The sequence below is a fragment of the Aegilops tauschii genome, chromosome 3 (genome assembly GCF_002575655.3).
Source record: "Aegilops tauschii subsp. strangulata cultivar AL8/78 chromosome 3, Aet v6.0, whole genome shotgun sequence".
Taxonomy (NCBI): Eukaryota; Viridiplantae; Streptophyta; class Magnoliopsida; order Poales; family Poaceae; genus Aegilops; species Aegilops tauschii.
This window is the reverse complement of record NC_053037.3, coordinates 226,423,662-226,495,750: the sequence shown is the minus strand read 5'-3', so window position 1 is coordinate 226,495,750 and position 72,089 is coordinate 226,423,662.

The following is a 72,089-nucleotide window of genomic DNA, read 5'->3' as shown; positions in this document are numbered from 1 at the left end:
GCGGCTCAGGAGGCTAGGCACCACACAGTCTTGGCGGAGATGGTGGCGGTCCTCAAGGAACCGCCCGAGCCCGCAGAGCCTCCAGAGGCTTAGGGCCCTGGCAGCTCATTAGGAGCAGCTCCTTCATCACGCGTCTTCAGCCACCTCAACACTCCTTCGACAATGGAACCAGGTGACATTTTCCAAGTTTATTCAGCTGGGAGCGCCCCTCGGGCTGCATTATACCCAGGTCGCATGGACCTGCCCCTGCGGCATGTATCCTTTTGCATCTTTAGCTTACTCTACTAGGGGCGCCCCTCGGGCTGCATCATCCCCAGGCCGCTCGGGTCCGTCCTAGTGGCATGTATCGTTCCTGCATCTACATGAACTAGTTTGCTTCCTCTCATGAGTTATCCATGGTTATCACCTGCTTGATTGTCTACCACCACGGCTGCCCGCATTGCCGATCGACCCCTTGCTCATCCCGGAGCGGAGGCTACTCATGCTCGCATGGCGCTTGTGCTCGGGTCCGTCCCTGCAACGCTGACAAATCTGAGCAGTACAGCTCTGGCTTGCGGCACTCCCCGCGCACGTCACCTCGCCAGGCCCTCAGTGAATTCATCTTCTTGTGGAACGACCAGTGGCAGGCCGGCAAGCGTGGTTGCAATTTGTATCCCTCCTCGTGCTAACACTGCAGGAACCTCCCGAGGGCGACAGCGGGTGGCACCGCGGGCTCCTTCTTTTCCCATGCAATTCGCTTGAGCCTTGAAGGAGGGGCTCCTGAGCACCGCGGCTCAGGAACTCTTACTGGCTCTCCAGCCCTCACCCCCTGGCCTTGTCCACGGCACCACGACCTGGCATACCAGCGGTGGCTTAGCTTGCTCGAGGGCCGGGACCCGAGGACGTAGAGCACAGAGAAGAGCGCGAAAAAGAGGGGGAGGCCCGCGCGGGCCTAACCTGGCTACACTATGGCCGTCGACGCACGAGTCTGGCGCTGCACAAGGAATCGACTCTGGACTGCCAAGATAAGTTTCGCACCCGGGTCGGCCAAGCGCTACGGCATAGGATTCCCACCTGTTGCAGCCTTGTTACGGTGACATCGCCTCCCTTTCCTACCTTTAGGTAGCTGCTTGCGCGCTAAAGGGGACCTCCTGAGCATCGCGCCTGAGGAGCTCTTACTGGACCTCGGGCCGCTCACCTCCTGGCCTTATCCACGGCATCGCGACTTGGCATACCAGCGGCGGCTGCAGCCTGCCTGGGGACCGGGACCTGTCGGCGTAGAGCACCAAGGTACCGTGAAGTTGGAAAGGGGAGACCGAGCCGAAGCAAGACATGCATTCGTAAATCTTCATAATAGGGATGATATCAACAAAAGGCATTACAGACCCTTTACACGCCCCCCACGGGGTCCGTCCCGATTCATCGCAGGGAACAAAAGAAGGAGGTTTCTAGGAGCCCTATCTACATGCGCCAACGCCGTCGGCGCCAGCATCAAAAGTGGGCCACGGGAGGCCGGCGCCAACCCCATCCAGATTAGCAACAGTGGTGGCCGGACGCTGCGGCCGCGCTCCGGGCACGGCGAGAGCTCTGGGGCACGTAGCTGTCGTCGCTCATCTCCAGAGTCTCGTAGGGCTCGGGAGAGTCGCTGGACTCCCAAGTGCCACCGCTGCTGCAGGAGGAACCACTGGCGAGGCCAGCCGCGGCACCGTCCCAGCGACCCCCTTCAGGGCAGCACTCCAAGCGGCAGCCTTCCTCGTCGAAGACCTTGAAGAACATCGTGGAGGCGCCATCGTACTCGAAGTGGATGGCAAGGGCGCCCTCCTTACGGCAACTCGGGCGACCTCACCCCAGCTGTGGGTCATGACGATCTTACCCGGGGAGACGACCTCAATTTCCACCCCTGTCGCTGGGGCATCGCACTCGGCGTGCTGCAGCCATTGCTCGAGGGGACCCCTCGGCGGCATCTCGGTGGAGAAGAACCACGGGAAGCGAATACAAGCGCGTGGAGGCATCGCCGCCCACATCACGAGTTCGCGCGAGGAGCCCTCGGCGTGGGTTCCTGGGGCGACCGCGCGCGCCACCACTGCGCGGCGACCACGGCCGCGGCGTGGACGGCGCTGGTCGCCGCCTCTTCCTCCGGAGCCCTCGGCTTGGGCATACAAAGGCAGCGGATACCCAGGGGGAGGCCGCTCATACCAAGGCCACGACACCTCCGGCCTCACGACTACGTCGCAGTGGTGGGCCAGCCTCATCTTCGGCGGAAGCGGCCCCGGCTCGTCGCAGGGGTTTTTCCCCTTCTCTGCGGCCGAGAATCTCCGTATCGGCGCCATGGGTGTCGGTGCTAGCAATGAAGCAACAAGAAGCGAGCGAAACAAGAAGAGATGGGCGATGGACGCTCCACCCCCCTCCTCATTTATAGCAGGAGAAGGCTAACCGGCGACCCCCACGATCACAGGTAATGATGGTTTTCTCTGCATGCACCAGGGACTCGTCATGTCGGGCAGTTGCTGAGGCAGCATGGGGAAGCGGAGACGCCCACGTCCCATCAATCGCCACGCGTCAACCGAGGCCACAGGCTGTTGGGGCCCGCGGCGCTCCGCACTTGCCCCTTGGCTTCGCCTCGAAGCCAAGTCCGAGCGCGCCTTGTGCCCAGGGGCTACTGTCAGCGTCTTGGGAATGGGGGTCCCCAGACTTGGTTGCGTGCGGCCCACGGCGTGTCTCCACCAGCGGCCTGGTACGACCCATCTTCACCAGCAAACACTCAAGACCCTCGTGAGGGGCCAAGCCTCGCGAGGCGGACGACACAAGACCTCCTTGGGGGCGGCCTCACCAGGCTGGCTCGCGAGGGGCGGAGAGATCAAGGCAAGGGGCACGTCATGAGGTTCCTGTGACGCAAGCCATGACGACCAAGGCCAGGCGGGTGCCAGCGCGCGTAGTGTAGTCGTTTCCCCTTTGGTGCTAATGAGGCATGCGCAGGCGAGGAGTCCCGAGGCATCAGGCAAAGGTTTCCATGTCGGTGCAAGAAGACCAAGACCAGCAGGACGGCAGGACAGAGGTCACCGTGGAGCCCAGGACGGCGTCACCACCAGAGCCTTTGGCAGGCGAAGACCACCTTTAGTCAGGATAACTTGTACTGGTTGTCTCCCTTCAAATTTGGCCGTTGTTGGATCCCTTCCCGCCTACATTTGGGAAGAGGACCAGGGCCTCTATAAATAGGACTAGCCACCACCTTAGAAGGGGCGGATCATTCAGATCATCCTCATCCACACAAGCTCGTCGAGCCCTAGAACGCCTCTCCTCAGGAGGCCGTTCTTCCCTTGTACTTGTTCATCCTTAGCCTACGAGGCAATCCAACACACAACACTGGAGTACGGTATTACACCACATCGCTGGCCCGAACCAGTATAAAACCTGTGTCCCTTGTTCTTTGAGTTCGACGTGCTGAGCTTTGAGATCATGGTGAGAGCGTGAGCTAGGGGGAGGAGAGATCTTCGTGCGCACCCCAGAGTTCGAACCTCAAGGGTTTTGCCGGAACCCGAAATCCGACAGACACAAAGTAGTACGCCATTTAATATGATACGGGTATCATGATATGATACCACACCCTCTCTTTCCTCATTTAAGTGTGTGCCACTACATCATCCAAAAAGTCTAGTAGTTGGCATGTATGATACCGCTTATGATACTCCCATTACGACCAGCCTTAGGGTGGCCATAGTGGGGTTATCATAGCTGGTATCATGCACTCGGGAATAGCAAATATGATGATGTGGAAAAGAAGTAACATAGGTAGATACCGTAACATAATAAATATGTTATACTACTTTGTGTCATGCATGGCCATAAATACGGTCATCTATGATACTATGCACTATGAAGGTACGTACGTATTATCATACACTAGTATCATATGCATGATACTATAGTTATATGATACTCCCCACTATAAGGCTGGTTATAGTGGTGGTATCATAGCCGATATCATGCACTCGAAAATAGAAAGTATGCTAATGTGGCAAATAATTAAATAAGATAGAGAGGGTTAGAGTAACATATCCTTAGATACCGTCTCATGTTGAATGCAATGCTAATTTGTGTCATGCATGGCAATAAATATGATCGTCTATGATACTACTCTATTATACTATGCAGTATAATTAAAGGTAGTATCATATACTAGTATCATATATATATGCATGATACTAGTATATGACACTCTCCACTATGAGTAGCCTAAGTATAGCCTATAACTAAAACACCCACATGTAGTTGTAGTAGGTTTTTGACTTTATATGCAATAAAATGGAAGGTAAGTGCAAAGAATGACTTAAACATAGCAGGCGAGACCTGAAAATGGGTCGGAAAATCAAACCAAGGGTATATCTGCGACTGTTTACCATGATTTTTTTCTGAGGCGGAACGATGTAGTAACTGATGATTTGGAGTCCGAAGTGCCGCGTCTCCTTTTGGAAAGTATGATCCTTATTGTGAGATGCTCCGGTATGGAAGGTGCGAGCACCATAACTTGTTCCAAACTTTACCAAAAAATTTCCATGCCATCGTTAGAGCACGCCACAGTGACACAATGATTTTCGTTATTTTCCGGACTCAGTATGCATTTCCTGAAATTAAAATACCAACAAGGCCTACGGCTCTGGCCGCACCCTGCAGCCGAACTGTTTGAAGTTTTTCCCTGTTTCTCGCACAATGAATGAAAACTTGCAAAGCGACACACAACGATTAAGTCATGTTTTCATTCAAACAAAAATATGATGTTAGTTAATGTAAATGTTTTCAAATAGCACACGGTTCACTCACGAAAGACGTGTGTCCACTAAACCGTGGCCGATGCCCCCCGCCCCCGCCACGCACGCAATCTGAGTCGTGCATTCTAATTGGCCAGAACCCAAACCCCATGGATCGTACATCTGCACCGTTGGATGCTCCTTGATCGAACGACGATCCTCACCCCTTTCGACAGCACATGCAGTTCCGGTTCATGTAAATGTTTTCAAATAGCACACGGTTCACTCACGAAAGCCGTGTGCCTACCAAACCGTGGCCGATGCCCCCCTTCCTGTGCGCGTGATCTGAGTCGTGCGTTCTGATTGGCCAAAACCAAAACCCCATGGATCGTACGTCTGCACCGTTGGGTGCTCCCACATCGAACAACAATCCTCATCACTTTTGACAGGAAATGCAGTCCGGCTAGGATTTGATTTATATGCCAAAAATGCATGGTAAATGCCAAAAAATGTCTTGAATATAGCACACGAGACCTGAAATGCGCTAGCAAATCTAACCCGTGGTATAATGGTGATTGCTTAACATGGAAAAAATTTAGAGGTGAAGCGATGAACTCACGTCTTCATTTCAAACGAAATTTTTCTCTTTGTGCCCACGAGTGCTTAGAGGCAACCGTTTGCATAGGCCTTTCCACACGGCGACCGGGGATATTTTTCACCCTTTTCACCTAGGCCGCCAACACCCCCCACGGCCCGCCCGCGTTTCACTCAACTAGTCCACCCAATCTCCATCGCCAGCTCCCCCTCCCGCCAGATCCGCAGTAGAACCCTCTCCGGCGCCGGCGAGCTCACCCCGGTCATGTGCCCGCTCTTCGGCGTCAAGCCTACCTCCACTGCCATTCCCAACACGCGACTGCCCGCGCCTCGCCGTCTACATTTGCTCGCCAGCCACCCTCGAGCATATCGATCCTGTAACCCTCGCCTCTCCTGTGGTCCGACCAGGTTTGCATTAAGAAGCCTGTTAGTTACTGCTCTCCGTCGCGGTGAGGCATATTTCCTCGCAATCCCTCCTCCTATTTCGTTCCGTATGTTCCCAAATTGGCTATAAAATAATGGAGAGCGATATATGTTCATTATCTACCTTCCTAACTAGTACATATAAGCTGCATTTGTTCCAATAAGTTACTGCCGATTTACAGATCGCGGGCGCCTGAGTCACACAAACTTAACAAATTAGCCATACATTACCTAAATTATTGCATGACATGTTTAGACAGCTTCATACCAAGTTGTTAGTTTTATGCTTATCTGTCGCGACCGGTTTTCCAATAAAAATATTTATTGAGAAACCAATCCCTTTTACGGACCAGTAGAGAAGAATTCCTCCTCACTGGTAGACAATGTCTTGATCACAGAAGAAAAACCAGGAGTACTAAATATAATACAAGGCTGAGCGGAGACTGCTCAACAATTTATTACAAGCACGCCAATAATACATAAAGGCGGATAGGGTGGCATGCTACTGACTCGCAAAGAAACAACGGTGATGGATATGTCACAGTGAAGTGGGTGACATGACTCCTGAATCTAACAACTCTTCGAGCGTCGGAGTGAGGCTCGAGGATTCTTATTGTGGGTGGCGGAAGCGAATATAATACAAGTGACCAATCTCCAGGATCGCACGGGACTGACTGGGATTCCTCTAGGCGTCGGACTCACTATCAAACTCTTCATCCATGAGATCGCCTTCGTCAACATCTGGCCAAATCAACAAGCCAGGTGAGTACTATGAAAGTACTCGCAAGACAGTTCGGACATAAGATATAATAAATGTAAACATGATTCATATGAACAAATTAACAAGCGCACTCAGACAATGAGTTAGCAATGCATGGAAATATAAAAGGGAAGTCGGGCGGTAGTCCTCCCGAAATCCCAAAGTAATACTGAAGGCCAATCGAGTGTCTGAAAGACTCCTCGGAAGGGTAAAAAAAAAGAAATAACAATGCCGCAGTCGGGCGTCAAGGCGACACCTCACAAAGGGCTTATAATAGAATATAAAAGACAGTGTGTGCCACAGTCGGACGTCTGAGCGACATCACATAAAGGTCTTATATCAAAAGTAATTAACGAGCATGCCACAGTCGGACGTCTGAGCGACATCACATAAAGGGCTTATATCAAAAGTAAATAATGAGCGTGCCACAGTCGGACGTCTGAGCGACATCACATAACGGGCTTATATCAAAAGTAAAAGACAGGAGTGCCACAGTCGGACGTCTAAGCGACATCACATAAAGGGCTTATATTGAAAGTAAAAGACAAGAGTGCCACAGTCGGACATCTGAGCGACATCACATAAAGGGCTTATATCGTAACTTAATAATTCAGTAGCTCAAGAATATAAATCATTTCAAGTACGAGATAAATAAAAGGTTAGTCCATCCACAGGAATAACAATTTAACCGGGTTTACCACTCGAACTTGTTCACCGGGGATTTACCATGGAGACCGACATAGGAACTGACATGGATATGGATAAGTTGGACATGATCATGGACACGATGACTCGGAAAGATTTGACTCTACAGAGTTTGTACTATTTAACCACAGCCAACGGATTTCAGTAGTCACAAGGGACTAGTTCCGTTTATGGTGTTTTAGGAGAAACACATCTAACCAGTACACACCCATTCAACATTCCGATCCCAGGAATCACCCTCGGCAGCGTTCAAGAAAAACCTTGAGACGGGGAGGCTACAACCTCGCGTAGCATGGGATCAAATTTATACCGCGCGCTCTAAGGGGTGCCCCCCTCTCGGTCCCAACCGGAAACACCCATGCCCCCTGACCGGATGACTGGCTTTAATCCAGGGCCATGGAACCCTCATCCCGGCCCCTCTATTTGGTGTGTACTAGGAAAGAGGTTAACAACTTACTAAACCGTATTCTTTGCAGAAAACATGTGGCAGCACGAAAAGGAAGGGACGGTAACGTGCCTCAGTCCACGTTAACGTCGGAGTTTATCGGATGACGAAGACTGGCATGCTACAACAATACCATCTTACTACCTTTCATGTCACCACATGATCAGGTCATCTCTCATCAAAGATCACGGTAACTTCGGAACACACGGATAGTTGCCTTGCATGCAACGAGATACTCACCGATGCTCATATGCCATGCACAACCATTCAAGCAAACATGCAAAACACCTATCATATCAAAGGTTCAAACATGCTTGCCTGGTTCGGAGAAGTCGGAGTCTAGCTCGGCGAAGTTCGCGGCTCCGTCACCTCCTCCGGAACCTACGGTATAGTGAAACCGTACACTAACGTGAAAATCATCACGTGCATAAAAATTGTTCCAAAAATATTCCAAATAAATACTATAAAAAAATAGACAAAATTATAAGACTGATAGGAAAAGAATCAATCAAAAATCATCTTTTATTAAAAAGATATAAGGGTTTTAGTCCAGGGACTAATCTGTGATGAAACAGAAAAGAACCAAGGACTTAACTGAGAAAACAGAAAACGATTCGGAAAGAAATGTGCCAGCCTAAAGAGAAGACGCATTTTGCCCGAAGGCGCCATCAGAAAACGGTTCGAGAGGGAAACAGAAGAGAGGCTGACGGGGGGGTCCCACATGTCAGGTTTAAAACTTTGCCGGCGCCCGAAGGCTGCGGTGGTCGCCGGCATTGAACCACGGCAAGGCAGGGAGATCGGAGGGTACCAAGAGGTTCAGTGTGTTCTTCCGCGTCGGTGGGTGGTGGACTTGGCCGTCGGAGAGCACCACGTCGACGGCGACACTTTCTCCGGCGGACGGTGGTTCGGGCGATGGTGGAGAACTCCGGTGGGTGCTGCAAACTCCAAATTGAAGCGCAGGTCAGGAGAGTGGATGTACTAGGAAGCTACTGGCAAGAGCTGAGGGGTAGAGGTGCATGCACGGGAGCGAATCAAGCTGGGTCCCGTGGCGGGTCGAGGCGGCCGGAGTTCGGGAAGAAGGCTCTCTCCGGGCTCTTCCAGTGGCTTGGCGTGGTATTGGTAGGGTGCAGAGGTGGTGTGGGTTCGAGTTTGAGCTCGGGGCCTCCTTTTATAGGCGATCCGAGGGGGTGGCCATGAACGGGATATCTCCGGCGAGCGATTACGGCGAGGCAGAGGTTGGGCAGGGGGTTTAGGGGGCTAGGCACCATCAGGGAAGATCACTGGTGCCGTTCCACCGCTAAACCTCGGTCGGGCAAGGTGTAATGCGCCGATCCTCGACGGGGCGGCCGTATGGGCACGGCGGCGGCAGAGAGCGCGCTCTGCGCCTACCAGTTCACGACGAAGGATGGCTGCGTGCACGGGTGAGTGGATGGCCACGCGGTGGCCTCGGGTGGCTTGGGCGGCGCTGGGCGGCGCCGGCCAACGCTGCGCCTCTCTGGCAGCCGCAAAAGCCGCTGCTGCCGTCGCTCACGGGGTGGCGCACCTCCTCCTGCTTGTCGCCAACGTCCACAAGCCTCCAGGAGATCGTGCGGCGCAGGGATAAGAAGGAGAGAACAGGGAGCAAGGCGCCACCGCGGTACTGGCGAGATCGAGAAGGAGTTCTGAAGAAAACGACAGTGCTCACTGAAACTGTATCTCTGAATTTCTGAACATTGACAGAAACAGTGCCCATCAGGTGTTCGACGAAATGATTTGGCATGAAGAATTTTTTTTCTGGAGCTGGGACTTGGTGAGGTGACCTCTCAATGCATCCAGAGGCTGCCTGAATTTTCTCAGATTTTTAGGAGGAGAATTCAAATGAATTTCATCAAATTTGGCAATTATGGTTCAAACTTGTAGCAAGCACAATTTGAAATATTTGAACTGGAGACCAGTGGATCTTCATGGATCTTGGTTGAGGGCTCTAAGGACTAGCCAGGGAAACTTGTTTGGAGGCCAAACTCAAAGTAGAATTGGTAGTTCCTTTGAAAACCTCCAAGGGTCAAAATAGAAGGCAGAAATTATTTTAAATGGAAGAAAAATATATGGGGAGGTTCAACTTGCTGGATTTGAAGTATAACTTGACACAAAGATGGGGAATGGCTTTTGGGAGGGGATTTCCACTCATGCCATGGCAAGAGGAGATTTTGAAAAGGGAAAAAAGATCACTCCAAATGCCATAGGGCTTTTAAAAAAAGATTTTTCAAAAGAAATCTCCCAAGTGAAAAGCATTTGGTTTTGAGTCCACATAAGAAGGAAAAACCTCCAAGACCAAAATCAAGTCTTGGGCGAATCCAAAACAAAACACTTGTCATAAAAGAAAATATTTTGAGAGGGAGAGTACTTCAGAAAATTTTAAATAACATCCCTCAAATCAAATAAAAGTTTGAAAAAGCCAAATAAAATTTTGGGTGTCACATTATCCTCCTTTCATGAGTTTCGCATGTGTTCTCTGTAGATGCCGAGTAGCAGTGACAACACTCATGCTTCAGGCGATGTATCTTCATCTGATTCCGACAACCCTAGGTCTTCAGCAGATTGTGAGGGATCAAGTAATCTTGAACGGGATAAAGCTGCAGCAATTACCCTTCTGGCCAGGACACGGAGGAATGCTCCAAGGAAGCCCACACACCAGCCTAAAGGTGTATATGAAGTAACCGAGATTGATTTAAAGTCTTGGGCTCCAACTAAACCAGATAAAGCACGCACGAGGTTCAGGAGTGTGTGTGTGGATTTGTTGGCACGACAAGGCTCAACATTAATCTGTCGGGGTTTTGGAAGGCTGACACAGTAACACGGCGGAGGATAGTCCGGGAGATCATGGATCCCTTCAACGTTCCAGAGCAGTGGAGAATGCAGGTGGAACACGCTGCACTGAAGAAGGCTAGGGATGCTTGCAGAAATTGGAAGCACGTGCTGTACAAGAAGTACTTGAGTGAAGGCAAGGACACAATCCCCGCATACCCCCAAATTACAAAGGCAGACTGGGCAGAATTAAAAAGGGTTAGGGCAACTACAGAGTTTGCTGCGAAGAGTGACAAGCAATCACAACTTCAAAAGAAGAACATACACCCCCATCGCATGGGTGTGGTAGGATACTACGGCATGAAACCGATATGGGACCAGGAGGACAAAGAAGCAGTAGTGGCGGGTGGCCAACCGGCCTTTAGTGAAATCAGGGGCGAATGCGCCAGAGACTACTTGCGGGCATGTGCAAAGAGGCATGATGATGGAACTTATTACTTTGAAAACTCACATGGCGAAGAACTATATCAAGTGATGTTAGAGGCTTCCAAGATCCCTAGAAGGTTCTTCAGGAACTCAGGGCCATGTGACATTCTGTCCGATGCTCTGGAAATAAGAGAGCCCCCTGGCCGTGCAAGGGGTATAGGTGTTAATGTCCCGCACAAGAGGGATTTCACACTCAGCAAAGAAGAGAGGCTCATGATGAAAAAAGCGAGGAGTGAAATGAAGCAGAATGAATTGTATGAAAGGTTGAGGAAGGACATGTATCCAGCTGTTCGAAAGGATATTGAGGAGTCAGTGATGATGTAGAAGACTCTAACACTGACAGATAGCCAACAAATGGGAGTGGAGGCGGACGTGGAGGATGTTGCTTATTGCGCGACAACACCGCACAAGAGTAGCTGTGCATCAGCTGACCCCAGCGACACTGAGACTGCAACTGCTCATGATGATGTTATATCTGATCTATCTGGAATGAAAGACAGACTGAAGGGCGTGCTTACACATTATGAAGGTACATTAAAATGTGCAAAAACCTGGGTTTGCCCACCCTTCTTGGAAGAGGGCCTCTTGTTGGACAATGTGCCATTGAAGCCGGGCTGTGTGAAGTGCTACGTGACTGAAGTAAAGCCTCGATTCAATGAATTTGCCCTGAAGAATTTCCTAGGAGACTTTGATGAGCAAAGGACCTTGGGAGAAACACTATTACATCACATCTAGTGGCCACGAAAGGAAATAGAGTCCATCGATGAGATCCCTGAAGCCCCGCCAAGAGCAACCAATGTGTCCCCTCAACCGGGACGCTTTCCTTGCCATAGCAGCTCTCACGTGCTTCCCCCAAAGAACCTAATACTCGTAATCCGACGGCTGATGCATCAACCCGTGATCAGCCGGCCCGACTTTGTGCCGTATAGGCCATGTCATCCTCCGCCCCAGAGCAGCTAGTGGCAAGGCCTAGAACTGCTGAAGACGCACCACCGGTTCAGATGCCGGCCGCTGAAGCAGTGGGGGGAGACCCAGCTGCAGCAGATGCTCAATAGACCAACCTGGTGGAACGGACTGCTAAGCAGTCTGATGCTTTGGAACTGCTTGCTAAGCAGTTTCTAGGTCCAGAACCGACTGCTCATTAGTCCATCGGTCCGCAGTCGCGTTATCAGCATACCAATGCGTCAGCACTTCCTGCTCCACAAACCAACGCGTTGGCATGGCCTCCTCAGCACACCGACAAGTTGGCACCACCTGCGCAGAAACCTGACATAGCTTCAACGCATGGTCAGCAGTCCGATGCCTCTGCTCCTACAGCCCAGCAGTCCGTCACAGCAGCACCGCCAGCTCAACGGTCCCGCATAGATAAACCGTCTGCTAAGCAGTCCGTCAAAGCTTCACCGTCTGCTCGGCAGTCTACCTTGCAGCCAACCAAATGTTCTGCCAGAAATGCTTCAAGTACCAAGAAGAAAGCGGCCAAAAAGGCTGCATCCAAGAGGAAGCGCGGCGGGAGAGCAAAGAGGAAAGAGAACGATTGCCTCTTACATAAAGCACTCATCGCCCAGAACCAAATTAATAGCATGTTGTTCGAATCGGGGAGTAATATTATTTCTGACGGCATGAGATGAAGAAGTAGAGTTGTAGCTTGCTAAAAGTAAAGCAGCCGTACTTGAAGCACACAATTACGTCCATGGCCAGACATTTCTTGTTGGCGAATACTTTGATGAGTGCAGCTCCAGTTGCCGCGAGTTACATGAATATTGCATGGATCTAATGTCAGAAGGTCATCATGGTTTGCTAGTCCACTACAACAGAGATCATTTCCAACACGATCCTGGTTCCATCAATGTGAGTTTCGAGGACTTACATCTCTTCTTCAACTTCAATGATCCCGACACCACTCTTGTTAGATGGCGTGCTATGAAGTACTTACCAAACTCTGATCAACTTCTCCATACAAGGCTGTAAATGATAAACAACTAACTGCATTTTATTCCTCTTAGGTGATTGAGTGCACAGAGAAGAACAAGGGAGAGTGTGTATTTCATAGATCCCACATTAGCAAATGGCAACATTGGATGGTAAGGACCTACGGGACTTGGCCATTAACACGGGTGTCCGTATCTTCGAAAACACGTCCCATGCAGAATCATTTCTTTGGCCATATCATGAACGGTAAGTCAAGTAAACAACCACGCATACACTGATTGTCTTTTAGATTTTGACATAATTCGTAAGTTCATGGCTTTCTCAATATGTAGTGATCACTGGATAATGGTATTCATTGTTCCACACAAGAACACAGTTTACTACATGGATTCTCTCAGAGAGTTAACAAACACTCAGGATCTGACACATCTTCAGCAATTCATGGATAGGTATTGAATTATATGATGTTGAAATTAATTTGCATTCATATCTGGTTCAATAATTGATGTTGTCAAAATTCATCTTGATTTCTAGTGTGCTCGCATTGGGGAAAACTAAACCAGGGAACCTATTCATGAGGGAACTACCTTTGCAGCACGAGATCGTTTCTCCAGTAACACACCGAAATCTGTTATTTTCAGAAAATTTATCCAATAGTCTGCATATACCTTTTCTTACGCTAGTCAAATGTTCAAGCTTCTAAATAAACCTGTTTCTATTTTTGTCCAAAGAAAAAATAATACAACTAACACCGGTTAGGTTGTTCCTAACAGGACAAATACATGACTAATTCAGTAAAAAAAATCAGTGTCCTCAGAAACAAGCAGGGAGCAACCTTTCTGGATATTGTTTTTGCAGCCACATGATCTCCATCTGCAAATCTGCTGATACTTGTGACGATCCTGGCAAATTAGTACCAGTAATTCTATCTTAATTAATATCTTCTACTCCACTCATATGGCACATTCTTATCTTAAAAATACCGCAGCTCATCTTAGAACCGAGGACCCCTAAACCACTCCTGGCTGGTGAATTGCTGATGGTTCGGAGATTTATTAGCGACTTCTTCCTGAATCACTACATCAATCCCACTGGTGATAATGAAGATTTCAGCATGCGTTCTCCTGAAACATTGAGTAAGAGTTAGCCGCTAAACATATACGCATGGATCCATTGTTTTCCATCTGATGAGGTCTTTGTATTTCGTACGCTATGATTAATTATGTAATGCATATATGTGTGGACAAATCATTGGAATTTAGCTACCATATATTCAATTGCAATTGTTGCAAAATCTGATGAATGTTCTTCCTATGGACACTATTTGTTCAATTGAATATTGTGGTGAATTTTCTTTTTCGCATGTCGATTCAAAATGGGATATTTTTGTTTTAACCTGGCAATTGGCCCGCACACGGTTCAACTAAATGAGTGTGTGTGATCCACATCGGAAAGCATACGTCAATCATAGCTGAACCGTCGGTGATACACAGCAGATCGCAAACGATTTGCAGCGCTACTACGTGTGCGTAGGGTCTCCGGAACCATTTGTGATATCACGGTATCGCACACGAGAGCTCGGAGTAAACCGTTCCCAATGTAAAATACAATCCCAGTCGTAATTTTTTAGGAAATGTGTGGGATCACAAACAAAAAGCACATGTCACTCTTGCCGCAATAGTCGGCGATACACAACAAATCACAAATGGTCTGCAGCACTTGTATGTGTGCGAAGGGGCACCTGAACCATTTGTGATAGAACATTATCGCACACGATAACTGTTGGGAAATGTGTGCGATGGAATCTTGCATGGCAGACGGGTTCCGCAAAAAACACGTGTGCGATGGGGCACATATCTCACACAGTTCATATGTTGGCCCGTGTGCCTTACATACTATTTCACAAACGGTTCATTAGGACACACCGTTTGGTTTCACTGCGTCATTAGAAACGTTTAATCACCGATCCCACACGCGCGAAAGAATTTAGTGTGTGCTGCATCGCACATGATTACACTTTGCAAGGCCGCTGGATCATGGCTCCATATCCCCAACGGTTTCTGGGTCGTGTGGGAAGGACCCCCTATCGCCCACACTCACTTGGCGACGGTTCCAAATGCCTTCGTGGAAAGGGGTTAAAAACCGTGTGTGTTGCACTGACGCGTACCAGTGGTAGCATGAACCTAAAGCTGAATCCGGAGAAGTGTGTGTTCGGGGTCCCATTCGGCAAGCTGCTGGGTTTCTTGGTGTCACATAGAGGGGTCGAAGCCAACCCCGAGAAGGTCAAGGAAATAGAGCGGATGAGCCCACCTCAGACCCTCAAGGAGTTGCAGAAGCTCGCAGGGTGCGTGACCTCCTTGGGGCGATGCATTTCCAAGCTTGGCGAGCGCGTCCTCCCTTTCTTCAAGCTGATGAAGAAGAAGGGCCCGTTTGAGTGGACCCTGAAAGCTGAGGCGGCCTTCGAAGACCTCAAGCGATACCTCACGAGCCCGCCTGTCATGGTGGCACCTCATCCGTGCGAGCCCCTGGTGCTGTACTTGGCGGCCACACCCCACTCGGCCAGCGCGGCACTCGTGGCAGTCAGGGAAGGACCCGCCGACGTGGGTTCAAAGCGAGGTGGCTCGCAAGAAGCCGTGCAACCTTTGCTACCCCAGGGCGGCGCTCCCAAGGGTCTCGTCGCTTCACTGGCCCCCGAGCCTCACGAGCCCCTCGAGCCCCCCGCAGAGCAAGACGTCTCCCATACCTCGCCCCTCGTCGAGCATCTAGTGTACTTCATCAGCACGGTGTTACGCGATGCACGCGCATGCTACCCCATGCAGCAGAAGCTTCTGCTCGCGCTCCTCGTCGCCTCTAGGAAGCCGCGTCACTATTTCCAAGGCCACCCCATCAAGTTCGTATCGGTGTATCCCCTGGAGAAGATATTACGCAGCCCCAACGCCGTGGGAAGGGTTGCAGAATGGACCATTGAGTTACAGGCCTTCTAGCTGGAGTTCAGCACGGCCAGGGTCATCAAGGGGGCAGCCCTGGACAATTTCGTGGTTTAATGGACGGACGCTCTGGATCGTGGGCTAGATGAGGGCCAGTCCCTCATGCCCGGCGATGAGGCACCCGACGGATGGGTCATGCACTTCGACGGCGCTTTCGCGCGGCAGGGCGCAGGGGCTGGAGTTAGGGCTGGGCATTCGGTTTAACTGAACTGTTCGGTTTGGTTATTCGGATTTTGAAGAGATTCGGTTTTGAGAAAAGGATGACCGATCGGTCATTTAAAAAACTCCTAACCGAAGATTCGGTGGACCGAGATGTCGTTTCAGTCCTCGGTTGAGACTTAATTGACTGACATATTAGGGAAAGGAATGAAAGAAAGAGACACTTCAGAAATTGATCTGCAAAGAAACATTGTGTACACATGCAGGACAAGATCCTGTGAGTACAAAATCAGATCCTAGTATCAAGAACTTTAGGTGAACAAATCAGCAATAAGATGCGAACGCAAGACAATCAAAGAGAAAGCGGGAGATAGGAGGGAAGAGGGATGCGTCCGCCACAGTTCACCACCGCCGTTGGTTGTTGCCTGCAGGGGTGGAGAGGAGTAGATCCAGCGCATGGTGGCTAGGTTTAGGCGGTGGGTGGGGGGAGGAATCGGGAGATAGAAGAGTCGAGGCTCGAGGCGCAGGTCGGTCGTCTACTGGGCTACTGGAGAAGGAAGGAAGCTTACGGAAGAGATATTGGGCTGTGGGTCAGCCCATTACATAGATTTGAGTGCACGTGCATGTCTATTCAGTTTCATCGGTCCATTCGGGTAACTGACGCATGACACCGAATTACCCAAATTAATTTCGGTTTTTAAAACATGCTGACCGAACTAAACACTAAAACTTTCGGTTTCGGTCTTTTCGGCTTCGGTCCCGGTTTTTTCGGTTCGGTTGTTTGGTCCTCGGTTAATATGCCCACCCCTAGCTGGAGTCATGCTCATCTTGCCAACCGAGGACAGGCTCTACTATATTGTGCATCTTTGCTTCTTGCACGACGAGAAGGTATCCAACAACGTCGCAGAGTACGAGGGCTTGGTTCCTGGCCTCAGGGCCGCGACCGCCATGGGGATCAAGCGCCTCACCATCAAGGGAGACTCCCAACACCTTGTCGACTTCTCCAACAAAGAATACAAGCTGAAGGATGAGCACATGGAGGTTTACCTAGAAGAGGTACGTAAAATTGAAAAGCGCTTCCTAGGCTTAGAATTGCAGCACGTCCCGCAGGGTGCGAACAAGGAAGCAGATGACATCGCCAAGAGGGCATCCCGCCGCGAGCCCCAGAGGCCCGGCATCTTCGAGCAGACGCTCCACAAGCCGTCAGTGCCCTCTTCCCGACCGCGGCCTCGGTGTTGCTCAGGGAGTAGCTTCCACCGCGGCCTCGGTGTTGCTCAGGGCCGCGGACGCCTCCTGGTTCTGCTGCGGTTGCACGGCCCTGCCGGGGCGGACCGGCTCGCCGGAGCTGTCCCGCTGCAGGACTCGCCCTCTCCCCATGGCCGGAGGATCGACAGCCTCAGCCTCCTCCTCCGACGACTCGTCGACCAAGTCTTCAATGACAGGGGCCCCGGTGCAGGTGCTGCTGGCCTCCCCAGCGGACTCCGCCCACTGGGTGAGCTCCTTTTCCTCCGCGGCCGCCGCGGCCTTATCCTCCACGCCGACGGCGCTGCCGGGCTCCTTGGCGAGCTCCGCCTCTTCCGCCCTGTGGGCAATGTAGTCCAGCTCTGCCTGGCTGGTGTCCTAGACGAGCAGCGGCTCGTTGCGGACGTACTTCTCCTCCAAGGTGTCAAAGAACTCCTGCACTTGATCCTCCGACGGCTCGGCCCGATTTGGGACGAGGCCGTGTGCGTTGAACTTCGGCATCATGGCGATGATGTCGTTTTGGCGCGAGTTGTTGCTCAGCAGGACCACCCCCGTTGGCAACCCAAACAAGGCCCCCTTGGCGACCTTGCCGGCCTTCGCGGCAGCCTTCGTGGCCTTGCCGGACCGCTCGACCTTGCCGTCGCTGTTCATGTCGAGCTGGAAGAGCCGCTGGCAGAAGTGGGAATGCCCCATCACCGTGAGGTTGTTGTTCAAGCCGAGACGAAGCCTCATGATGTCGGCCGCGTTCGTGAAGAGTCAGGCCGGCCTCCCCTTGTTGTGCAGCGGGGCGATTCGGCAGCAGATGAAATCTGCCCCGATCATCTCGAGGGTGAGCCCGGCCTCGGTGAGGTGAAGAATCCTGGTGGTGGCGACCGTGAGCTTCGCATCGTCGACATCAACATCGCTCCAGTCACTTACGCGAACCGGTGGCGCCTGGCGAACCTCGCAGAATGCTTGTGGATCCTCCTCCTCCTCAATCCAGCACCACCGGCCCCGCCACTCCTCCCACCTCTCCTTCTGAGCGCCCTCTGGGTATGTCCCCTTGGACCTTGGGATCCAGGCAACACAACCGAAAATGGCGCCCCCCTTTTGGATCCGAGGGAAGAAGTAGTGGCGGAAGAGTGCCGTGTTGGGATGCACCCCGACGAAGCCCTCGTAGAGGTGTGCAAAAAGAGCCATGCATGCCACGGCATTTGGGGTAAAATCCAGAAGGTGGAAGCCGTAGGTGTGCATGATGTCATTGAAGAAATCAGAGAAGGGGGGCAAAGGCCGCAGAAAAAGTAGTCGACGAAGAATGGGTACCGATTCGGGCCGGCTTTGGCGAAAGCGGCAGGGATGACGCGCGTGGCCGGGTGCCCCGTCGTCTCCCCCCCGCCCGTCTTGCACCCCCACAAGTGCTTGAAGTAGTCCCGGAGATGGATCACGTTGACCGCCGTGGGGAAGTAGGCGGACTGCGTCCGCCACACCACCAGCTCGCTCTCCGGCGGCTCATTCGCCCCGGTGTCCTTAGCCACCCCCTTGCCCTTGCTAGTTTTGGGTGCCATGGCGACTGCGAGAGGCGAAAGGGGGAAGAATGACGAAGACGCGGCGGCGGCAAGCGAAGGCAAAAGCTCAAAAGGAGGAAGAAAGAGACGGCGGTTGCGAGATTGGGGAAGACGCAGGGGGGTAAATGAGAAGCGCGCCCGCGGTTATTCCTTTTTAGGGGAACGTGCGGGCCGCCCATCTTTTCCCATTAACTGTGATGTGACGCATGCGTGCGGGAACCGCCCCACGCATGACCCCCACGTCACAGACGGCCCTCCACGTCACGCGTTCAACGCGGGTCGTGGGGAAGCGCAGCGGACGAAAAGTTACTGCGGTAAAATCCGCTCCACCTGCCCGCGCACCGTTCCGGGCCTGGCCCAACAATGCGTCGCGCTCATGTGTGGCCCAGGCCCGGGGGCTCCTGTCGGTGTACAAAAGTAGGGGCTCTCCTTTTGACCCCTTTACTTGTGCACGGGCAGTCAGAGACGCGCCCGCGGCCACACTTAGTAGGGCATAGGAGGGAAGCCGGAGAGAAACCGAAGCACAAGACAGACAAGGCAACGCCAAGACCAAAGACACAATGAGCAAAGGGGCGAGGTGGACTCCCCCGGCAAGACCCTTGCCGGGGCGACCTCCGCGGCCCCGGCAAGAGCCTTGCCGGGGCAACTTGCCCAACACCAGCAGGGCGAGCCACCCTTGAGCCGAGGATTTCCAAACGCCGCCAACAACTACATTGGAACCAAGGCTCGGGAGGCACCTCTGTGGTGGCATGTAGATCTTCGTCAAGATCATAAATACGCGAGATCAGATGAGGACCAGAAGACGACGAACCTTGGCGGGATGCTAGCCGAGGAAATCCACAAGACCCCCGGCAAGATCCTTGCCGGGGACGACCACGACGCCACGGCAAGACCCTTGCCGGGGCTCCGGTAAAACCCTTGCCGAGGACACCAACGGGGCCGCAGCCAGGGCCACGTCTGGCAAGACGCCACCGCCATCCCCATGCAGCTGCATGGCGATGGGCGGCTTCTACACCGACCCAGCAAGCATCTGCGTGGTGGCATGCAAATATTCAAGAAGACTCCACCACTGCGCCAGCCCAGCAGCCAGCTGACGTGGCGCCAGGACGCCCCGTCAGCTCGGACGCGTGTCGAAGCCAGGCGAGGCGGCGGCAGCTGGGACGTGCTTCCTTGCCGTCCACGATAAAGCAAGAGGGGCATGTCGGCAGCGTATTAAATGCATTTGTCCGACGGTGCCAGAGGATAGACTCATCCACTATAGACCTTTCCACCTCCTGTGTGCCACTGTGGCAACCCCTTTTTCCTATAAAAGGAGGCCCGAGGCGCCCAGGAGGAGGATTCAGATCTTTTGGGCAAGTGACGTCCCGTAGCTAGCTCAAGAACACAAGAACACTCGAATACATCCACCAAAGCAGGGCTAGGGTATTACGCATCTCCGCGGCCCGAACCTAGGTAAATGACCCGTGTGCTTCCTGTCAGACCCGCTCTTTGCACAACCCCGCGCCCGCCAACCATAGACGGGATCCCGGTGATTCCATAGGTGTCGATTTCCCCCGACATCTTTGGCGCGCCAGGTAGGGGGCGCAGTTGTGGAAATCTGGTCTGATCGAAGCAGCGGCTTCATCGTGGCCGTCGTTCCAAGGAAGAAGATGACCAAGCTTGACGTCACCATCTGCAGATGCGGTGGACACCCATGCAACGACAGAAAAGCTAAGTCGTGAGAAACTTTAAACAATTTCTTCTTATATATAAGTTTATTGTCCTCGAAGGTCCTGCCCTTTGTATGGAAAACCTACACACAAATGGGCCCTTCTGCTATTGGCAACGCCCTTGCCCTGTTTCGAGTCCGCTCAACAGCTCAAGCAGCCGCGTCGAGAGCGGCAGGGTAGCCTTCCGCAATTGGCAACGCTCTCGATTCTGACTCGAGTCGAGCTCGACAGTTCGAGCGGCCGCGTTGAGGGCGGTAAGGTGGTTCGCCTCAAGCAAGCATACCCGGCAGGCTATTGGGGATCCGTCCTCAAGGCGCCGTGGCCTGGGTTACACGCTGGCAAGCCTACCCGATCCACGTAGGGCGGACATACAAAGGGGGATCAGATAGGGAAATAACATGCATAGTTTCCAAAAGTATTGCAGATTTATATTACATCAATTGTTGCTGCGGTTCTAACTAAAGATAAAAATTGTCTTGGTCGTGAACCTGCAGCGGTGATGAGAAATAGGGAGCCTAGTCCCGGCGCAGGCCTTTCACCCTCTGGATTCCGTCGATGCGGCTGATAATGGGCTTGATACGCTCCTTGAGCGCCGTGAGGTCCGCGTCCTCCGGCAAGCTCGCCAGCGCGGCGTCGAAGTCGAGGTCTGCATCCTCCTTGGTGAGGACCTTGGTCATGGCACCCCGGCAAAGCCTCCGGGCCTCATCGGCCAGGGAGGCCGCCCGACTGGAGTGAAGGTGCTCCAAGGCCCCGAAGACACCCTCGAAGAATAGGGTCAGCTTGCCGTTGGGGCTCACGTTGCGCTCCGGGGTGTACCTCACATTTGGCATCCCCATGGTAGCCAGCTGCGTGGTGATCCTGCCGGCGACGTCTTCGAGGCGGCCGATCCAGCGATTCTCACCATCCACAAAATCCTTGTGGATGGCGGCTTCGTTCTTCCGCTGCTGCTTCTCGGCCTCCAGATCCTTGGCCAGGGTATCCTCTCGGGCCTTGGCCTCCGAGAGCGTCTCCTCAAGACCTTCCAGCTTCCGCTTCAGGTCTTTGATGGAGTCGTTGACCTTGGAGAGTTGCTCAGCCTTGCCGAGGACCGTGCCCTGCGCCTCCACCAGGGCACCGTTGAGCGTGTCCTTCTCCTTGGCCAGCTTCAGGGCCTGATCCTTCATCCCGTCCCGCTCCACCTCCAGCTCCTTCACCTTGCCGGCGTGAACCAGAGCCTGGGCATTGAGTGCCTCCTTGTGCCTCTGCTCCAGCTCCTAGGTCCGCTGCACGACGAGCTTCTCCACCTCCTCGTCCTTGCCGCGGAGCGTTGCGGCGAGCTTCTCCTCACACGCGGCAAGGTCCTCCTCCTGGGAGTTCAGCGCGGCCTGCTGCTTGTGCCGAGCAGCCTTGGCCTGGGCAGCCTGCTGCTCTGCCAGTTCCCGGGCCTTCTCGATATCGGCCTGCTTCATGACGAGCTCTAGGTTGCGCTCAATCAGTGCGTCTTGGGCGGCCTTCAAGTCCTTGTGGGCCTGGAGGAACCAAGACTGTGGCTCGGCGACGCGCCCCTCGAGGTCCACCTCTGCCTTGTCCACCACCGCCATCCTGGACTTGGCCTTGTCCAGGCGAGCACGGTGAAGCGCCCGGGGCTTCTGGAAGTTGGTGCCCATGGCCTGGAGGAGCCGGTCTTCCTAGGAACCGCCGCCACCAGCGCTCGGCTTGTCAACAAAGTCAAGCCCGGCGGTGGCGAGCACTTCGTCATCAAACACCTCCCCCTCGATGGGCACCCCATTGCAAGCCGTCACTGGGAGGTGGACGAACAGGTCGTCGCTCACCCTCAGGTACCTGCCCGAGCCAGAGGCAGCGGAGGAGGAAGGTTGGCCGTCAACCACCTCCTCCTCAGCAGCGGCCTTGCCGGCCTCCCCGGCAGGCCCCTTGCCGGCCTCCTCGGCAGCAGCCTTGCCGGGCTCCCCGGCAGGCCCCTTGGCGGCGTCCTCACCAGCGCCCTTGGCGGCCTCCTCGGTGGTGATCTTCTCGGCCTCCGCCGCGATGTCCTTGGCGACATCCTCGATGACGGTGTCTATGTCCTCCGGGTCCGCCGAGGGAGGATCTGGATACCGAGAAGGGGATGAGGCAAAGCCAACACCATGGTTCAGAAAGAAGAGAATGAGAACAGGAACGGAGGGCGAGTGGCTTACCCATGCCGAGCTGGGAAGCAGAGGTCCCATCCCCACCAACATATGGCGCCGAGGCGAAGCCACAAGCGTCCGAGTTTGCCTACCGCTCCTCGGTGTGCATGTACTCGGTGCTTGGCGCCCTTTCCGGGGACACCCCTCGGGGTGGCATGGTCGACGGGGGCGGCGTGTTGGGGGTAGCCCTCAGTGGCTCCTCTTGCCACTATCCTCCTCCTGCGACCACGGAAAGGTCAGCACTAAGGGATCGTATCCCCAACACACGTTGACGAGGGGTGAGTGATTAGCTTATGCTGGGGGCTGCGCCGGGGGCTGCTGTCCAGCCTGCTCAACACGACCAGTGGTGTGCCGGAAGCGCCTGCCGGGGGCTGGCCACTCGCCGAAGCCCTAGCCCTCTTCACCCTCTGGGCCAGTGTCTCCGCATCCCTGCAAAGATGGAAACAAACCAAGATAAGCGGCAAAATCTGAGAAGGCAGAGATGACAAAAAGAAACAAGACACTTACTCGTCCTCCACCTCCTCTTCTGCTGCCTTCCTCTTCCTCCTTTGGCTGAGGGACCCAAAGTCGAAGACAACCTCCGCGTCGACGTCTGCCGGAGGAGGGGAAGAAGGTGGAGTCTGGCCACGCTTGGACGAAGAAGTGGAAGTTGCTTTCTTCTTCACCACCGCGGCCCTCGCCAACTTCCTTGCCTCCGCGGCCCTTGTCTGGCACGCGGACCCCTCCTGGGTCTGCTGCGGTTGCACGGCCCTGCCGGGCCAGACCGGCTCGCCGGAGCTGGCCCGCCGCAGGACTCGCCCTCTCCCGGTGGCCGGAGGATCGACAGCCTCGGCCTCCTCCTCCGATGACTCGTCGACCACGTCTTCAATGAGAAGGGCCCCTGTGTCGGCGCTGCTGGCCTCCCCAGCAGACTCCACCCACTGGGCGAGCTCCTTTTCCTGCGCGGTCGCCGCGGCCTTATCCTCCACGCCGCCGGTACTGCCGGCCTCCTTGGCGAGCTCCGCCTCCGCCGCCCTGGAGGCAATGTAGTCTAGCTCCGCCTGGGTGGTGTCTTGGACACTACTAGGAAAAGGCCTACTAGTGGCGCACCAGTTTTGCCTACTAATGGCGCACTACTAGTGTGCCACTAGTACCACGCCACTAGTATTAAATACTAATGGCGCACCACTGGTGCGCCATTAGTATCTGGTATACTAATGGCGCACCACAGGTGCGCCATTAGTATAGTCCACGGTGCGCCATTAGTATCTCGTATACCAATGGCGCACCACATAGAAGTGCGCCATTAGTAACAATTTTTTTTAAAAAAAATTCAGAATTAAAAAAAATTCATTTTTTTCGTTTTTTCTTAATCTCGGGTAACTATGGCTTAATCTCGGGCCAATATGCTTAATCTCAAGTCAAATCGCACTCTGTGGTCAAACTTCCCGAAAGGTCACCCATCCTCACACTACTCCAGCCTAAGCACGGTTAACTTCGCAATTCTATCCAACCCAAGCACCAGCTCACTTCATAGGCACTTGTTGATATATCTACCATATCAATCCTATTAAACCTTGTTGATGTCTAGGACTTTGTTCATGTTCATGAGTATGATGAAATTTTGAAAAATATTTCAAACTTCCCGGTCATATTACGTATCATTTATTGAAAACAAATTCCAAAAAAAAATTCAACACCAATTTTTTTTCTGTTACTAGTGGCGCACCTAGCAAACGGTGCGCCACTAGTAGGTTTGAAATATTTTGAATTTTTTTGCCTCTAGATCTTGAAAGCCCCGTAACTTTTTTTTGTTAGGTTTTTGAGGATTTTGAAAATGTTTAACGGGGTTCCCCCCGTTAAATTCGGATGTAACTTTTCGAGTAGATGATTTTTCATATAAAAAACTTTTTAATCCGAGTTCGTATGCAAAAGTTATGCCCATTTTACAAATTCCACAGAGATTTTGCAAATAAAGTCGAAATTCATATTTGTAAATTTTCCCAACAACTAGACCACATATCAGATGGGAAACTTATTTTCTTTTAATTTTTTGACATTTCCATCATTTTCTTTTATTTTTTTAAACTGAAAAGGCGGTCCACGGGGGGGGGGGGGGGAGGGGGGTGCATTCGGTGGAATTTCTGGGGCAAGTTAGTAATGGCGCACCATGGGAGTGGTGCGCCCTTACTAGTTCAACTAGTAATGGCGCACCACACACACGGTGCGCCATTACTAGTTTTGAAAAAAAAATTGAAAAAAAATTACTAGTGGCGCACCGTAGATGTGGTGCGCCATTACAAGTTTAACTAGTAATGGCGCACTATCTACTGGTGCGCCATTACTAGTTTTGAAAAAAAATTGAAAAAAAATTTGAATTTTTTTTTGAAGAAAATTACTAGTGGCGCACCGTGGATGTGGTGCGCCATTACTAGTTTAACTAGTAATGGCGCACTATCCACTGGTGCGCCATTACTAGTTTTGAAAAAAATGAAAAAAAATTGTTACTAATGGCGCACCGTGGATGTGTTGCGCCATTAGTATTTGGACACTAATGGCGCACCGACACATGGTGCGCCATTAGTATATAGTAGTGGCGCGCCACATGTCTGGTGCGCCATTAGTGGCCATATCATCTATAGCCCTTTTCCTAGTAGTGGGACGAGCAGCGGCTCGTTGCGGACGTACTTCTCCTCCAAGGTGTCAAAGAACTCCTGCACTTGATCCTCCGGCGGCTCGACCCAATTTGGGACGAGGCCGTGCGTGTTGATGTCAATGTCGATGATGTCGTTTCGGCGCGAGTCGTTGTTTCGGCGCGAGTTGTTGCTGAGCGGGACCGCCCCCGCTGGCAACCCAAACAAGGGCCCCTTGGCGACCTTGCCGGCCTTCGCGGAATCCTTCGCGGCCTTGTCGGACTGCTCGACCTGGCCGTCGCGGTTCACGTCGAGCTGGAAGAGACGCTGGCAGAAGTGGGCGTGCACCATCACCATGAGGTTGTGGTCCAAGCCAAGGGGAAGCCTCATGATGCCGGCCACGTTCGTGAAGAGCCAGGCCGGCCTCCCCTTGTTGTGCAGCGGGGCGACTCGGCGGCGGATGAAATCCGCCCCGATCATCTCGAGGGTGAGCCCGGCCTCGGTGAGGCGAAGAATCCTGGTGGTGGCGACCGAGAGCTTTGCATCATCGGCATCAACATCGCTCCAGCCACTTATGCAAACTGGCGGCGCCTGGCGATCCTCGCAGAGTGCTTGTGGATCCTCCTCCTCAATCCAGCACCACCGGCAGAGCGCCGTGGTTGGATGCACCTCGACGAAGCCCTCGCAGAGGTGCGCAAAAAGAGCCATGCACGCCACGGCATTTGGGGTAAAATCCAGAAGGTGGAAGTCGTAGGTGTGCATGATGTCATTGAAGAAATCAGAGAAGGGGGGCAGAGGCCACAAAAAAAGTAGTCGACGAAGAATGGGTACCTATTCGGGCCGGCTTTGGGGAAAGCGGCAGGGATGACGCGCGTGGCCGGGTGCCCCGTCGTCTCCCCCCCGTCTTGCACCCCCACAAGTGCTTGAAGTAGTCCCGGAGATGGATCGCGTCGACCGCCATGGGGAAGTAGGCGGACTGCGTCCGCAGAACCACCAGCTCGCTCTCCGGCGGCTCCGTCGCCCCGGCGGCCTTAGCCACCCCTTGCCCTTGCTGGGTATGTGTGCCATGGTGGCTGCGAGAGGCGAAAGGGGGAAGAATGACAAAGACGCGGCGGCGGCAAGCGAAGGCAAAAGCTCGAGAGGGAGGAAGAAAGAGACGGCGGTTCCGAGATTGGGGAAGACGCAGGGGGTAAATGAGCAGCGCGGCCGCGGTTATTCCTTTTTTACGGGGAAGGCGTGGGCCGCCCCTCTTTTTCCATTAACTGCGATGTGACGCATGCGTGCGGGAACCGCCCCACGCATGACCCCTACGTCACACACGGCCCTCCACGTCGCGCGTTCAACGCGGGACATGGGGAAGCGCAGCAGATGAAAAGTTACTGCGGTAAAATCCGCCCCACCTGCCCACGCACCGTTCTGGGCCTGGCCCAACAACGCGTTGCGCTTATGTGTGGCCCAGGCCCGGGGGCTCCTGTCGGTGTACAAAAGTAGGGTCTCTCCTTTTGACCCCTTTACTTGTGCATGGGCAATTAGATCCGTGCTCGCGGCCACACTTAGTAGGGCAGAGGAGGGAAGCCGAAGAGAAACCGAAGCACAAGACAGAGAAGGCAACGCCAAGACCAAAGACACAATGAGGAAAGGGGCGAGGTGGACTCCCCCGGCAAGACCCTTGCCGGGGCGACCTCCGCGGCCCCCGCAAGAGCCTTGCCGGGGCAACTTGCCCAACACCAACAGAGCGAGCCACCCCTTGAGCCCAGGATTTCCAAACGCCACCAACAACTACATTGGAACCAAGGCTCGGGAGGCACCTCCGTGGTGGCATGCAGATCTTCGTCAAGATCATAAACACGCGAGATCAGATGAGGACGAGAAGACGACGACCCTCGGCGGGATCCTAGCGGAGGAAATCCACAAGACCCCCGGCAAGATCCTTGCCGGGGATGACCACGACGCCGCGACAAGACCCTTGCCGGGGCTCCGGCAAGACACTTGCCGAGGACACCAGTGGGGCCACAGCCAGGCCCACGTCTGCCAAGACGCCACCGCCATCCCCATGCAGCTGCTAGCTCGACCAGCTGAACAGGCACCTACGTGGCGACGGGCGGCCTCTAAACCGACCCAGCAAGCACCTACGTGATGGCATGCAAATCTACATGAAGACTCCACCACCGCGCCAGCCTAGCAGCCAGCCGACGTGATGCCACGACGCCCCGTCAGCTCGGACACGTGTCGAAGCCTGGCGAGGCGGCGACAGCTGGGACGTGCTTCCTTGCCGTCCCCGATAAAGCAAGAGGGGCATGTCGGCAGCGCATTAAATGCGTTTGTCCGACGGTGCCACAGGATCGACTAATCCACTATAGACCTTTCCACCTCCTGTGTGCCAGTATGGCAACCCCTTTTTCCTATAAAAGGAGGCCCGAGGCGCCCAGGAGGAGGATTCAAATCTTTTGGGCAAGTCACGCCCCATAGCTAGCTCAAGAACACAAGAACACTCGAATACATCCACCAAAGCAGGACTAGGGTATTACGCATCTCCGCGGGCCGAACCTGGGTAAACGACCCGTGTGCTTCCTGTCAGACCCGCTCTTTGCACAACCCCACGCCCGCCAACCGTAGAGGGGATCCCAGTGATTCCATAGGTGTCGATTTCCCCCGACATGGGGAGACTATCATTTGAAGCACAAGAGCAAGGAGTTCATCATCAACACGCCATCTATTACCTTCTGGAGAGTGGTGTCTCCTAGATTGGTTAGGTGTCACTTGAGAGCCTCCGTCAAGATTGTGGAGTTGAACCAAGGAGTTTGTACGGGCAAGGAGATCGCCTACTTCATGAATATCTACCCTAATGAGGCAAGTCCTTCGTGGGCGATGGCCATGGTGGGATAGACAAGGTTGCTTCATCCTGGACCCTTCATGGGTGAAGCCCTCCGTGGACTCGCGCAACCATTACCCTTCGTGGGTTGAAGTCTCCATCAACGTGGATGTACAATAGCACCACCTACCGGAACCACGCCAAAAATCTCCGTGTCTACATTGCATTTGCTCGCTCCAAACTCCTCCCTTTACCTTCATATGCAATGTTTTTACATTCCGCTGCTATACTCTTAGACATGCATATGTAGGTTGATTGCTTGACTTGTGCTAAGTTGCTAAAATCTGGCAAGACTTAAAATTGGTAAAAGGCTAGATTTTTATTTGGTCAAGTAGTCTAATCACCCCCCTCTAGACATACTTTCGATCCTACAAGTGGTATGAGAGCTTTGGTCTCCATTTGCCTTGATTTCCATAGCTTTTGGTGATCATAGCCTTGGTTTCACAACCTAGGAGAGTATGGCGTCTAGTGAGGGAAATTACCACCGTAGAGGTCCTTACTTTGATGGTACTAAGTTTGATAGTTGGAAGCATAAGATGAAAATGCATATTCTTGGACATAACCCCGCCGTTTGGGCTATTGTGTGTATTGGCTTGCAAGGTGAATTCTTTGATGGGAGAGAACAGAACCGTGAAGCTAGCACGGAAGAGTTGAAGATGCTGCAATACAATGCTCAAGCTTGTGATATTCTCTTCAATGGATTGTGCCCCGAAGAATTCAACAAAATCAGCCGTCTTGAGAATGCAAAGGAAACTTGGGATACTTTGATTGATATGCATGAAGGTACCGACTCCGTCAAGGAATCCAAATTGGATGTGGTTCAAAGTCAACTTGACAAGTTCAAAATGAAGGATGGTGAAGGTGTCGCTGAAATGTACTCTAGGCTTGCTCTCATCACAAATGAGATTGCCGGCTTAGGAAGTGAAGAGATGACCGATAAATTCATCATCAAGAAGATCCTAAGAGCCTTGGATGGAAAATATAATACCGTGTGCACATTGATCCAAATGATGCCCAATTACAAAGATCTCAAGCCTACGGAAGTCACTGGAAGAATTGTTGCTCATGAGATGTCACTCAACGATAAGGAAGAGCTTCACAACAAGTCAAGTGGTGCTTACAAAGCCTCATGTGATGTTCCCACAACTTCAAGTGAGAAACAAACGTTCAATGAGGAATTGAGCCTAATGGTGAAGAAATTCAACAAGTTCTACAAGAGTAGAAGCAAGGAAAGAAGTTCCAAGTCAAGGTCCTACAATGACAAAAGATCTTCAAGTCGTGAACGTAACTGCTACAATTGTGGAAGACCCAGACACTACTCCAATGAGTGTATGGCCCCCTACAAAAGAAGAGAAGATTCACCCAAGAGGAGAAGTAGAAAAGAAGAATCAGCATCTAGAGAGAGAAGGAGTAGAGATGACCGTTATGAACGAAGAACATCACGGAGCAGCAAGGATTCGGAAAGGAAGGAGAAATCATCAAGCAGCTACAAAAAACGAAGACACCAAGCTCATGCTGGTGAATGGGTATCCGGCTCTGACTCCGACAATCACTCCGAGAGAAGTTATCACTCCGACTCCGAATATACTCAAGATGAAGGTGTTGCCGCGCTAGCACTTGTGTCAACCAACTCCTACGACATATTTGACTCACCAAATGAAGGAATTGGAAGATGCTTCATGGCTAAAGGACCAAAGGTATCACACCCCGAATATGTTGATTTCAGTAGTGATGAAGATGATTTGCTAGGTGATGATGATTTACTTGTTGACAACTCTAGTGATGAAAAGTATGATGAAATTGCTATTAATCATGATAATCAAGATAAAACGAATGATGATGATAAGAAGGAGATCGAGCGTCTAACTAAAGATCTAAACACTCTTAAGTTAGCTCATGAAACTACCTTGGAAGATCATCGAGAACTTTTAAAGACTCATGAAAAGTTACGCTTTGAAAAGCTTAACCTTGAGCAAGAGCATGGGTTCTTAAAAGCAATCAATGATGATCTTCGCAAGAAAAGTTCTTCTTACATTGCCAAGCGCTTACTCTTGTCTACTTACATGCCACAAGTTAAATCTAGCAACAAGAGTAAGAAAGATTCTTCTTCTAGTAGTAACAACAATCATGTTAAATCCAATATTGTTGCTTCTAGTAGTTCTCTTGATTTCACTAGTGATTCTCTTAGCCAAGTAACCCTTGAGAAAGAAAATATCTTATTGAAGGGAATTATAGAGAAAGGTGTTTACAAGAGCCTTGCCGGGAGTAAGCAATTTGAGGAAATTGTACGCAAGCAAGGAAGACACCGGAAGAATCAAGGTGTTGGTTTTGAACGGAAGTTCAATGCCAATGGAGTTGAGTGGGAAGAAGATCAATACCCCAAGACAATCTTTGTTCCTCAACAAGAGAAGTATGATCCTACTTCTTTCCAAGGGACACAAGCTCAAGATGATCTTCCACCACAAGACCACAAGCAAAAAGGGAAGGACAAGCTTCAACAGGAGATTGATGCATTTGAAGAAGCTCCTAAGGCCTTGGTCAAGTCGGTTCCCAAGACTAATCAAGTTCTTCTTCATCAAGTACGACTACAACTCCAAGGATTCCCATCATTATGATGTGGATCCCGAAGTAAAGGAACTAGAGAGTTCTTGAGGGTGACTCCGCCAACATACTTCACTCATATCATCTTGGCGAGGACAAGTGCAAACAACTTCCACATCTTGCACTAGTTCAAAGAGTCACAAACCCTCTTGTTGGTAAGACAAGGGACAAGGTAACCAAATGCTTTCATGGACATCATCTTGTGTGAACTTCACTCTCTGTCTATGGATATCCTTGTTTGTTCCTTGTGGGACTAACCCGTGTAGGTATTGAAAGTGCAACTCACTCCAATGGATTGCTCCAAATGATCTACATCGACATTGAGCATCCACATCTTTAACATCTACATGAAGTCAACATCGACAAAACCCAAGGTTAGTTCATCCCTCTTAGGGGGGATATCACATCTAGGGGGAGCTTTACTCTAACCAATTGAGCTAAAGCAAATCTAATGGTGTGAACACAACAATGCTTTATGTAAAAGTGGTAACCCCAGTTGTGCTTAAACGATGAGTATGACCTATGATGAAATGTTCTCAGTTGACTCCTAAGTCAATATACTCATATATAGATGACCTAGTCATCGCCAATTGCTTGATAGATGCTAGAGTGTTTGTGCATGCTTTGTCACATATTTCATTTGCCATTTTATTGTGTGAGCATGTTGATTGCATATTTTACTCATTCGAGGACATCCATTTGTTGCTTTGATTGTTTAGCTTTTTCTCTTTTGCCAAATGGATGGACAAGAATGCCTAAGAACACCATCTAGCTATCTATGCTTTTCTCGTCTCAAACTCTATTCATGCTACACCACAAGTTTGATCGAGTCAGATTTGAACCACTCTGTGTGAGGAGCACTCGGAATCCCCGATTCATCATAGACTTAAACTTGCAAAACCTATTTGTGCATTTCGGTATGACCGAGTCATCCACTTTGGTCACACCGAGTTCACTAAGTTGATCTAGGTTTTCCATCTCGGTGCAACCGATTTGAACTTTTCGGTCACACCGAGTTGCAGTAACCGCTTGCGATTCTGCATCTTGGTGCCACCGAGTTGTTCCACTCGGTCCCACCAACAGGGTCGGGATATATATATCCATGGGTGAGATTTTGGAAATTTCTTCAAAAGTCCTCACCCAGCGCATATCCTGCTCTGCCTCCTCGGGTCTCCGGATTGTCTCCTTGCCGCCAGTGACCTACCGCCACTCGTTTCCGTCCCCGTCAATGGAATTCTGCTCCGCCGTTGCTGCCGTAGCGAACTCCCGCCGAACTAGGGTATGGGTTCGATACTTCGTGCTATTTCCTTACTCCGATTCCTAGCACATTGCTTTGCCATGATCATTGCCACATATGAAATCAATCTATCCAGAGAAAACATCCTTTAGGTTAGGTTTGATTCAAAAAAATTGGGTTAGGTCTCCGCCAAACTCATCTCGGACCGACCGAGTTGTAGAAATCGGTCTCACCGATTTGGCTTAGGCCATTGCACATGCGCTTTTCGGTCTGACCGAAAATTGCAAATCGGTGTGACCAAGTTCGACTCTCTGTGAAACCCTAGCAATGTCGGTGCCACCGAACTATGACTCGGTCTGACCGAGTTCACTAGTTTAGGTTCCAGAAGTTGCTTTGGAATCACCGAGTTTAACAAATCGGTAGCTCCGAAATGCTTTCTGTGGAGAACTAAAACTAAGTTTAGACTCATTTGTTTTGCAAAAACTCTGCACTTTGTGATGCTCATCCATTCTACCTCATCTATAACTATTCACAGGGTTTGCTGTCAATGTGATTGCCAAGATGTCTGACCAAAGTGATAGCCAAAACAGATCAGAAGAGCAAGTGCAATTGAGTGAGCGCACTAGTCCCTCAAACAGTTATGATGAGGGCAACAGGAGCACACCAAGTAACTTGCCCAAAGCAGCCACCAGATCAAGGAAGAAGAAAACCTCAGATTCTGAGGATGAGGATTATGTGGCTACTGAAGAAGAAGTGAGCTCTAAGAAGAAGGTGCTGAAGAAAGAGTATGGCACAGCTACTGCAACTAAGCCAGGGTTGAACAAGAAGGCACCTGCCAGAAGGATTCCTATGTCTAAGGTCAGAGTCTCCACTTAGGAACCCTCCAAATCTACTAGAGGAGAGGCTTTTGGTGAGCAGAAGAAGAAGAAAGAAAGAAAGAGAGGAAGATGGTGCAAGAAGGTGGATCCCATGGAAGAATTTGAGAGGCATTCTTCCGAAGAAGAAGAAGAAGAAGAGGAAGAGGATGCTGCTCCAGTTCCCAAAGCAACAGCTCAAGCTCACAAGCCCACTAAGCCAAAGAGAAGCACTAGAAACATTCCTGCAGAAGAGAAGAACAAGGCCCTAGTTCCTGAAGTTGTAGAAGAGGATGATGAAGCCCTAGTGCTAAGAAAACTGAAACCCAAGATTGCAGACCACAATAATACTCATCCAGTGGTAGAGGACATGCACATCAGGAAAGATGCAGGACTGAGATTGTGGAGACAGTATGATCCCTATGATGTGAGGAGGAGGACTGCAGTGGACTATAGGTTCCACACCAAAGAACAAAAAGTCTTCTATGAGACTATTCTGCTTGACAAGAAGCCAATTGTCTGTGATATGAAGTGGGTCGATTGGGAATTCATTGATGAGAATGAAGATCACTTCCCAGGTGTACATGAAAGCTTCAAAGCATGTGGTGTTGACAAGTTTGTTGGACAGAAGCTCACAAAATGGAATGATGAGCTAATCATGCAGTTTTACTCTACCGCTCATTTGGAGACACACAAGCTTGGCTCTGTGCATTATTTGTTGTCTGGTCTGCCTACTATCAACACTATCCTGAGGCATACATTGTTACCCAAATCTGGAGATCACAAGGTGATAAGGGGACATTCCATCAACATGCTGCAAATCTTTGATGTTCCTAAAAAATCAAGGTCATGAGTCTGATTATGGAAACAATCAAGACGACAGCTACTGATCAGAAGAGATCTTGTTGGCACGCTCCACACATCAGGTGCTCATCAACTCAATGATGGGCACAGGTACTTACTTGTTGGATAAGGAACACTTAACCTTGTACCCAGATTTTGAAGGTAATGAAGTTGTAATGAATGAGAATGAACCTTCATCAGCACAAGCACAAGAGAAGAGAGCTAAGGCAAAGGCAGAGAAAGCTGGAAAGATGCCAATCATTAAGGAGGCATCTGCAGTGTTCCTGAAGAGCAAACAAGATAAATTGGGTTATCTAATTCAAGCTACATTGAGGATTGAGAAGGGCTTGGCCACCCTGGCTCAGAATCAGGAGAGCTTGGAGAGGATTATTGGAACAAAGTTTTATGATCTTGATCTGAAGGTCACTGAGATTCAGACAGCAGTTGCTCAGCTCCAGGAGGAAGCAGAGGAGAAGAGAGGACAAGGTACTACGGATGCTTTTCAGCGAGTGCCAAGGAGTCAGAGGTCAGCTGCAGTGCCTGTGCCAGATACGACAGCTACTTCATCTGCACCAGCAGCAACAGCTTCAGTTCCACCTCCAGCAGCCACTCCACGAGCTCCATCTACATCAACTGATGCCTTCATTCTTGGAGTTCTATCTACACCACCTCCCAAAGACCAAGCCAGTGAGACGCATAGCACTATGCATTTTCGAACTTTTTGGTAACTTGTTGCCAAAGGGGGAGAAATGTATAGATCATAGGCTTTGAGAGAGAGTGTTTTGCTTCTTCGTCTCTCTTGCTTTTGGTTGAACTTTTGGTGTGCTTGGTTGATACTCTATGTCTGTCTGAGATACTTGTATGATCATGTGTTTGATCATATGCTACTTTAATGCTTGCTTGGATGATATTATCTCTTATCTTCCATATACGATCATTCACTTTGCTTGGTGATGAGTGAATGTTTCAATTCATATCATTTTGAGCGCTCCACCAAGATGTATGTGACATGGAAGAGTGACCCATGATCCTAATCGATTGTGCATTTGCATTCAAAAGCAAATCTTAAATATTGCACAAATTTAGGGAGAGCTCTTGCTTATCACATACTTCTCAAAGCGACGATGTATTTCAATCTTATTATCATTTGTCGAAGCTTTGATCTATATGTTTTCATCAATTACCAAAAAGGGGGACATTGAAAGTGCAACTATCCCTGGGTGGTTTTGGTAATTATTAACAATATATAGCTCATTGAGCTAATGCTATTTCAAGATAAATATTTCAGGAAAGCTCAATGATTGGCATGTCATGGATTAGGAATGCGGACCCCTCAAAATGCTAAGGACACATATTGGCTCAAGCTCAAGACTCTACATTTTACTTTCAGTGATCCAAGATCACATTGAGTCCATAGGAAAAGCCAATACTATTAAAAGGGGATGAGGTGTTCCTTAATGACTTTCTTGCTCAAAATGCTTAGTGATATGCTCCAAATTCCTCAACCACTTTCTCATATCCACATTTTTCCCAAACCAAAAAGTCAAACTCGGCCCCAACGAAATATTCTATCGGGCGCCACCGAGTTCACTGGACATAGCCACTGCCACAAAGCCTAGTCACTTCGGTCTCACCGATAGGGATTTCGGTCTCACCGAGATAGGATTACAAACTTTCTATTTCCCTTCATAACGTTTCGGTCCAGCCGAGATGAGTGATCGGTCCCGCCAAGTTCGCAATGCAAACTCTGTGTTTCCCTTTCGTAACGTTTCGGTCTCACCGAAACGAGCGATTCGGTCCTACTGAGTTTGCCTGACCAACTCTCTGGTTAGCTTATTACCAAAATCGGTCCAACCGAGTTTGTGTAAACGGTCTCACCGAGATTACGTTATGCCCTAACACTAATGAAATCGGTCCTACTGAGATGACATGTCGGTCCCACCGAAAAGCCTAACGTTCACATTTTGAACTAAATCGGTCCGACCGAGTTTTCTGATTCGGTCCTACCGAGTTTGGTGAATTGTGTGTAACGGTTAGATTTTGTGTGGAGGCTATATATACCCCTCCACCCACTCTTCATTCGTGGGGAGAGCCATTAGAACATGACTACACTTCCAGCATACATTTTCTAAGAGAGAACCACCTACTCATGAGTTCAGACCAAGATATTCCATTCCAACCATATGAATCTTGATCTCTAGCCTTCTCGAAGTTGCTTTCCACTCAAATAATCTTTCCACCAAATCCAAATCCGTGAGAGAGAGTTGAGTGTTGGGGAGACTATCATTTGAAGCACAGGAGCAAGGAGTTCATCATCAAGACACCATCTATTAACTTTTGGAGAGTGGTGTCTCCTAGATTGGTTAGGTGTCACTTGGGAGCCTCCGTCAAGATTGTGGAGTTGAACCAAGGAGTTTGTACGGGCAAGGAGATTGCCTACTTCGTGAAGATCTACCGTAGTCAGGCAAGTCCTTCGTGGGCGATGGCCATGGTGGGATAGACAAGGTTGCTTCTTCGTGGACTGAGGTAGTCCTGGATTAGGGGGGTCCTCGGACAGCCGGACTATATCCTTTGGCCGGACTGTTGGACTATGAAGATACAAGATTGAAGACTTTGTCCCGTGTCCGGATGGGACTCTCCTTTGCGTGGAATGCAAGCTTGGCAATTCGGATATGTAGATCTCCTCCTTTGTAACCGACTCTCCGTAACCCTAGCCCCTCCGGTGTCTATATAAACCGGAGGGTTTAGTCCGTAGGACAACAACAATCATAATCATAGGCTAGCTTCTAGGGTTTAGCCTCTACGATCTCGTGGTAGATCAACTCTTGTAATACTCACATCATCAAGATCAATCGAGAGGGCCCGAACCTGGGTAAAAATTGTGTTCCCCACCTCCTGTTACCATCCGCCTTAGACGCACAGTTCGGCACCCCCTACCCGAGATCCGCCGGTTTTGACACCGACATTGGTGCTTTCATTGAGAGTTCCACTGTGCCATCACCATAAGGCTAGATGGCTCCTTCGATCATCGGCAACGATGCGATCCAGGGTGAGGTTTTTCTCCCCGGACAGATCTTCGTATTCGGCGGCTTCGCACTGCGGGCCAACTCGCTTGGCCATCTGGAGCAGATCGAGAGCTACGCCCCTGGCCGTCAGGTCAGGTTTGGAAACTTAAACTATACCGCCGACATCTGCAGAGACTTGGTCTTCGACGGATTCGAGCCCATGTCAGGTGCGCCCCACATTCATGACAAGCACGACAGAGCTCTACCGTCGGACGGTGTTCGGGAGATCACACCTGTGGCTACTCCGGCCCTTAATCCAGAGCAGATTGCGCCGTCCGTGGACGGGTGGATGGACCTCGCCACGGAGGCCGCACACTCAGTGGTGATAGAGCCGAATAATGACTTCACCTCCTACGAGACCTGTGTTGCCAGATCCTTGGATTCGTCCCCGGCCACGGGCTCCAAACTGCCTGCGTCCGTGCCCATCGAATCTGATAGGGCGCTGATCATGGAGTTTTCCTCCACGGATATCTTTCAGCACTTGCCCTTGGGCGATGTGCTAAATTCATTAGGATCTCTCTCCTTGTTAGGAGGCCCTTGGCCGAACTATGTCCGGCTCGAGTAGGAAGCGGACAACGAAGAAATTCGTTCCCCACCCACCACCCACTTAATAGCCACTGTCGACGACTTAACCGACATGCTTGATTTCGGCTCCGAAGACATCGACGGTATGGACGACGATGTAGGAGAAGAACAGGAACCACTGCCCACAGGGCGCTGGACTGCCACCTCATCATATGATATATACATGGTGGACACCCCCAAAGAAAGCGATGGCAATAAGGGAATAGAGGATAATCCCCTCGAGAAGCAATCTAAGCACCGGCGTCAACGGCACCGCTCTAAGCCCCGCCGTAGCAGAAGCAGTGATACCGGCACAAGAGACAAGAACATTGCGAATAGTGCCGAAGACGAAGACAATCCCCTCCAGTCAGGCCTGGAGCCGGACGATGGGCAAGCTAGCCCTAAGGAACAGGCAGCAGAGGGAGAATCAGAGGATGACAATTACATGCCTCTCTCTGAAGATGAGGTGAGCCTCAGCGACGAAGAATTTATCGTGCCTGAGGATCCCGTTGAATAGGAGGGCTTCCAGCGCTGGCTTATAGCCACAGCAAAAAGCCTGAAGAAAACGCAACAGCAGCTGAAAGCTAACCAAGATCTGCTAGCGGATAGATGGACTGAGGTCCTAGCGACCGAGGAATACGAACTCGAGCGCCCAACCAAAAGTTACCCAAAGCGCAGGTTGCTACCCCATCTCGAGGAGGAAGCATTAAAGCCTACGCCTCCAGCGTATGATGCGGCTGACCGACCACCTCATGGCCCAGACAAAGCGGCATATCAGGCCGAAGTCCAGCCCGCACTCCGGCGCCAGTCAAACAAAAATACCAAGGCCCGGGGTAACACGCATGACCCGCGAGACGTATTGGAAAACAAAGCAGGACATGCAAGATCGATCTACGGATCACGGGGGCGCGCCCCAACACGCGACGACGACCGTCATGCCGGATATACTAAAAGCAAATCCGGCCGGGCCGAACACAGCAGACAAGACATGTATGAACTGCGTCGTGATATAGCCCGACACAGAGGCGCCGCACACCCCCTATGCTTCACTGATGAAGTAATGGATCACGAATTCCCAGAAGGTTTTAAACCGGTAAACATTGAATCATATGATGGTACAACAGACCCTGCGGTATGGATTGAAGATTTCCTCCTCCACATCCACATGTCCCGCGGCGACGATCTACATGCCATCAAGTACCTCCCATTAAAACTCAAAGGACCTGCTCGGCATTGGCTCAATAGCCTGCCGGCAAACTCCATTGGCAGTTGGGAGAATTTGGAGGACGCATTCCTTGACAACTTCCAGGGGACTTATGTGCGACCACTGGATGCCGATGACTCGAGTCATATAACTCAACAGCCAGGGGAATCAGCCAGGAAATTCTGGACTCGGTTCCTAACTAAAAAGAACCAAATTGTCGATTGTCCGAATGCCGAGGCCTTAGCGGCATTTAAGCATAACATCCGCGACGAGTGGCTCGCCCGACACCTCGGCCAAGAAAAACCGAGGTCCATGGCAGCCCTCACGACACTCATGACCCGCTTTTGTGCGGGCGAGGACAGCTGGTTGGCTTGCAGCAACAACACATCAAGAAATCCTGCCAATTCAAATGCCAAATATAGCAACGGTAGGCCACGGCGCAATAGACACAAGCACCGCAACAACGGCGACAACGCCGAAGACACGACAGTTAATGCCGGATTCAGTGGCTCTAAATCCGATCAGCGGGAAAAGCCGTTCAAAAGAAGCAATCCGGGCCCGCCCAGCTTGGACCACATACTCGATCACTCGTGTGAAATTCACGGCACCCCCGATAAACTAGCCAACCACACCAACACAGAATGCTGGGTGTTCAAACAGGCCGGCAAGTTGAATGCCGAAAACAAGGAAAAGGGGTTGCATAGCGACGACGAGGAGGACCCCCGGCCGCCGAACACAGGAGGACAGAAGAAATTTCCTCCCCAAGTGGAAACGGTAAACATGATATACGCAACCCATATTCCGAAGCGGGAGCGGATGCATGCACTGAGGGACGTCTATGCAATGGAGCCAGTCGCCCCAAAGTTCAACCCATGGTCTTCTTGTCCGATCACCTTTGATCGCAGGGACCACCCCACTAGTATCCGTCATGGCGGTTCTACCGCATTGGTCCTTGACCCCATCATTGATGGATTTCACCTCACTCGAGTCCTTATGGACGGTGGCAGCAGCCTGAACCTGCTCTATCAGGATACAGTGCGCAAAATGGGTATAGACCCCTCAAGGATCAAACCCACCAAAACCACCTTTAAAGGTGTCATCCCAGGTGTAGAGGCCTGTTGCACGGGCTCAATCACACTGGAAGTGGTCTTCGGATCCCCGGACAACTTCCGAAGCGAGGAGTTAATCTTCGATATCGTCCCCTTCCGCAGTGGCTATCACGCACTGCTCGGACGAACCGCATTTGCCAGATTCAATGCGATACCGGATTATGCATACCTCAAGCTCAAAATGCCAGGACCTCACTGGGTTATAACAGTTAATGGAAACACAGGACGCTCGCTCCGCACGGAGGAGGACACTGCGGTCCTCGCAGCAGAAGCGCAAAGCAGCCTTATGAGGCAAATCGCCAATTCGGCGAAAAAAACCCCAGACACGATCAAGCGAGTCTGGAGTACCTGCAAGAGGATCGCCAGGCACGTTTAGAGCTCGCCTAGCAATTCGGCCTCCGTCCCAGCCCCAGTGAAGCAGCGAAATCTGCGCCGCGCGTACATAATTACGCACTCAAGATACCATGGGCATAGGTGGAGGCACGACCATGGCATGGCCCACAATGCGGCTCAACCGCTTCAGGACCTCTATACCTTTAACATTTTCTTCCTTTCAGGCCCCTATTCTCTGAAGGCCCTCTCCGATCGTCTGATTGTCGAACCCGTCACGGGAAGGAAACACCAAGGAAGCTAGAAGCTTTGACGTACAAGGGAATCCTCAGGTGGTCTCTGATAATGATCGATATACCTGGTTTGCATACCCACACGCAGCTTGCCCTTGGATAGGACATGTCAAATAGTCCTATTGTTCACTTATTGCATTACATGTATGCATACGCTTTAACGTATCATTTAAATAACAATGTACAGCATTAGCTCATTATTGCATGCGTTTATCTTTTTTCCTTGTCCGCTTATTTACGACAAATTGCACCCGTACATTCTGATACAACCAGTGCGCCAGGGGCTTCGGTGTACCCCATAACACGGCATGAAAAGTCCGAACACTTTCGATAGTGTGGCACCCCGAACTTATAGCATTATATGCATCAGCTCCGAATCATGTCTTGGGTCAATAGTTGGGTTTTCCCGGCTCCCATGTTTTGGTACCTTACGTTCGGCTATATCGGCTAAGGTAGCACTGGGAGAACTACTGTGATTGCGTCCCGGTTCTTCCGGATGAGCACCTCAATAGAGAAAGCCGAAAACTGATTGTCATGATGCGGCGAGAGCTGGTCGCTGTTCGAGAGGTCTCAAATCCTTAAAGATTTTTTCCGCTTCGGGCGAGGAGTCGGCCTTGTCCGATTTAGGCGTACATAGCGCCCCAAGTTCGGCCTTCTGAATACTAGGGGCTTCGCCCAAATTTAAAATTGTAGACTTCTATTGCTAAGTGAGAGTGATAAAGCTTTATAATCCGATTGCCTGGTTCGTTGTGCTGAACACCTCCTTCGAAGGACCCAATATTGGGATAAAGAGTGATCAGGTTTATCCCGAACACCTCAGTACTAGTTACATGGGGGCAGAAGCCGACGACTCGCCAACTCTCAAATTTTATAAACGGCCACACAGAAGGTAATATTTTAAATTAGCAAGCATTACATAGCGCACATGAACTCTGATACGTCTCCAACATATCTATAATTTTTGATTGCTCCATGCTATATTATCTTCAGTTTTGTACATTATTGGGCTTTATTATACACTTTTATATTATTTTTGGGACTAACCTATTAACCGGAGGCCCAACCATGAATTGCTGTTTTTGCCTATTTCAGAGTTTCGCAGAAAAAGAATATCAAACGGAGTCCCAACGGAATGAAACCTTCGGGAACGTGATTTTCGGAACGAACATGATCTAGAGGAGTTGGACCCTACGTCAAGAAAGCTACCAGGAGGCCATGAGGTAGGGGGGCGTGCCTACCCCCCTGGGTGGGCCCTCCACCCTCGTGGGCCCCACGTTGCTCCACTAACGTACTCCTTCCTCCTATATATACCTACATACCCCCAAGCGAAAAGATACGGAGCAAAAAACCTAATTCCACCACCGCAACCTTCTGTACCCGTGAGATCCCATCTTGGAGCCTGTTCCGGAGCTCCGCCGGAGGGGGCATCGTTCACGGAGGGCTTCTACTTCAACACCATATCCTCTCCGATCATGTGTGAGTAGTTTACCTCAGACCTTCGGTTCCATAGTTATTAGCTAGATGGCTTCTTCTCTCTTTTTGGATCTCAATACAATGTTCTCACCCTTTCTTGTGGAGATCTATTCGATGTAATCTTCTTTTGCGGTGTGTTTGTTGAGACCGATGAATTGTGGGTTTATGATCAAGTTTATCTATGAACAATATTTGAATCTTCTGAATTCTTTTATGTATGATTGGTTATCTTTGCAAGTCTCTTCGAATTATCAGTTTGGTTTGGCCTACTAGATTGATCTTTCTTGCAATGGGAAAAGTGCTTAGCTTTGGGTTGAATCTTGCGTTGTCCTTTCCCAGTGACAGTAGGGGCATCAAGGCACCTATTGTATTGTTGCCATCGAGGATAACAAGATGGGGTTTATATCATATTGCATGAGTTTATCCCTCTACATCATGTCATCTTGCTTAAAGCGTTACTCCGTTCTTATGAACTTAATACTCTAGATGCATGCTGGATAGCGGTCGATGTGTGGAGTAATAGTAGTAGATGCAGGCAGGAGTCGGTCTACTTGTTTCGGACGTGATGCTATATACATGATCATGCCTAGATATTCTCATAACTATGCTCAATTCTGTCAATTGCTCAACAGTAATTTGTTCACCCACCGTAAATACTTATGCTCTCGAGAGAAGCCACTAGTGATACCTATGGCCCCCGGGGCTATTTTCCATCTTATTAATCTTCGAACACTTAGCTATTTCCGTTGCCTTTTATTTTACTTTGCATCTTTATCACAAAAATACCAAAAATATTATCTTATCATATCTATCAGATCTCACTCTCGTAAGTGACCGTGTAGGGATTGACAACCCCTTATCGCGCTGGTTGCGAGGATTTATTTGTTTGTGTAGGTGCGAGGGACTCGTGTGTAGCCTCCTACTGGATTGATACCTTGGTTCTCAAAAACTGAGGGAAATACTTACGCTACTTTTCTGCATCACCCTTTCCTCTTCAAGGGAAAACCAACGCAGTGCTCAAGAGGTAGCAAGAAGGATTTCTAGTGCCGTTGCCGGGGAGGCTTACACAAGGTCAAGTCACGATTTGGACTCCCGACAACGAGCCATTTCTGGCGCCGTTGCCGGGGAGTCTACGCAAAAGTCAACATACCAAGTACCCATCACAAACCCTTATCCCTCGCATTACATTATTTGCCATTTGCCTCTCGTTTTCCTCTCCCCCACTTCACCCTTGCCGTTTTATTCGCCCTCTCTTTTCCGTTCGCCTTTTGTTCGCTTGCTTTTCATTTGCTCGTGTGTTGGATTGCTTGCTTGTCACGATGGCTCAAGATAATACCAAATTATGTGACTTTACCAATACCAACAACAATGATTTCCTTAGCACTCCGATTGCTCCTCTTATCGATATTGAATCTTGTGAAATCAATGCTGCTTTGTTGAATCTTGTCATGAAAGATCAATTCGCCGGCCTTCCTAGTGAAGATGCTGCTACCCATCTAAATAGCTTCGTTGATTTGTGTGATATGCAAAAGAAGAAAGATGCTGACAATGATATTGTTAAATTGAAGCTATTTCCTGTTTCACTTAGAGATCGTGCTAAAGCTTGGTTTTCGTCTTTGCCTAAAAATAGTATTAATTCTTGGAATAAGTGCAAAGATGCTTTTATCTCTAAGTATTTTCCTCCCGCTAAGATTATCTCTCTTAGGAACGATATTATGAATTTTAAGCAACTTGATCATGAACATGTTGCACAAGCTTGGGAGAGGATGAAATTAATGATACGTAATTGCCCCACGCATGGTTTCAATTTGTGGATGATTATACAAAAAATTTATGCCGGATTGAATTTTGCTTCTAGAAATCTTTTAGATTCGGCCGCAGGAGGAACTTTTATGGAAATCATTTTAGAAGAAGCTACTAAACTCCTAGATAATATTATGGTTAATTATTCTCAATGGCACACTGAAAGATCTACTAATAAAAAAGTGCATGCGATAGAAGAAATTAATGTTTTGAGTGGAAAGATGGAAGAACTTATGAAATTATTTGCTACTAAGAGTGTTTCTTATGATCCTAATGATATGCCTTTGTCTACTTTGATTGAGAATAATAATGAATCTTTGGATGTAAATTTTGTTGGTAGGAATAATTCTGGTAACAACGCGTATAGAGGAAAATTTAATCCTAGGCCTTATCCTAGTAATTCCTCTAATAATTATGGTAATTCCTACAAGAATTCTTATGGAAATTTTAATAAGATGCCCTCTGAATTTGAGACCAGTGTTAAGGAATTTATGAATTCGCAAAAGAATTTCAATTCTTTGCTTGAAGAGAAATTGCTTAAAGTTGATGAATTGGCTAGGAACATTAATAGAATTTCTCTTGATGTTGATTATTTAAAACTTAGATCTATTCCTCCTAAGCATGATATCAATGAGTCTCTCAAATCCATGAGAATTTCCATTGATGAGGGCAAAGAAAGAACCGCTAGGATGCGTGCTAAGAAAGATTGCTTTATGAAAGCGTGTTCTTCCAATTTCTATGAAAATAAAGATGAAGATCTAAAAGTTATTGATGTGTCCCCTATTAATCTTTGTTTTGCAATATGAATCTTCATAATGATGGGACTGAATATGATCCACCTTTACCTAGAAGGCGTTCCACAAAATTCGGAGTTTTTAGATCTTGATGCTAAAATTGATAAAAGTGGGATTGAAGAGATCAAAAATTAGATATTAATGAACCCACTATTTTGGATTTCAAGGAATTTAATTATGATAATTGCTCTTTGATATATTGTATTTCCTTGTTGCAATCCGTGCTAAATTCTCCTCATGCTTATAGTCAAAATAAAGCCTTTACCAAACATATCGTTGATGCTTTGATGCAATCTTATGAAGAAAAACTTGAGTTGGAAGTTTCTATCCCTAGAAAACTCTATGATGAGTGGGACCTACTATTAAAATTAAAATTAAAGATCATGAATGCTATGCTTTGTGTTATTTGGTTGCTAGTGTTTCCACGATTCCAAAAACTTTGTTTGATTTGCTAGGTTTCCATGATTTTGATGATTGTTCTTTAAACTTGCACCTTGCGGATTCCACTATTAAGAAACCTATGGGAAGAATTAATGATGTTATTATTGTTGCAAATAGGAACTATGTGCCCGTAGATTTTATCATTCTTGACATAGATTGCAATCCTTCATGTCCTATTATTCTTGGTAGACCTTTCCTTAGAACGATTGGTGCAATTATTGATATGAAGGAGGGGAATATTCGATTCCAATTTCCATTAAATAAAGGCATGGAACACTTCCCTGGGAAGAAAATAAAATTACCATATGAATCTATTATGAGAGCCACTTATGGATTTCCTACCAAAGATGGCAATACCTAGATCTATCCTTGCTTGTATGCCTAGCTAGGGGCGTTAAACGATAGCGCTTGTTGGGAGGCAACCCAATTTTATTTTTAGTTTTTTGCTTTTTGCTTCTGTTTAGGAATAAATATTTGTTCTAGCCTCTGGTTAGATGTGTTTTTATGTTTTAATTAGTGTTTGTGCCAAGTTAAACCTATAGGATCATCTTGGATGATAGTTATTTGATCTTGCAGAAAATTCCAGAAACTTTCTGTTCACGAAAATAATTGTTAAAAATCACCAGAACGTGATAAAATATTGATTCCAATTGCTTATGATAAATAAACAAATTTTCTAGGTCGTCCTATTTTTGCTGATTTTTTGGAGTTCCAGAAGTTTGCGTTAGTTACAGATTACTACAGACTGTTCTGTTTTTGACAGATTCTGTTTTTCGTGTGTTGTTTGCTTATTTTGATGAATCTATGGCTAGTAAAAGAGTTTATAAACCATAGAGAAGTTGTAATAAAGTAGGTTTAACACAAATATAAATAAAGAATGAGTTCACTACAGTACCTTGAAGTGGTCTTTTGTTTTCTTTCGCTAACGGAGCTCACGAGATTTTCTGCTGAGTTTTGTGTTGTGAAGTTTTCAAGTTTTGGGTGAAAGATTTGATGGATTATGGAACAAGGAGTGGCAAGAGCCTAAGCTTGGGGATGCCCATGGCACCCCCAAGATAATCTAAGGACACCTAAAATCCAAAGCTTGGGGATGCCCCGGAAGGCATCCCCTCTTTCGTCTACTTCCATCGGTAACTTTACTTGGAGCTATATTTTTATTCACCACATGATATGTGTTTTGCTTGGAGCGTCTTGTATGATTTGACTCCTTATTTTTTTACCACAATCATCTTGCTGTACACACCTTTTCAGAGAGACACACATGATTTGGAAATTATTATAATACTCTATGTGCTTCACTTATATTTTTTGAGTTATATAGTTTTCGCTCTAGTACTTCACTTATATCTTTTAGAGCACGGTGGTGGATTTGTATTATAGAAACTATTGATCTCTCATGCTTCACTTAGATTATTTTGAGAGTTTTAAACAGCATGGTAATTTGCTTAAATAATCCTAATATGCTAGGTATTCAAGATTAGTAAAAACTTTCTTACCAATCTATCCCCCTAGGAGCATGCGCATAATACTTTGCTTTGATAACTTGTAGATTTTTGCAATAAGTATATGGGTTCTTTATGACTAATGTTGAGTCCATGGATTATACTCACTTTTCTTCCTTCCACCGTTGCTGGCCTCTCTAATGCCGCACACTTTTCGCCGGTATCATACACCCACCATATACCTTCCTCAAAACAGCCACCATACCTACCTATCATGGCATTTCCATAGCCATTCCGAGATATATTGCCATGCAACTTTCCACCGTTCCATTTACTATGACACGCTCCATCATTGTTATATTGCTTTGCATGATCATGTAGTTGACATCGTATTTGTCGCAAAGCCACCATTCATAATTCTTTCATACATGTCACTCCTGATTCATTGCATATCCCGGTACACCGCCGGAGGCATTCACATAGAGTCATATTTTGTTCTAAGTATTGAGTTGTAATTGTTGAGTTGTAAGTAAATAAAAGTGTGATGATCATCATTTTTAGAGCATTGTCCCAAGTAAGGAAAGGATGATGGAGACTATGATTCCCCCACAAGTTGGGATGAGACTGCGGACTAAAAAAAAGAGGCCATAAAAAAGAGAAAAAGGCCCAAATAAATAATAATAATAATAAATGAGAGAAAAAGAGAGAAGGGACAATGTTACTATCCTTTTACCACACTTGTGCTTCAAAGTAGCACCATGATCTTCATGATAGAGAGTCTCCTATGATATCACTTTCATATAATAGTGGGAAATTTTCATTATAGAACTTGGCTTGTATATTCCAATGATGGGCTTCCTCAAAATTCCCTAGGTCTTCGTGAGCAAGCGAGTTGGATGCACACCCACTTAGTTTCTTTTGTTGAGCTTTCATATACTTATAGCTCTAGTGCATCCGTTGCATGGCAATCCCTACTCACTCACATTGATATCTATTAATGGGCATCTCCATAGCCCGTTGATACACCTAGTTGATGTGAGACTATCTTCTCCTTTTTTGTCTTCTCCACAACCACCATTCTATTCCACATATAGTGCTATGTCCATGGCTCACGCTCATGTATTGCGTGAAGATTGAAAAAGTTTGAGAACGTCAAAAGTATGAAACAATTGCTTGGCTTGTCATCGGGGTTGTTGCATGATTTAAATACTTTGTGTGGTGAAGATAGAGCATAGCCAGACTATATGATTTTGTAGGGATAACTTTCTTTGGCCATGTTATTTTGAGAAGACATAATTCCTTAGTTAGTATGCTTGAAGTATTATTATTTCTATGTCAATATTGAACTTTTATCTTGAATCTTCCGGATCTGAATATTCATACCACAATTAAGAAGAATTACATTGAAATTATGCCAAGTAGCATTCCACATCAAAAATTCTGTTTTTATCATTTACCTACTCGAAGACGAGCAGGAATTAAGCTTGGGGATGCTTGATACGTCTCCAACGTATCTATAATTTGTGATTGCTCCATGCTATATTATCTTCTGTTTTGGACATTATTGGGCTTTATTATACACTTTTATATTATTTTTGGGACTAACCTATTAACCGAAGGCCCAGACCAGAATTGCTGCTTTTTGCCTATTTCTGAGTTTCGCAGAAAAAGAATATCAAACGGAGTCCAAACGGAATGAAACCTTTGGGAACGTGATTTTCGGAACGAACATGATCCAGAGGACTTGGACCCTACGTCAAGAAAGCTACCAGGAAGCCACGAAGTACGGGGTGCGCCCTCCACCCTCGTGGGCCCCATGTTGCTCCACCGATGTACTCCTTCCTCCTATATATACCTACGTACCCCCAAACGATCAGATACGGAGCCAAAAACCTAATTCCACCGCCGCAACCTTCTGTACCCGTGAGATCCCATCTTGGGGCTTGTTCCGGAGCTCCGCCGGAGGGGGCATCGATCACGGAGGGCTTCTACATTAACACCATAGCCTCTCCGATGATGTGTGAGTAGTTTACCTTAGACATTCGGGTCCATAGTTATTAGCTAGATGGCTTCTTCTCTCTTTTTGGATCTCAATACAATGTTCTCCCCCTCTCTTGTGGAGATCTATTCGATGTAATCTTCTTTTGCGTTGTGTTTGTTGAGACCGATGAATTGTGGGTTTATGATCAAGTTTATCTATGAAAAATATTTGAATCTTCTGAATTCTTTTATGTATGATTGGTTATCTTTGCAAGTCTCTTCAAATTATCAGTTTGGTTTGGCCTACTAGATTGATCTTTCTTGCAATGGGAGAAGTGCTTAGGTTTGGGTTCAATCTCGCGATGTCCTTTCCCATTGACAGTAGGGGTAGCAAGGCATGTATTGTATTGTTGCCATCGAGGATAACAAGATGGGGTTTATATCATATTGCATGAGTGTATCCCTCTACATCATGTCATCTTGCTTAAAGCGTTACTCTGTTCTTATGAACTTAATACTCTAGATGCATGCTGGATAGCGGTCGATGTGTGGAGTAATAGTAGTAGATGCAGGTAGGAGTCGGTCTACTTGTTTCGGACTTGATGCCTATATACATGATCTTGCCTAGATATTCTCATAACTATGCTCAATTCTGTCAATTGCTCAACAGTAATTTGTTCACCCACCGTAAATACTTATGCTCTCGAGAGAAGCCACTAGTGAAACCTATGGCCCCGGGTCTATTTTCCTTCATATTAATCTTCCAACACTTAGCTATTTCGGTTGCCTTTTATTTTACTTTGCATCTTTATCACAAAAATACCAAAAATATTATCTTATCATATCTATAAGATCTCACTCTCGTAAGTGACCGTGTAGGGATTGACAACCCCTTATCGCGTTGGTTGCGAGGATTTCTTTGTTTGTGTAGGTGCGAGGGACACGTTTGTAGCCCCCTACTAGATTGATACCTTGGTTCTCAAAAACTGAGGGAAATACTTACGCTACTTTGCTGCATCACCCTTTCCTCTTCAAGGGAAAACCAACGCAGTGCTCAAGAGGTAGCAAACTCGTTTCATATTACAGGATCACATGAGTACATTCATTAAAATATTACATCCTTAGCACATTCCTCCGCCACAAGGCGAGCACCCTTCAGGACGCTGTCATAATACTTTTCGGGGTGGCGATGCTCCTTGCCCTCCGGCGGCCCCTCCTTCACCAGCTTTTCGGCATCCATCTTCGCCCAGTGCACTTTCGCCCGGGCAAAAGCCCTGCATGCACCCTCAATGCAGACGGACCGCTTTACGACTTCAAGCCGTGGGCAGACATTCACAAGTCGCCTTACCAGGCCGAAATAGCTGCCAGGCAGGGGCTCGCCAGGCCACATCCGGACTATGAGGCCCCTCATGGCCAGTTCGGCCGCCTTGTGAAGCTCGACCAGTTGCTTAAACTGGTCGCTCAAGGGCATCGGATGTTCGGTCCTAGTATACTGAGACCAGAAAAACTTCTCCGTCGAGCTCCCTTCCTCGGCCCGGTAGAACTCCGTGGCATCCGACACACTGCTGGGTAGATCTGCGAACGCTCCTGGAGAGCTCCGAATTCGGGTAAGTAAAAGGAAAGTTTCCTTCACATGCTTGCTTTGCATAATGAATGCCTTACCCGCCGCTATCTTCTTGATCGCCTCAATTTCCTGATGGGCCTTTTGGGCTTCGGCCTTGGCATTTTGTGCATTCTCGAGGGCCTTCGCAAGCTTGGACCCTTGCGTCGTAGAGTCACGCTCCAAGGACTCGTACTTCTTGGGAAAGTCCTGGAGCTCTTGCTGCACCTCGCCGATTCGGGCCTCTTGCCTCTCGCGCTCGGCGTGCTCCATGGCCGCTTTGCCTTCGGCCTCGGACAGCGCCATCTTTAGGGCGGCCACTTCGGTCGTGGCCCCTAGCAAAATTCATGACGATCCTGTGATCTAACAAACCTCCTTCCTTTTTTTTATCAATACACAGACGGGGTATTACTTACCTTTGTTCTCTGCGAGCTGCCTCTTGGTAAGGTCGAGCTCTTCCTTGGACCGCTCAAGGTCCCGCGTCAGTGCGGCGACCTCCGCCGTGCGAGCGGTAGCGGCCAGCAGCAAAGCCTGCTTATTCACATAGACATATTTTGATTAGACTCCTATGATTATTATTTGATCCTCTGTTCGGCCTTTCTTTGCGAACACCAAACATAGCATCAGGTGCTATTGTCTATGCTGTGACATTTTCTCATAATTTGATTACTTACCTCAAAGCCTGTTAGGAGACTGGCACAGGCTTCAGTCAGCCCGCTTTTGGCGGACCGAACCTTCTTGACCACCGCACTCATGATAGTGCGGTGCTCTTCGTCAATGGAAGCACCGCGAAGCGCTTCCAGAAAATTGTCCGATGCCTCTAGATAGACAGAGGCCATCGGCACAGACGGCTTGTCCCCCTTTGCGAGGGGTCGCCTGACAGAATCCGGAACCACTGGAGGTTCCGGCGTAGTATTCGGCTGGGGGCTAGACTTGCTGCCCCCGGCATTAGAGCCCATGGGAGTCTTGCCCCTCATGCACCCATCGTCTGGAATGTCGCCTTGGCGCACCTCCAGAACTGTCTCCCCTTGGTTCAGTGCCCTTTGAGACAACACCTCGACGTCATCTGTAGGGCGGGTGGAGGAGGCGGTCGGGAGTGAATCGCTGTTCATATCCGACGGGCCCAAAGAATCATCCAAAGAAGATACGTCGATATGGCGCTCTGGATGGACTGCATGGTCATGTTCGACATGATAAGAAGCAATAAAATAAAACATACCAAGAACTATTATGGTATCCGGATACTCACGACTTCGCCAGAGGCTTGTCCCTGGGTAACTACTCCTTGTTGCCGAAAGCGGCCGTTGTGGAGCAGTCCGGAAGGAGAGTCCTTCCCTTCTTGGACCCCTCGGCCTCCCTAGATGGGGCGGCCTTCCTTTTCTTGTCTCCCCCGGCTGGGGGGAGAACTTTCCTCCTCGTTTTCGTGGGAGGAGGACGCCGAGTCCGATACAACCTTGCGCCAGAGACCTTTCCTGGTCCCCGTGGCCTTCTTCTTGGCCTTCCTCTCCGGTGCCTCATAGGGCGCCGGAACCAGCATCTCCGTTAAGAGAACCCTTGCTGGATCTTCGGGCAGTGGGGCGGACAATCGATCTGCTCCACTGTCGCGACCCAGTCCTATTAAATGGTGTGGAGGCTTAGATCCCTCACATGATTATACTGGGGAAAGAAACATCTTACGAGGTATAAGGAGCTTACCGGATTGGCATGGCGCTTCGCGCTGAGTCCGCGATCCTCGGTAAGGGGAGGAGGCACTTCGGCGGACTTAAACAGCACCTTCCAGATGTCTTGGTGCGTCGTGTCGAAGAGCTCTCGTAGCGTCTGGTGCTTAGCCGGGTCGTACTCCCACAAATTGAATGCCCGTCTTTGACACGGGAGGATCCGGTGGAAGAGCATGACTTGGACCACGTTCACAAGCTTGATTTTCTTGCTTATCATGTTTTTGACGCAGGTCTGGAGTCCGGTCAGCTCCACTGATGAACCCCAGGATAGGCCCTTCTCTTTCCAGGAGGTGAACTGCATGCGGATACCGGATCGAAATTCGGGGGCCGCCACCCAGTTGGTGTCGCGCCGCTCGGTGATGTAGAACCACCCCGATTGCCACCCCTTTACTGTCTCCACATAGGAGCCTTCAAGCCAGGTGACGTTGGGCATTTGGCCCACCATGGTGCCTCCGCACTCCGCTTGCTGGTCGACCACCACCTTCAGTTTAACGTTGAAGGTCTTCAGCCACAGGCCGAAGTGGGGCTTGATGCGGAGGAAGGCCTCACACACGACGATAAAACACCGAGATGTTGAGGATGAAATTGGGGCCAGATCATGGAAGTCCAGCCCGTAGTAGAACATGAGCCCGCGAACAAATGGGTGGAGAGGAAATCCCAGCCCGTGGACGAAATGGGTAAGGAATACAACCCTTTTGTGGGGTTTGGGGGTGGGGACGATCTGCCCCGCATCTGGGAGCCGATGCGCGATATCTGCGGCCAGGTATCCAGCTTCCCGGAGCTTCGTAATGCTCTCCTCCGTAATGGAGGAGACCATCCACTTGCCTCCCGCTCCGGACATGCTTGGAGTGGTTTGGCGGAGAAAATGCGAACTTGGGCGCTGGAGCTCGAGTGCGCGAGAATGGATGGGCAGGGAAGAAGAAGGCGTGGGTGAAAAGGAGGTGTCCTTGTCCCTTTATAAGGGTGGTAGAAACTGTGCGCCTCCCCACACGCCTGGTAAACTCGCTTATTCCCCAAGCGCCGTGTTTGATGGCGCAGTTGGGTTACCCACACCCGTGTTGATGAGAATCCCGTGATAAGGGGACACGATCTCTGCTTCGACAAAATGTGCCAAGAAAACCGCCTCACAATATGTGCAATAGCTGGTTGAGAAAAACGGTTCGAATAATGACCGGGCCATTGCGTGATGTCACGCTATGAAATGTGTCAGCAGATTAGATTTGTGGAAATATTATACTCTCTACGGTGGTATGTGGAATTTTTTTTTGCAGAGCCGGACACGATCCTTGTGTTCAAAATCTCCTATGGAGTATTCGGAGGAAGAACCCGCCTTGCAATGCCGAAGACAATCTGCGCGCCAGACTCATCGTCATTGAAGCCTGGTTCAAGGGCTACTGAGGGAGTCCTGGATTAGGGGGTCCTCGGACAGCCGAACTATATCCTTTGGCCGGACTGTTGGACTATGAAGATACAAGATTGAAGACTTCGTCCCGTGTCCGGATGGGACTCTCCTTTGCATGGAAGGCAAGCTTGGCAATTCGGATATGTAGATCTCCTCCATTGTAACCGACTCTGTGTAACCCTAGCCCCTCCGGTGTCTATATAAACCGGAGGGTTTAGTCCGTAGGACAACAACAATCATAATCATAGGCTAGCTTCTAGGGTTTAGCCTCTACGATCTCGTGGTAGATCAACTCTTGTAATACTCATATCATCAAGATCAATCAAGCAGGAAGTAGGGTATTACCTCCATCGAGAGGGCCCGAACCTGGGTAAACATTGTGGTCCCCGCCTCCTGTTACCATCCGCCTTAGACGCACAGTTCGGGACCCCCTATCCGAGATCCGCTAGTTTTGACACTGACATGGACCCTTCATGGGTGGAGCCCTCCGTGGACTCTCGCAACCATTACCCTTTGTGGGTTGAAGTCTCCATCAACGTGGATGTACGATAGCACCACCTATCGGAACCACGCCAAAAATCTCCGTGTCTACATTGCGTTTGCTCCCTCCAAACTCCTCCCTTTACCTTCATATGCAATGTGTTTACATTCCGCTGCTATACTCTTAGACTTGCATGTGTAGGTTGATTGCTTGACTTGTGCTAAGTTGCTAAAATCTGCCAAGACTTAAAATTGGGAAAAGGCTAGATTTTTATTTGGTCAAGTAGTCTAATCACCCCCCCTCTAGACATACTTTCGATCCTACAATCATAGATTGCAAAACTTTAATGTGCAAAGATAAAGGAGTTTCTCATGACAGTAGCACGATACAAATAGAGATGACAACAAACTAATATGGATGAAGGCCTTAGGCCGGTACCAACCTGAGCAAAAAAAAGCTTATTCATGTAGTCCCAGAAGAGATGATAAAGCACTCACTGGAATCACTCAATAGTATATATTTTTGTGCACTTCAAATGTATGGTTGAAATCACTCTTGTTTACCAGTGCTGAGATTATATCAAAAGATTATCAAGAACTTCCAGCAGAGTTAAAGCACTGGCTGGGATACAGTTCATTGTATTGTGTTGTGTAGTTCCACTAAAATGTATGATTGGCACAACATGATCCCTGTTTGCACAAGTAGGAACAAGGTGAAACCTTCATTAGCTTAGTGAGAAAGGATAGAAGGACATTAGCATATTACTCTAACAGTAGCATCAAATTCATGATGGACAATACCGAAACCATTGCCTCATTGAACCAATGGCAATAAATTGACATGCAAAACAATAACACTATTATGTCATGACACTACGAAGATTCCCTCCCTACTCCACCACATGATTCACCTCCACAGACAAACATACAGACGTACATGATTCATCATAGGGTGCTACTAAAGATTTGTTTAACTCCGGTAGGAAAATTAGGCAGCAATAAATTAGTGGTACTTAAGTACTCCTAATTAATTAAGTGACCTTGCAGGAGAGACAATAGAAGTGCAAGGGCTCCCTGGAGGATCGTCTCACATGTAACGTAGACGTTGCCGGAGCCCTTGAATGGCCTCGACCGAGGCCTCGGGCTTCAGCAAGATCACCTTGGCACTGTTTATTCTTCTTCTTCTTCTTCTTCCTCTTCATGATCTGTTTCTGTTTCTCCTCACCAGTTGGTGAAACCAAGCACATGATTGGCCTTCTATTTGAGAATTGGTTTTGTCAGTGAGGGAGTCAAGTGTACTAGTAAACAATAGCATTATTTTCTCATGGCAGTCGCAAAATAGAGATGAACACATGCATTAAATATCATTCTTACCTAAAGCAAGGTTATGGTGCCAATATGGATGATGAGGATTGGAACACAGATCTCCCTTTGTGCAGTTCCACCAAAATGAACCAACTATTGCATTCTGGCATTCTAGTTAAACAGCACAAAAGTCACTTCTTTTAAGAAGTGTTTTGTGCAGTGCACCAAAAGGTCACAACAGCAACCAGGTGAAATGGATATCCCTGTTTGCACAAAAAGCTACAAAGGAAACAATCAGAGTCTCAAACAATTACAGGCAAAAACATTTGTCTAAACTTGTCATGGCTTATAACAGTGGCATGGCTTCATTTTACCAGGGGCACCAGTAGTCCAGCACCATGTAGATTACCTAAACAGGGGAATAAAGTGGTGATTCAGAGTTTGTTGCCCCGAGAAACAAACATCCAAGAAACATATCTGGGCTGGTCCCATTTTGTATCACCCTTTTTTTGCGGGACCATTTTTGTTCACTCTAGCCACCTACTCCTATGTGTGGATAGCAAATCTAGTCTTGGTCATACCACTGTGTACAACGTTTCCCCTATATTCCCCTTTTCGACCAAGAGACTGGTTGGATGACCAGTCTATACTACTTTCACCCCCTTTCCTTCCTGTTTGTACCAAGTCCGATGTACATACTAAGTTCCCCCACCCCCACTTTATTTCTTGGTTGAACCAAGTACAAGATTCGACTCCATGAAGTAGCTTTACCTCTAAAAATAGAAGAAAAAAAGGTGACGCTGGACCATCCGATCAAGAGGGGCTGAGAGGTAGAAAATGATGCACATGCAGTGATGTAGCGAGCTGGGGACGTAGAGCTAGGGCGGTTTCGAGGGAAGATATACCTGAAGGTCGTCGGGATGTGGATAGGTGGGCGGCGGGAGGCCGGATCTGCCCACACTAGGGCAATGATGAAGGGATGGAAGGACCTCCCATGCTGGTGCTCGGCCAGAGATAACGGTGCGGCCGGCAGTGGGTCTCCTCCCTCGCTGTCGATGACGGCCTAAACGCTGCCCCTCCTCCCATTCGCCGGCGGAGGGGGATACGTCCGGATATGTAACCAGCGGTGAGGATAGAAAGACAGTGTTTTTTGGAGGGAGAAAGACAGTGTGACCACCGCTATATTGTTTAGATCTGGAGAGGATGAGAGTGTGTGAATAGAGCAAGCCTAGCATGCAAGCGCGGAGGCTCCGACCTATATATACTTAGGGGGGTAGTTTTCCTTTTTCACTCCATCAAAACAATCGTTTAAAATTGTGTACGTGCCAGGTCACCATTTTTTAGTTGTTGATTGTTTTTTGAGATACCTACCCGCTTATTCCAAGTGGTGTTACGGTGTGCCAGGTCGCACTTTTTATCGTTCAAGTCTGGTACAAGACCCTCCATTAAATGAACAACCACCCCCTCATGGCTAAAATTATCGGAAACATGGGCTGCCCCAACATGCATTATTATTTATATTTTCTATGTGGGAGTATCCTCAAAACAAAATGTGAGAGTACAATATTTATTGGGCCCCATTGTAATTGGTGCTAAATTTTGACCAAAGATTTAACTGACAAAATGTTAGTGCATGTTAACAAAAATTATATCGTTCGATTCGTTTTTGAACATAGTTTTCAATGATGTAAATTTTTGTGACATGCATGAACATTTGGTTAGTTACATTTATTATGAAAATTTGGCAAGGTGCATTAAATCAACACATGCAAGTATCAACGAGAGTCACGGCATGCATGCATGTGTTGTAATTAATGCATTGGTAAACGCAAATTATTGAAATATATCGAGTGCAGTGCTTTGATGTGTCGCGTCAACTCATACAACAACGAGAAGTTTGATTACTACAACGCCCTCTCCCTCGCGGACTGAGCTCCGGTGCCTTAACTGCACCTGCCTTTGGCTGCATGACAGGTGGGCCATCCACCTGTCATACACGCAAAGGCAGGAGCAGTAAGTCATTGAAGCTGTGTCCCTCCCTCGCCCATGAGCGTGGTGCCTGGCAAGACTAGGAGAAGCTTTCGCTACACACTCTCCCTCCCGCACGCAGTGGACATGTAGCAGTTCATTCGGTGTCAGATGGCCAGAAGCATACTATACTACTCCTCCACTACAGTAGTCCTCCATCATTGTTCGACTTCCCGAAGAGGCGAAGAGCTAAGCACAGCTCGGACGCTCGTGTTGCAGTTTCATGTGTAGAGTAGTCTAGGATAGCGTGTACAGTGCGTGTAAGCTTAAAATCGTTGGGGTCGGCTCCATGCTATGAGGCTGCCTCGAAGCTTTTTTTTTGATTAAAATAATCTTCTAGCCCTACCTGTCATCCTGGTGATTGTAGTTTGCACGCTCATCTGGTCAAGACAGGAATATATATTTTAATTTGTGGTGGGGTAAATGTTAGAGGTTGCAGCAAATATATTGTACACAACGGGTCTTTCAGCCAAGTGTAGAGGCAACCATGTGGGGCCAGTGCTATGATGTGTCGCGTCAACTCGTACAACGAGGAGAAGCTTGATTTTACTACTACCAGCCTTCTCCCTCGCCCATGCACGTGGTGGCTCGCAGACAAGGACATGCTTTTGCTTAGGCTGGTCATAATGGAAAGTATCATATACTAGTATCATGCATATGATACTAGTGTATGATACTACATCCGTACTACCTCCGTCCTGGTTTATTGGTCCCCATTGTATTTCGTGTCAAATTTTGACCATAGATTGAACTAACAAAATGTTCATGCATGTCACAAAAAATTATATCATTGAAAACTATGTTCAAATACGAATCCAACGATATAAATTTTATTGACATGCATTAATATTTTGTTAGTTAAATCTTTGGTCAAAATTTGGCACAAACTACAAAGAGGACCTATAAACCTAGATGAAGGTAGTAGTGCATAGTATCATATGTTAGTATCATAGATGACTTCATTTATTAGCATGCATGACACATAGTAGCACAACATTTAATATGATACGTTATCATGATATGATTCTCAACCCTCTCTTTCTTCATGAATTCTATGCCACCGGAACTAGCCTTATACTACAAAAAGCTATCCCTCCCCCTATGATACTACCTATGATACTCCCATTAGAACTAGCCTTATACTACAACAAGCTATCCCTCCCCCACACGGTGGACGGACATGCAGTAGTGGATTCAATAATGTAGAAGTAGTAGTAACATCATTGTTCGTCTTCTCGAAGAGGCGCAGAGCCAAGCGCAACCCGAACATGGCAGTTGCGAACGCTCGCGTGGCAGTCTTTGTGTAGGGGTAGGGCGTGGTGCGGTGCCTTAGAGCACGCATATAGCCAGGCTCTTGCATGAGACTAAATTGCTATTTGAGCCCACTATTGTAGTACTACTTGCTAGTATAGCCCTATAAACCGGAACGGAGTATTTGCCTTTCTAGAGATTTCAACAAGTGACTAGACTACACCCTAAATGAGTAGTATAGTACATATGCAGCAAAATGAGTGAACCTACACCGTAAATAAATACGTAGTTCTCTCGTTTTCCTCTCCGCCTTGGTCGCGGTGCACAATATTGAGTACTCCTATATGACTAGCCGCTCTATCTACATGCGGGACATCAAAGGATTTGGGCCCGCGTGCCATCCACCAATTCACAACGAGGTGCTACACTCGAGACTCACCGGTCACCCCGGTGTGGCCGTCATGACCCTCGTATCACAAAACCCACACCTTTACCAGCAGTGGTAAAGTGGCCTCGGCGTGGCCTCGAAGTTGGACTGGACGAAGCAACCATCATTTCATAGGAACGCTCATTGAAGCCCTTTCTCCCCTTTCTTGATGAAAACCTCACTCCAGGCTACTCACATCTGCCATTTTTCTTCTGTACCGACGAAGGAAAGGTGGGCGAATTAGTGATGCTACTATATTTTCATTCCAAGAATCTTCTTTTTGCGAAGCACCGACCGATTCTTACAGCCCATTCTTTTCCCGTTTTCATTGCGATTGTGGTTTCCTTTCAATTGCTTTTTGTTTGTCAGTTCATTGATGGATCCTAGAGCACTAGGCAAAGATTTACCGGTGGACTACCCACTAGAGACAGTGATCTCCAAGAAGCGAGCACCAGCCAACGAGTTGACCATGTTGGCGGGCCAACCCATGGAGACAAAGAACTACAAGAAACAGCACTGGCCAAAGAGTTGACGACGTTGACGGACGAACTCCTCAAAGAAAGTTGGAAGAACAGCAAGGGCCCCACCGTGCCTACCCAAAAACTCTAATGGCCACCTATGCAAGGCTCAAGGCCGAGTTTGAGGAGATAGTCACCGTTGAGAAGCAGTATTCCCCTGGCAAGGTGATGGTCCCCATCGAGGACGAGGAGATGGCCGCCGGAGGGATGGGATCCCCCGGTGAGCTGCACAAGGTAAAAATAATGGCTTACCATAGTTGTGGTTTTTGATTATTTGCAATGTGCTTGCTAATATGTTAGGGTTGTGCAGGTGTCGGTGAACATCCTTGATGATTTTGATGTCGTGGCCCGTCTTGTGGACAACGCCCCAGAGACCGTTTTCGATGTTGCGGTCCGTCCTGTTGACACCGCCCCAGAGATCGATTCCGATGCCGCTGTCCATCCTGTGGACATCGCCCCAGAGATCGATTCCGTTGTCGCGGTCCATCCTGTGGACATCGCCCCAGAGATCAATTCCCATACCGCTGTCCGTGCTATGGTCATTGCATGAGAGATCGATGACAAGAAATAGTTGGTCTCGCTAATCCTTCAGGGTAGTTTGCATTGTGTTTAATTACCAGAACGATGCGTGTTGTCAAACCATCTTAGGGCTAGTGCACTATCTTGTGTAGGCGGTACTCGCTACTTTTGTTTGATAGTGAATCATGCGAACCCTCTCCGAGTTATGGAAATAGATGTATCCTCACCAGCTTTTGACGTAATATATGGCATGCTTAGATGTAAGTTTGAACTGTTTATCATATCAGCATGGCTTGTTTGATAATTCTTGGTGTTAGTAGGCTAGCTAATGTGCGAGCTATAGTACTTGCGAAACACTCACCAAAGAGAAACGTTGCGGCTGATGAGCTCGTGCTACGCTTATACTCATTCGTCGTCGATCGGACAATAGCCCAAGCTCCTAAAATTGTAGGCTTAGCAATCGATCAGACAATAGTCAACACGGATACATACAGGCCTCATTTGGTTCATAGGGTAGGAAATTGTAGCAAAAGTACAGAGACGTACAACACAAAATCATAGCAGTGCAGAGACGTCCTCCCTCCGTTCCAAAATAGATGATTCAACTTTGTACTACTAACTTTGAAATGGAGGGAGTACAAATCCTAGGCGGGCTAGTTTGGCCTAGTGGGTTTGAGTGATATGACATGCTACAGTGTTGTCCAGTCTTCGCGTGTGGTAGCAGTATTGCGGGTACAGTAAGTTTTCTTGAAGAAGCGGAATTCAATGAAGTCATGATGGTTCCTTTGTCGGACCAACTTACAGTGGGAAATGTTGGGCCTGCGCTACGACCGGGGTGGACCAGGATAATTTTGTGCATGGCAGGTGGACCAGGATGGTCGACGTCCGCAACGAGTATTCATTGTTTATTTTTTATGAAAGCTATTGTCTCCACTGTTACGACGGAGGAGTGTGAAACACGGCAGCCCAGTAAACTTGGCATGTGCACCACTCCCTCCTTCCTCATGTAATACTACCATAGTGTTGACTATAAGGTTGGCTATAAGGTTACAACTTTTTCTCACTTTCTCTCTATCTATTTCCTCTCAAATATTTTTTACCTTTCTTTTTTTAGACACAATTGTTTTTTATGCCTCCTTTTTTTAGAATTAGTTTTTTTATACCTAGGAGCACGTGTAGAGACGGGCTCTTGTAGAGCCCACTCCTTGACTTTGTCAATGCCTCTCTCTCCTCCACATAAGCGGGCTTATAGGCCAGTATTTTACTGGTACTACTTGCTATGAATGCGGGCAACTGGCGTCTGAGGGGGGAGCTCGCGCGGGGAGCTGGGGGGGGGGGGGGTTCTGGTGGGCCAGGGCGGTCAGAAGCGGGCTTGGAAGCGGTCTCGACTCCCACATGGCCCACCTCACATTATCACCATATATTTCTTGGAGTCTGTGGGCGGCGGGCGGGCGATCTCTTCTCCCTCCCCCGTCTCTCTCTTCTCAGCCGACGCCCGCCGAGCGATTAGATTTCGGCTACCGACGGTTTATTCAATTGCAGTCCCACATGTCAGTGAAAATGCAAGACAACGCATGTCCCCTCTGGTGAGCGGCGTGCGAGCCGAACTGTCGGGGGTGCGACGCGAACGCGACGCGTACGAGTCGTAAGTGTGCCGCCTTTTCCCTTTGAACTTGAAAAGCGTAATATTTTCATGCGATCGATCGATAGAAATCCAGAACAAAATGACGAGGGCGGTGCTTTCACGGGCATTAGGCAGGCTAGTTTGAGTGATATGATGTGCTACAGTGCCGTCCACTTGGTCCATTTTTATGTAAGCAAGAGTCTACACTCTTACGTGGGAGGAGTGCGAAACACGGCGGATCCGATTTTGACCAAGGGATAACTGTTCCCTGCGAAATAATGGAGCACTGTTAGCGATTAGCATGATAGTTAGGGCATCTCCAGCGCTGGCCCACAAATTTACACCGGCACTTGTCTGAGGACACTGATGCCAGAGGATTCCATCCAATGCTGCCCGCATAACTTTCGACAACTATATGAACTAACCGGATGAAATTCGTGCAAACAAAGCAAATTTCAAATTAACCGGATGAAATTCATTACATTTCGAAAACTTTTCCTATAAACTGGAGGAAATTCATTACATATTTCGCACAAACCTTACTAAAACCTACTGTAAACCTAATCTAAACGATCGTCGGTGCCCGACCACCATGTCCGGCCATGAACCCGAGAAAGCCGGCCATTGCCTTTGCCTCCTCCTCATCCGCCTCGATAACCTCCTCCTCTGGAGCACAAGGTTCTGAAGATTTCTGCCTCCACGTCGCCGTCATGTGGCTAATCGGCCGCCGATGTTTATCCCACCAAGCTTGGCATCGACTGAGTGGAGGAGCGGTGGCCTTCCTGGGACCAGAGCAGCCGCGACCTACTGTGTACTACTCTTCCTTGCTGCCAGCTGCGCCCGCGCACGCACGCCGGCTACGCGGTCGTGGCGGCGGAGGGCGGCCGGGGGGGTGGTGGAGCTAGCGATCTCCTTCGTTTGCTCCTACGACAGTACGTCCAAGAGAGCTTTGGAGCGGAGCCGTCGATGTCCTTCGTCTGCTCCTGCGAAATTATGTCCAAGAGAGCTTTGGAGCGCCAGGAGGCCATGGTTGGAGTGGTGCCGACAAAAGGAAGGGACTGGAGGAGAATGAGTGTGGGTCCTTGGCTATGGTTGGAGCTGGGGCTCATGTTAATATAGCAGGTGAATGGCAATGAGCTGCGACAGATAGATGGATGGCTGGCGCCGCAGTAGGTTCGTTGGCTGCCGCGTGTCATTAATGTGGGCGGCGGACGGAAGGATGGCCGTGGTGTCGTTAACGCAGAGCAGTCGCGTGCACCGGGATGCCGCACAGGTGGCGCTCTCTCAGCCGTCGCATTGCTGCAATGCTAGCGCCAGTGAGAGGTCGCGTCGGGCATGAATGTGGATGGTGCTTCATTGACTTAACTGCAGGTGTGTTGGGTCATTGACATGTAGGCCCAATGGGCATCTGGCCCACATGTCAGTGAGACACCAACTACACCTGCAGTTAAGTCCAGTGAATGCGGCATTGACATTCTGGAGAGACGGTGACCGTTTCAGGCGGGAAGCGCACGCTAGCGATGGAAGGGCTTTCGGTAGGCCAGGGCGGTCAGACGCTGGCGTGGTGGTAAAATGTGAACTCATGGATGACGAGCCTTTGAAGCGTATGTTGTTGGGGAACGTAGTAATTTCAAAAAAATTCCTACGAACACGCAAGATCATGGTGTTGCATAGCAACGAGAGGAGAGAGTGTTGTCCACGTACCCTCGTAGACCGAAAGCGGAAGCGTTAACACAACGCGGTTGATGTAGTCGTACGTCTTTAGGATCCGACCGATCAAGTACCGAACGTACGGCAGCTCCGAGTTCAGCACACGTTCAGCTTGATGATGTCCCTCGAACTCCGATCCAGCCGAGTGTTGAGGGAGAGTTTCGTCAGCACGACGGCGTGGTGACGATGATGATGTTCTACCGACGCAGGGCTTCGCCTAAGCACCGCTACGATATTATCGAGGTGTAATATGGTGGAGGGGGGCACCGCACACGGCTAAAAGATCGTTGATCAATTGTGTGTCTAGAGGTGCCCCCTGCCCCCGTATATAAAGGTGCAAGGGGGAGGCCTCCGGCCAAGGGAGGAGAGGCGCGCCAGGAGGAGTCCTACTCCTACCGGGAGTAGGACTCCCCCCCTTTCCATGTTGGACTAGGAGAGGAAGGGAGAAGAGGTGGAGGGGAGGAAGGAAGGGGGGCGCCGCCCCCCTCTCCTTGTCCTATTCGGACTGGGGGGGAAGGGGCGCGCGGCCCTACCCTGGCCTCCTCTCCTCTCTTCCACCTAGGCCCACTAAGGCCCATTAAGTTACCGGGGGGTTCCGGTAACCTCCCGGTACTCCGGAAAAATCCCGATTTTACCCGGAACACTTCTGATGTCCAAACATAGGCTTCCAATATATCAATCTTTATGTCTTGACCATTTCGAGACTCCTCGTCATGTCCGTGATCACATCCGGGACTCCGAACAACCTTCGGTACATCAAAACATATAAACTCATAATATAACTGTCGTCGTAACGTTAAGCGTGCGGACCCTACGGGTTCGAGAACTATGTAGACATGACCGAGACACCTATCCGGTCAATAACCAATAGCGGAACCTGGATGCTCATATTAGTTCCTACATATTCTACGAAGATATTTATCGGTCAGACCGCATAACAACATATGTTGTTCCCTTTGTCAACGGTATGTTACTTTCCCGAGATTCGATCGTCGGTATCTCGATACCTAGTTCAATCTCGTTACCGGCAAGTCTCTTTACTCGTTCCATAATACATCATCCCGCAACTAACTCATTAGTCACAATGCTTGCAAGGCTTATAGTGATGTGTATTACTGAGTGGGCCCAGAGATACCTCTCCGACAATCGGAGTGACAAATCCTAATCTCGAAATACGCCAACCCAACAAGTACCTTTGGAGACACCTGTAGAGCACCTTTATAATCACCCAGTTACATTGTGATGTTTGGTAGCACACAAAGTGTTCCTCCGGTAAACGGGAGTTGCATAATCTCATAGTCATAGGAACATGTATAAGTCATGAAGAAAGCAATAGCAACATACTAAACGATCGAGTGCTAAGCTAACGGAATGGGTCAAGTCAATCACATCATTCTCCTAATGATGTGATCCCGTTAATCAAATGACAACTCATGTCTATGGCTAGGAAACATAACCATCTTTGATCGACGAGCTAGTCAAGTAGAGGCATACTAGTGACACTCTGTTTGTCTATGTATTCACACATGTATTATGTTTCCGGTTAATACAATTCTAGCATGAATAATAAACATTTATCATGATGTAAGGAAATAAATAATAACTTTATTATTGCCTCTAGGGCATATTTCCTTCATATGCGGCACGTATTGACAACCAGGCGTCCATGCAACCGCTCTTGTCGCCAGCTAGCCTTCGATGACCACCATTAGACACCACAGAACCATGCATAACTTACGAATAATGGACGAATCGATCAGACACACACTCATGTGAAGCGGCACTATGATCGGTCGCTAACGATAGTACATACTCCGTACCATAGTACCCTATCTAGCTAGGCTGTTTTATAGATTGTCGTTGTGATGCACGATATACATGAGCAAGGCGTCGAGTCACGAGTATGACCATTGGTCTTAAGCCAGGTGAATACATGCTCAGTGTTCGCGAAGGCCTCCAGCAAACATCTAAACAGTAATGTCAGGCACCACCGGGGCGCGCAGGTGACGGGCTCGCCATTTGCGTTGCGCCATGAGTAGGACTTTCATTGAGAGGGCGATGTGCATGCATTAGCATGGTTTGACAGCGTGAGCGTGAGTGTCTGCACGCGTACATGCTACCATCCTCTATGGACGATGTGCGCTAATGTGTGCATCACGTATAATATAAAAAAATCCGTTTGTGCATTTAACGCAAAGTATTTGATTTTCATTTGGCTGACGAGTGTGCGTTGCGGCAACGAATCCGTGGTTTGATTCCTCACATAGGCATAATTTTGGTTTTATTTCTTTCTCCACTGACAGGTAGGCCTGCAAAGATAGATAGATAAAGAACATGAGCTGATGAGGCACATGCGGACTATTTGACTAGTCAACCAGACAAATACGGAGCTATACGCTGAGCCAGTGACCATATAATCACCATATCTCGTATACAATTATCAAAGTGAGCTATCATGACAAGTTCGATGACCGCCAATGCATTTTACTCGGTAATAAATGACCAGGAATGAAGGGGAATCCAAATTTCCTTCGTCTTCTGTCCTTGAGCTCTTGACAAACCAATGCACTATACGGTTGTCTGACCACTCCACCCCAGAGCTATCACCAAGCGTCGTTCATGCCACCGCGCTGCACACTAACCGGTAAGGAAGCAATGGCATCACACCGCGCCGAGTTCCTTGCCGCCCACGACCGCTCACAAAATGGTAGGGAAGCGATGGCATCCCGCGGTGCCAAGTTCATCGCCGCTCGCGACCTCACACCTATGTGGGCGGAATTTGAAGCTGCCAAGGCCGAATGGGCGGTAGAGAAACAGGCGGCCAAAGCCGCGCAAAGTGAGCGGAAAAGTCAGAAAGCACTCAAGAAAAGAGAGGCCCGCGGCTGCAAGAAAGAAGAGGACGCACGCGCTGCTGCGGAGAGGTCGGCGGAGATCCAAGCATGGTGGGGTGTCGCCGACACAGCCGGGAAGGAGAAAGACAGTGTCTGGCCAGCATGTGAGAAGTAGTAGTACTAGTAGCTAGTGTGTGTGTCTGTGTCGCCCGTACGTTTGTTTAATTAATTAGGAGCATGTACCAGTACTAGTTACTACTGTAGTTTTTAGAGCAAATTACCAGTACATTAGCCTAGACTGAATGGAAAAATTCCTATCCTATGCATCAAATGGCATCTCTTTCTCTATAGGAATTGAGATGCATGTCATCTCACTTCCTATGATTTTCATATTCCTATAAAATTCCTATCCTATGAACCAAAGGAGGCCTCTACTGGAGTAACTACTGTAGCTAGCAGTACTGCTGGTACAATAGTTTTCTTCAAGAAGCGGAATTCAACGAAGTCATGATGGTTCGTTCGTCCGAGCAACTTCACAGTGGGAAAGGTTGGGCCTGTGATTTGACGGCTCATTAGTCATTATTACTGCGGCGCGACGACCGGGGCGACTCTCCCTTGGAGTTCTGCGTGCATGGCAAGTGGAGCAGGATGGTCGACATCCCACATGTCGACGAACAGAAGTATTCTTTCCGATATCGAGGAGCAAGGAAACCGCGTGGTATAGTATAACTGCTGATTTATATTTATTTTTTATTTTTGATGAATGCTAGCGTTTCAACTCTTACGACGAAGGAGTGCCAAACACGACACGTGCTGGATGTCCCACACGTCAGCGGAAGGAGTGGGACATGAATAGCGTGGTAGAGCGTCTCCACTTCTTCCACTTCTGGGTCGGAGACCACACGTAGTAGTACTAGTGGTATGAACGATACAAAGTGCGACCCCAAGAGAAAGACATGTCTAGTTGAAGGTCTCGGGGCATACACGTAAACAAATATAAAACCTAATATGTGCCTCCAATTAATATAGTAGTAGTAGTAGTAGAGTACTTAGGCACGTACTCCATAACATCACCGTGCATTGCACGTACAACATTTAGGGGTAGTAAGAGACAAATGCCTATATGCCATGCATGTTCATACTATTTGTGCCTTTCTACTTCACTTACTGCGCGACATTACTCAGGTTCGTACGTCCACTCCTGGGTACATGTCCGTCTCGTAGTTCCAGTCCCACATGTTCTTGATAGATGGAACGATCCATAACTGTGGGCAACGGGAGTCCATATCATCGCAGTTAGTGTGTCTCCCCACGATGGAGACTCATCCAAACTATGGCCAGCCTCGACGTGGAGCAGTCGCGTGCACCGGGAAGCAGCACTCTCTCGGCCGTCGCGCTGCTTCAAAGCCGGCGCCAGTGAGAGGTCGCCTCCACTCTGGCCGCGCATTAATGCGGCACTGACGCTCCAGGGCGACGCTGATCGTTTCACGCGGGAAGCGTGCGCCGGCAAGGGAGGGGGTTGGGTCGGCCAGGGCGGTCAGAGTGGGAATGGTGGTGGTATTGGTTTTGAACCGTTTCAGGTGTAGTATTGGTAGTTTGCAAAACTACTCAATTATTGCACTCAGTTTCCTAAGAAATTGTGGTAAAAAATGTTACTCCACAGCCCGCTTCCCTTCTCCTTCCTCTTCCACCGCCCGCGCATGTCCACGGGAAGCGACCGGTCAATCCTTATATAGGAGTGCTAGCACAAAAAGATGCACGCATGACCACTAAAATTTCCAGACTAAAGCGCCGCTCCAGCAGGAGTATGGCATATGTCGTCCCCTTCGGCTGGGCTATGGCTACCGGGCGACGGCGACCAGAGAAGAGGCTGCGGGAGGGGAATGAATGCAGCTACTATTTGGGTTCGCCGTCCGGCTTAAATAAATGCGCACCATCACGTGTACCCGCGGGTGCACAAATTGTAACATACGTGTCTGCTTAAGTGGGCGTCACGTAACTGGTGTGTGTGAGAGATTCTGAGAGACAGAGTGCGTGTGTGCGACTCTACTCTTCGGACATGTACTCAACCTTTTGCATCGGGATATAAGTATAATGGTATTACACTTTAGCTAGTGATTTATGTGGCCATGTTAACGTTGTTGTGTAAAAAAATGTCACTTCCTGCTCGTGATTTGTGTTATATAATTACTAGCAAGATGCTCGTGCATTGCATGGAACATCAATATGCATTTTTTTACAAAACACCTGTTGTGATTGACCCATGCAGGAGTAATCCCATCTGTAAAAACTAATGATATCTCGAGAATTTTATTCGAAAACCGGTATCTCAAGAATTTCATCAAAAAAATGAAATTTGAGAGATAAGGTGAGGAGGAGTGGAGCGTGGTGGTGACTGGTGGTCAGACTGGGCGGAGGCATGGGGATGGACGGCGCCGGCAGGCGGCAGCGGCCACCATGCTAGATTGTTCCAGAGATTCCTTTTTAATTGCTTAGCAATGATGTTGTGGGATATAAGGATGTGGAGAGAGGTGCGGGTATCTTTTGTAAAATTATCATAGTTTGCTTTCTATCCGTCAGACATATATCGGACGGTCTATATTACAAGATGGCAGGCACACCATCATCACCAACTCTGTTTTTTATAAGTGTAGAGATGATAAGCTTGCTAACTACTAAAATAAAGTGGAATTTGTCCATGTTATACAAGTAAATTAAGGTGATTGTTTCTCATACGGGTAAGGTTGGACGAAGGGTGGTAGGAACAAATGCTCCGCCTAGAGAATGTGTGTGTGTGAGATGGAGTCTTAGTGTGTGTGTGTATGTGTGTGTGGGTGGGTGGGTGTGTGGGTGTGTGTGTGTGTGACGCGGGGTCCTTAGTGGCGGATGTAATTTAAGTGTGCGCGGCACATCATAGAGAGGTGATGTGTATGGCAGAGGCCACCAACGAGGGGGTGCGAGAGAGAAAAGGCCCGTAGAGAGGGAAGAGAAGGCGTGTGCGCATGAGAGGAGTCGACATCGAGAGAACGTGTTTGTTCGAGAAACACTGAGGAAGACTACTATATATCGATGGTGCATGTAGGCGGGAATTAAACGAAGGGATGGTTCTATTGGTTTCGGGGTTATAGGGGAAGAGTGAGAGGGGGGGTAGCTAAAAGGAGATTGTCAAGTGTGAGTGTGTGTTTTACCCATCCAGGCGGAAGTTATGCGCACACAAGAAGGGAACGATTCGATGTGGTGTTAGGGTTGAGGGTAATTATCTATGTATGGAGACATAGGAGACCTTGAACGTGCATGTGTGAGAGGTATACATGTATACGTGGGATGTGTGTGTGCGCGCGCGCATGATCGAGAGAAAGGAAAGAAGACATAAGTCATAGGATCAACGACATGGGAGAGACGGATCGGTATGACAATATGCATGCATGTGAGAGTGCAGGGAAGAAGGCCCCATAATTGAGCACGTGTTTTTGTCTTTAAGAGATAGTGGCGTGGGCTGGAGCATGCATCTATGGCGAGCAGAGGGAACGAGACACAACGATTGTGCAAAAGAGATCAACCTATAAATGCATGTATGGAGAGACATATATAGTGTGGGTGATAGGAAGCAAGAGTGCGTGCGAGAAAGAAATGTTAACGGAGAAACTATAGATAGATACAGAGATAGAGATGCTAGCTAGAGGGACATCGGCTAGTTTGAGTGTTGGAGATGAACGTCGGGTGGTTTAGAGGGTGAAGTTATGTGTGTGTGAGAGATAGATAAAAAGAGGGCACTTGACATATATAGTGTGCATGATAGGAAGCAAGAGTGAGGGCGAGAAAGAAGGTTGATGGAGAAACAGATAAATAGAAAGATGAAGATGCTAGCTAGTGTGCTTTAGAGATAGGAGTCGAGTGGATCAGAAGGCTGAGTTATGTGTGTGGGTGTGAGAGAGATAGAGAGAGGGTGCATGTGAGTGACATACAAACAAACATTAGAGAGAAATGAGATCCCGAGAGACGGAGTTTTGTGTCTGCGAGAGAGATAGATATTTCACAACGAGAGTGATAGCTAGAGAGACATATGAGGGAACACAAGATATCTCTAGGGAGAGAGAGTGTGTGTGAGAGACATACAAGGCAATGGTCGAGAGATATGAGACCCTGGGAGATAGAGTTTGTGTTTGTGTGTGAGAAAGCGATATTTAAGAGGAAGAGTCGTAGCTTGTCATACCTAAGGAGCGAAAGACATCTCTGTGTGAGAGGGGGTGTGTGAGTGGAACACAGGGGAATAGTAGAGAGAAATGAGACCCCGGGAGACGAAGTTTGTGTTTGTGTGAGAGAAAGATATTTCACATGGAGAATCATAGTTAGAGACACATAGCAGGGAGCGAGATATACCTAGAGAGAGATAGAGTGATGAAGGTCGAGGGAGAGAGTACCGTCAGTGTGTTACGAAGATAAAAGATCATTGTCGACATACATGTAGCACGAGAGATACCCGAGAGACGATGAACACGTATAGGTCTAGAGAGATACTCCTATATAAGCAGGAGTGATAGCTATATATGAGACGAATATCTGGATTAAAGGGGATTCAAATATTTAAACTAGAGATCACGACATCGATAATATTGTCGGAGGAAATGGCCACGGGTAGCCTAACCGACTACCCCTGGCTCTTCGGAAAATTTATCAGGCCTTCAAGCACTCCAAGCATTTGGGCCGCCTTCCCAGGCCGGCTACCACCAATGCCGACTGCCGGAAGGCGACCCAGCCTCACCGACTCCAAGAAGCCGGCCAAGAAGGACGCCGACTCCTAGGAGCCGGCCAAGACCACAACCACTCCTACATAACGGCGACGTGACGGGGTGTGGCCACAGTGCGGCCCACGACCCCCGAAGCCCGAGGCGGGCATGGCTACAGGAGGCCGTACGAGAGGGACGTCTCCTGTGCGGCTCGGCACTGTAGCCACGCTAGCCTCGACGTCATCCATGACCCACTCCTGTACGGCCCGAGGACTGCGGGCCCCTTCAGCCAGAGAGAGGCGCGAAGGCGGCCCGGCTTTTCCTAGTCGGCCAAGAGTATAGCCGGCCTCCAGAAGCCGGCTACTCCCTTCCTCGAAGCAGGAGCCCCATTAAGGAGACAAGACGAGGTAAGGCTACAGTGATAGCCCCCGAGGCGGCCCACTGTAGCCACGCTTACCTCGACAAAGCCCTCATCATCAGAGGCGCGGCTACAGTAAGCAGCCGCCGACAAGACCCTAGGCGGTGGGGCCGGCCTGTCGACCAAGTAGCCGGCAGCCGGCGGGACCCACCAGTCGGCGGGACCCAGCAGCCGGCGGAGAAGCCGGTGAGCGTAGACACTGACGGCTGGGACCAGTTTCCAGTCGGATTACCATTGTACCCCCGGGGGGTAGGCCTATATAAACCCCCTGGAGCACCCATGCAAAGGGTTGGCCTCTGAGCATGGTTGGCTTCTAGGTTAACACCCACTTATAGCACACACACCATAGATAGAGAGAAGCAAGAGCTAGCCTCGTTCTTCTTCTCCCTTGATCTCAACAACTCTAGGAGCGATTGTAGCTACCCCTTATCGATCTAGTGATCATGCGGAGACCCCGCAGAGCAGGACTAGGGGTGTTATCTCCTCGGAGAGCCCCGAACCTGGGTAAGATTCGCCGGCGTGCATGTCTTCGCCTCATCCCGCTTCCGGGCACCGGCGACGTTCTATTGGCTCCCACAATGATAAGCCATCCCTTGGCATATGTCGCACCAACCACCCGACAAATATCATAACCCAAATTGGTGTATCAAACATGCATATTCATTTGAATTTGGGGACACGTGTAATGTATATAGTTTATCAATATTAGTGATCCGTAGATTCTTTAATTAGAGACAACGCATGGTTTATATGCAATTAATGTCTAAACGGGATTACACTATATGTTGCGTGTGTGAAACACATTATACATGTTTGAGAAGTAAAAAAATCCCCGCATGAAACACACATTAATTGGAGACAGTTAGCGAGGAATGAAAATCGAAATTAAGATGCACAGAGCCTTATGAATATGAGATCATGCCATTTGTAAACCATATTTATGTATAAAGGGTGTTGTGCTTTTGAAAGTATATATAAAAAATGATGTATATAGAATTTTATTCCAATCGAAAATGTATCCTGCCCGAACAAAAATAGAATACAAACTGGATTCGAATTGAGTTGGAACGGTAAATATGCACTCTTGCTCTGCAAAAATGTGAACGAAGCGGGGAATGTCGCAGTAACCACCTAAAACCAAAATCTGCGAGACGGAAATTACTGCCTATCCCTGACAGCAAAGCCTATTGGCTGGATTTCTATAGGTTTCGATAGGGGTAGGTTTGTAATTTCACTCAAACATGACATAACCGCCTCTCACCCGGATTCATACACGGTGGGCACCAAAACACAGTGTCTCCTCGGCCCAAATCGACTCCCACCCCGATTCATACACGATGGGCGCCAAAAACAAACTC